At 33.5% G+C, this 63,856-nt stretch overlaps 4 protein-coding genes across 5 annotated transcripts; 1 reads left to right on the forward strand and 3 right to left on the reverse strand.

The window, feature by feature from the left end:
- The first annotated feature begins 5,416 nt into the window (after positions 1-5,416).
- Positions 5,417-7,883, forward strand: LOC111890940 (lactoylglutathione lyase GLX1). Its single transcript, XM_023887014.3, has 9 exons — positions 5,417-5,565; positions 6,102-6,241; positions 6,317-6,441; positions 6,544-6,608; positions 6,813-7,025; positions 7,109-7,156; positions 7,251-7,358; positions 7,439-7,591; positions 7,685-7,883. Exons 2-9 carry the CDS (start codon positions 6,126-6,128, stop codon positions 7,733-7,735), a joined length of 879 nt encoding a protein of 292 aa, XP_023742782.1. The 5' UTR covers positions 5,417-5,565; positions 6,102-6,125; the 3' UTR covers positions 7,736-7,883.
- A 97-nt stretch (positions 7,884-7,980) lies between these two features.
- Positions 7,981-9,405, reverse strand: LOC111890941 (autophagy-related protein 8C-like). 2 transcript variants are annotated; one of them, XM_023887015.3, is made up of 6 exons: positions 9,269-9,405; positions 9,027-9,083; positions 8,741-8,796; positions 8,600-8,652; positions 8,277-8,395; positions 7,981-8,188 (listed from the first exon to the last, which is right to left on the reverse strand). In XM_023887015.3, exons 2-6 carry the CDS (start codon positions 9,061-9,063, stop codon positions 8,088-8,090), a joined length of 366 nt encoding a protein of 121 aa, XP_023742783.1. In that variant the 5' UTR covers positions 9,064-9,083; positions 9,269-9,405; the 3' UTR covers positions 7,981-8,087. The 2 variants fall into 2 exon arrangements, with proteins under 2 accessions (XP_023742783.1, XP_023742785.1); XM_023887017.3 differs by having other exon boundaries at positions 9,194-9,391.
- Positions 9,406-20,087: 10,682 nt separating this feature from the next.
- On the reverse strand, positions 20,088-21,519 carry LOC111890977 (uncharacterized). The gene is made up of 2 exons (XM_023887067.3): positions 20,983-21,519; positions 20,088-20,827 (listed from the first exon to the last, which is right to left on the reverse strand). Exon 2 carries the CDS (start codon positions 20,815-20,817, stop codon positions 20,302-20,304), a length of 516 nt encoding a protein of 171 aa, XP_023742835.1. The 5' UTR covers positions 20,818-20,827; positions 20,983-21,519; the 3' UTR covers positions 20,088-20,301.
- Positions 21,520-28,268: 6,749 nt separating this feature from the next.
- LOC111891056 (uncharacterized) lies at positions 28,269-30,634 on the reverse strand. Its single transcript, XM_052765632.1, has 4 exons — positions 30,448-30,634; positions 29,875-30,209; positions 29,102-29,618; positions 28,269-28,963 (listed from the first exon to the last, which is right to left on the reverse strand). The coding sequence occupies exons 1-4, from the start codon at positions 30,632-30,634 to the stop codon at positions 28,269-28,271; spliced, it is 1,734 nt and encodes a 577-aa protein (XP_052621592.1).
- Positions 30,635-63,856: the final 33,222 nt, after the last annotated feature.

The following is a 63,856-nucleotide window of genomic DNA, read 5'->3' on the forward strand; positions in this document are numbered from 1 at the left end:
TTATAAATTTATTGCATTTGTTTTGACTGATTTCCAATCAGACATAAAATATTATCCCAAAGTAATTATCTCATCGTAATCTCATTATAACTTCTATAACCACGAAATAATCTTATTGCAATTTCTTTATGATACACAATATCCAGATTAGACTAAAAAGTTATCTTAATGTATATCTATATATGAGCAAAACTCATTTTATTTGTCGAACCACTAAAAAATCATTTTTTTCACAAAAATCAGCCGTATTATTTTATTAGGTAAAATTCCATATATATCATGATTACATCAACTTTTTATTATATTATATTTAGAAAAAAATATATAATTTTATAAAAACATAGATAAAAGTTTATTTAGTTTTTTTATAAGATAAAACTGTGATTTTAGTCATTGTGGTTAGCATAAAAATGTAAATAAAATCCAAAACTGAATCTTTTATGTGGTTTGATTCTCGTAAAACATAAAAAGACCAGAGAAATTAAATTGTTTCCTACTTTTTATGCCTACAAATATTCCTACCTAATAAAATTATGATAAATGTCACCATTCCATATTTTTTAAACTAACTCATTAATGTTATATTAGGAATATATCAATTACAATTAAATTGAATGGTGATTTGTCATAATTTTAGTGGGTAGAAATAATTGTAGGTATAAAAGATAGAAGGTAATTTAATTTCTCAAAGACTATCATACCATTCTATTTATTTATTTTCTTTTTTTTACATTTTTATATTTTTTAATTATTATTACTATTATAATTCTCCCTCTCCCTCTCCCCTCTCCCTCTCCCTCTCCCTCTCCCTCTCCCTCTCTCTCTCTCTCTCTCTCTCTCTCTCTCTCTCTCTCTCTCTCTCTCTCTCTCTCTCTCTCTCTCTCTCTCTCTCTCTCTCTCTCTCTCTCTCTCTCTCTCGCTCGCGCCTGCGCGCGCACGCGCCTTTAACCTGCAAATCAAACATCTCACATAAGCATACACACTTGAAATCAAACATCTCACATAAACATACACACTAGAAAAATAAATACACATTACACATATAAAAAAAATCAGATGAACTCAGACGAATAAAGAAATCAGATGAACCTAAATGAATAAAAAACCTAAATTAACAAAAAAGACCATTCATCCTTTGCTTCTCCCAGGCTTCTTCCTTTGCTTCTTGGAACCCATATGAAGAAAAGACCCATATGAAAAAAAAAAAAAAAAAAAAAAAAAAAAAAAAAAAAACCAGATTTGCAACAACTGAAAGAGTGGAGCTTATAAAATTTACACAACAAAAAGATGGAGAACACATTATTATCAAAAAATTTCAATCAAAACACAAACACAGACTAACAACATTTCTTTTTGGTTCTCGATTTTTTGACTGTAAAGCGAAAAGAAGTGTTGTAATTCCTTTTTTTGGGGAGCATACATACACACGCAAATCAGTAAAAAAACGGGAGAGGTTTTAGACTTTTGGTGCAATTTTGGAGAGGAAATAAGGTAAGACACACACAGAAAGGGGTACAATATAATGATGAAACCTATAATAATCAAACATGCAAGTCAATCCTTAAACTTCTTTGTGTGATTTTTTGTTTTCTCTAGCTAATTTTTCACAACATTTTTAAAAAAATATATTCTTAATCAATCGGGAAAAACCACAAACAAAAGGAAATTATTATATGAACCCCCCACCCACAAAAAAAAAAAAAAAAAAAAAAAAAACCCGGAGAAATGAAGATGAAACCTGTAAAATCAAACCTACAATTCAGTTTCAGCTGAGATAAGAGAGACTGGGAGGTGGCTACAGAAAGGGAGATCGGGGGTTAAGAGCTGTCAAACTCCCTAAAACCTTCAACCTTTATTTTCTTTCTTCTTCCCATTGTGAACTAGTTGTCGACGAACTCTGTTGGCAATCAAGCAAAGTAAGAAGAAGATATGACAGGGTAGAGATAGCCTAATGCTTTCTTTATTGAATGATTTAAATTGAAAATGGTTACATTCTAAAACAGTTAAAACAATGAAACTTAAATACTAAAGTACAAATGAAAGCAGAAAAATAACAACGGTTCCTTTTACTGGGCAAGTGACCCACGTGCCCTATTATTCTCCTGATTATTGGGTCAACTTTGACTATCATTTTCTCTCCCTCAATGTTGACCTTCATCTTAAGACATTCCACACCAATGAGTGCCCTCATTTCAACAAATTTTATCCTTGGCATTGTTTTTGTCAACACATCCGCCTTTTGTTGATCCCCACTCACATGCTCCACCTGAATTTGCTCTCTTTTAACACACATACGGATAAAATGGTACTTGGTATTTATATGTTTACTCCTTCCATGGTAAACAGAGTTCTTTATAAGGGCAATAGAAGATTGATTATCCACAAGTAGCATCACTCTTTGTGCTTTTCTTCCAACAAGGTCACCAAGTAAATTTCTCAGCCACAATCCTTGACAGGCAGCTACAGTTGCAAGCATGTATTCCGCCTCACACAAGCTTAGAGCAACAATTTGTTGCTTTTATGAGGCCCATGTTATTAGATTTCTTGAGAAATAGTATGCCACACCTGTGGTTCCTCTTCCATCCTCTCGATCATCACTGTAGTTGTTGTCACTGTACCATACTAACATACCATCGCCTCCTCTATAATACATTAGACCATACCCAGTTGTTCCTCTTCTCCGTGTACAGTTAGTAACAATGCAGGTCCATCTTCATCTGCAGCCAAGTTTACCTCCTAATCTTGTTACTTCTTTGCCTTGCATCCAGAAGCATAATGGCTAAGTTCTTGGCATTCAAAGCATCTTATGTGACTTTGTCACGAGGCTTCTGGCTCGAATTACTTTCTTATTGTTGTGAACTGCCACTAGAACTTCAGCCTCTTCCACGAGTCGACCTCCGACCACGTGAACCGCCTCTTCCACCTCTGTCACTACTTTCACCTCTCCTCCGACCCCCGGTCTTGCTTCGACTTCGATGACTTGAGGAATCTTCTGATTTTGCAAGAAACCAAGCATTATCAACACTTGAGTTTACCTTCAGGAGTCAAAGTCAATCTTCATAAGCCTTTAAGTGCCTAATTGCCTCCTCGAATGGCATGTAATCCATGTCGGAACTTGGTTCAATCGAAGCCACAAGATTTATAAATCTTTCTAGGACAAACAACTTTCTCACCAATTCCTCATCTTCCAATATTGCCCCTGTACTCCCAAATTTTGAGATCATGACTGATATCCTCCCTGCATAATTATCTATGGTCTCTGTGTCCTTCATTTGAAGTCCTTCAAATTCACTTTTCAACACCCGTAGTCTTGCTTTCTAGACCCGTTCTGCACCCACATACCGAGACTTTAGGGAGTCCCAAACTTCCTTGGCTGTCTTCTTCTTGGTAGCCTGTGCAAGCATCTCCTCTAAGATCGACTGGAAGATAAAGGCTCGAGCAGGCTTGCTCCTTTTCTCGTCCACAACCACACCGGTTGGTGGCTCGATGGCATCCCACAACCCGTGGGCATCCATAATGGCTTCCATCTTGATCGACCATGTATTATAGTTTGATGAGGTTAGCATCGGACATTGGAGAGGGTATGAGCTGTCTTTGGGTGGATTGGATGCTGATGCTATTGTCATGGTGTCGTATCTGATAATCTTGGGCATACACAAATGATCAGAACCTTAAAGCTCCGATACCAATTGTTGGCAATCAAGCAAAGTAAGAAGAAGACATGATAGAGTAGAGATAGCCTAATGCTTGCTTTATTGAATAATTTAAATTGGAAATGGTTACATTCTAAAACAAATAAAATAATGAAACTTAAATAGGCTAAAGTACAACTGAAAGTAGAAAAATATCAACGGTTCCTTTTACTGGGCAAGTGACCCACATGCCCTCTTATTCTTATGACTATTGGGTCAACTTTGACTATCAAACTCCCTATCTCTTTTATTCTTTCTTATCTCGACCTCTAAATCATAAACAAGTTGTTATCTTTCTTTGATTTTCTTTGTCTTGAAGATAATCAGGAAATTTGTCTTGAAGTTAATTAGGAAGAAGCTTGTCTTAGGATTTGGAACGGGGATTAGAATGATGGTTGTTCTTTTGTTCGTCAATGGAAGGAATGGATGGGGAGGAAGATGATGACTGGGTGGACTTTCTTTTGGTCTTGTGTGTATGTGTGAGAGAGTAGGGGGGGGGGGGTAGATAGAAAGAGAGAAAGTAGTGTGGATGAGATTCCTTATTTTTTTTAATTATTCTAATATGAGGAAAACATAAAAATAATGTTAAAAGGGTAAAATAGTCTTTGTTTTTAGGAAAAATGACTTGATAGGGTAAGATACTTTTTGAAATGTACACATTTAGTCCTTATTCTTTTTTTCTTGTAAAATAAACCCTAATACTTTATTTTTTTGTAACAATGCAGTCCTTGTGACCGGCTATATCCGGTATACCGGTTATATACGAATTTTCTTTCAGGGAAAATGACTTGATAGGGTAAGATACTTTTTTAATTGTACACATTTAGTCCTTATTCTTTTTTTTTGTAAAATATACCCTTATACTTTATTAATATGTACACATTAGGTCGTTTTCACCGGATTCTACAAGTTTTGCTGATATGGAAGCATAAGTGGCACTAAATAACAATTAATTAGTTTAGTCACCGGAGGTGGGTGATCCTCCAGCAACAAGAAAAGGGCGGCGACCCTTCTCTTTCTCGTCTCTCTTCCTTCCGGTCGAACAACAACAGCCAAACACCCTTCACCTGTTGTGTTTCTCCGATCTGTCTCTCTTTGCCTCCATCTTTGAGATATGTTGCCAGAAAAAGAAGAAATAATCGACGAGGGGGCTACCAAAGCAGCTCCTCGCCGCCAACTACCGTCTCTACTTCCTCCTGCCTCCCCCTTCGATCTTGTTTTTTCCATCATTCGTCCTTGCTACCAGTGATGTGTAGGAACACACAAAGGAGTCGTTGGAGATCGGGGTTCTCCCTCTTTTTCATGATGAATAAAAGTTGGAAAAATTTTGTTGTGGATATGTGGATGCCACTGAGTATTTTATTTCAACAAAATAAAAAAGGTAAAATGACTTGATAGGGTAAGATACTTTTTGAAATGTACACATTTAGTCCTTATTTTTTTTTTTTGTAAAATAAACCCTTCCACGTCAGCAAAACCTGTAGAATCCGGTGAAAATGACCTAATGTGTACATATTAATAAAGTATAAGAGTTTATTTTATAAAAAAAAAAGAATAAAGACTAAATATATACATTTTAAAAAATATCTTACCCTATCAAATTTTTTTTTTTTTTTTTATTTGAGAGGACCATTACCAGTTAACCATAACCAGTTAACCACACAAAGTGACAAAACATCTGATGTTGGGCCATCCATATCAATTCAAAAGATATTGGATTTTACACACTTTTTTCTAACAATAGGACCAAATTTGTAACACAATTTTGATTTTTGAAACGGAAATGAAACTCAAGGTTAAAACGGAAAAATAAATGGAATAACTTCTGTCTCTTTGTGCTTCTGGCTCTTCAGTCTCCACCGATCACTCCTCTGTAAGCTCTCTCTCTCTCTCTCTCTCTCTCTCTCTCTCTCTCTCTCTCTCTGAGACAAAGGTAAATCAAACTTGAGATTATATTGTTTATAAGATCCAAAATCATGTTCAATCAGTTATTATGCTAAAGATTTTGTTGGTTTCCATTTAATTCTGCGAAAATCGCCTTAATTTCTGATGGTAGTCTTCGTTTTAGGTTTAGGGTTCTTAATAATCGGTAAATTGTCAACCTTTTTTGGTATCTTTTATATTTAAGCACAAATTAGGGCTTGCAAGCATATACCTCAAAAGATTAATCTTGCACAAATTAAACTTATACCCACTTTAGAAATCAAATAATTCATCAATAAACTTATACTAATGTTCTGTTTTTGAATTGTTTACTGTAAAGTGTTCAAGTTTATTAACCCTTGTTACCAACATAACGATCAATTTTACATAAAACAAACACACCAAGAAAGTCCTCTAAAGTAACGATCATGTATATGCGATCATTTCCCTTTTCAATCTTAGAATTAACATTATATTTATAAGCAGATTAGCAATCTACGATCTTTCATCATGGCTGAGTCTGCATCAAATGTCCCAAGTGCCGAGTTATTGGAATTTCCAAAAAAAGACAAGCGTCGTTTCCTACACGCGGTCTATCGTGTTGGTGATCTTGAACGCAGCATAAAGTAAGTCACCCAAATTAACCATTACATTATTCTATATTACATAATTCACTTATTTTAACATTTTATAAACATCAGATTCTACACAGAAGCTTTTGGGATGAAATTATTGAGGCAAAGAGACATACCAGAGGAGAAGTACTCAAATGCTTTTCTCGGATTTGGTCCAGAAGAATCAAACTTTGTTGTGGAGCTTACATATAGTATGCTTCTAAAGATCTAAATATTTCAAATTAATTTTTTTTTTCTTTTTGGATTTTATAGATAATCATGTTTATTTGTTTTTGGTTTTTGTTAATTCACAGATTACGGAGTGGATAAGTATGACATAGGAACTGGATTTGGGCATTTTGCAATTGCCACCTCAGATGTATGTATTATATTAAGCTTTGTATTGTTATTTTAATGATGACGATCATGAGGGTATTTATGTCTTTTTGCATAGACAAGAGATCAGTCCATTTAAGTCCAAAAGCAGTACAACTGTTTTATCATGTATCCTATCAAGGCTTTTGATGTGGTGTTGATTTGGTTTATTTTTCTGGGCTAAATTTGTTTAATTTTTATTTTTCAGGTTTATAAACTTGCTGAAGATATTAAGGCTAAAGGTGGAACTATTACAAGGGAAGCGGGACCCGTTAAAGGTGGAACAAGTGTAATTGCTTTTGCTAAAGATCCTGATGGCTATCTTTTTGAGCTCATTGAAAGAGGAGGAACTCCAGAACCCCTTTGTCAAGTGATGCTTCGTGTTGGTGATCTTGATCGATCAATTAAGTTCTATGAGAAGGTAAAATTTTAATTTGTTTAATAAATCTAATGTTTAAGAACATATGTAGGAAATTATTGATATCTTGTTTCAACTCTATGTAGGCATTGGGGATGCAATTATGTAGGAAAATTGATAGACCAGAACAAAAGGTATGTTCTTAAGGCCTTGTTGCTTTTTCTTTCTGGATAAATGATGTTTATAAAATTTGTAAAAAAGAAGAAGAATTTATTTTTTGAAACACAGTACACTTTGGCAATGATGGGGTATGCAGAAGAAAAGGAAACAACTGTTTTGGAGCTCACATACAATTATGGTGTAACCGAATATACCAAAGGAAATGCATATGCACAGGTAAATTTGTTCCCTTTGTTAAATGCAAGAATTTTTTATAGAAAAAATTTGATGATTTTGAATGATGATATTAATTATAGGTTGCAATTAGTACAAGTGATGTGTATAAAAGTGGTGAAGTTGTTAATCATGTTATCAAAGAGCTTGGTGGAAAAGTAACAAGGCAGCCTGGACCAATTCCTGGGATCAATACTAAAATCACTGCTTTTCTTGATCCAGATGGTTGGAAAACGGTAAATTTTCTTGACTTTTCAAAATTAGTTTGTTTGACTTTTTTTTTTTTTTAAAAAAAAAGTCTTAAGATTAATTGTATTGTTTGATTGTAGGTTCTGGTTGACAATGAAGACTTTTTGAAAGAACTTCACAAGAAAGAGTAACCGGTGTAGTTGAGAATGCAATCCTGATGAATAAAGTTATGTGACATTTTTGACACATATCATATCAACTCTATATGTCATGTGGACCTTGTTGTGTGAGTAATTATAATTATAATAATATAATATATAATATAAATGGATTTGGTTTTGGGGCTCTTTTGAGGTCAAAATCTTCATTCACAAGACACTTCTCATTTTATCATATCAACAATATGTAACAAAAGCACAAGAATCAGAGTATAAAATGATTGAATCTTGTCACATTATAACCATGTATTCGAATTAAAACCAACATATACTTACATTTACAGACTAGGAATTTACATTTTTTTTCATATCACATCGACAATTATCACATTTCAAAAGATCCAAATGTGTTTTCACCACTGTAACTCATGTAGAGGAATCCATCTTCATCCTTGTTTTCCTCATAAATTGCAGACATCAAAGCAGCTATCAACAATCAAAAAGGAATGTTAACATAATTTAACTGAATTTCTTCATTAAGACATTCTTTATGAATCAAGTCATTCATTCTTACCAGTTGGTGGGAGCATGTTCTTGACAAAAACAAAAATAGCTTTTTCAGAGCTAAGTTTGATTCTCTTTCGAACAACATACACAAATTGACCAATGGTCAAATCAGCTGGCACTAGATATCTGCAATAAAAACATTAACTTATTACCATTTTGTGGGTCCCATCACATTCATATCTTTTTATATAAATGGCACTAATGTAAAATCTGTAGTGATCTAATCAAATCGATGAAATTAGGTGATGAAATTAGGATGTTATTTCTTTCATTTAATCCTATATAAACTAAGATAGATACAACAAATGGGAAAGGTTGACATTCACATACTTCTTTTTGTCGATGTCAGGAATGTCCGATTTTTCAGCTTTCTCAACAATCACCTGAAACCAAAATTTTACTTGAGATTAAGAGGCAAATAAAATAACATAAAGTTTGATTGATGATTGATGAAGAAACAAAATGCCTTACTGGAACTCTATCAGGATACTTCTCTCTGATGCGAGAGGATTCAGATTTCCTCTTCTCTACATAAACAAAAAGGAGAAATTCAGGTTTAGCAATCGATCTTATTATCTAATTGCACATCTTGATGCAATAATCGTTTTGAAAACAGACATCGAACACCCAATTAAACAAATATTTTTATCTAATGATCAAGTATCAAGAATCAAACGATTAAAAGGTTAACACCCAATAGGAGAAAGAAACAGGAAAACCACAAAAGAAAAAGAAATTGCGATTAATGGAACAATACCCAATGGGTGTTCGAGCTTGAACGAGCATTTAGCCATATCTGCACTCTGATTGCTTTCTGCAGATTTCAAACAATTGAAAAACATTACAACAAAAATCCCAACAGCTGGATTGAATGCTTAAAACGCGATTAAAGAAGAAAACAGGGTTATCGTAGAAAAAAAATACATGAAACGTGACAGAGTTGCTTCTTTAAACCCAATGAAGAACGCAACGACAAGAAATTAAAATTGATGGGTTTACCTGTCAAAATCAAGAAAAGAACAGAGAGAATGATTGGAGAAGTTGGGTATAATCCAACTTTGTAAGGCTTCTTTAAAGGAGAAATTGAGTACAAGGAAAGGGGCGGGGTTCTTGATTCCGACACGGAAGGAGATGAAGCAAATTTTGGGTTTTCCCAACTCTACACGGAATATATATATATAAAATGTAGAGTAAATTACAGTTTTGGTCCCTTTAGTATATGACTTTCTACAAGGTTGGTTCTAGTTTTTGAAATTTGACATCAATGATCCTTATGGTTGGCAGATTCATCAAAAAAGGCCCCTCCCTGTATTACCGTTTGTATAAGTCCGTTGAAGAGACATTAGTTGCCCCTCACACGAGGTAACGAGGGCTTTTTGGTCTTTTTCTTGCCCCTTTCTCTCTCTCTCTCTCTCTCTCTCTCTCTCTCTCTCTCTCTCTCTCTCTCTCTCTCTCTCTCATCCTAACGTGTTGCCAGCCTTTAATAATATATATATATATATATATATATATATATATATATATATATATATATATATATATATATATATATATATATATAGGGAAAGGATCAAATAAGAACGCCTAAAAGGTTGAGAACGCGAGAACAATTGTGAACCAATCATTTTATAAAGGCATAAAAGGAATTTTACACTATAATTAATTATGGATAATTAATTAATTCCTAAAATCTTGGGATTTAATCTAATTAATAGATTTTTTACCTAAATATTAGGAATTTGTATAATCTATTTTTAATTAACAAAATCAATATAATGATTTTAAAATATGTTTTTTACCATAATTTAAAAAAAACGTTTTTTGAAAGTTTATTTTTACCAACAACATCAAAAATACTGACGTGTTAATCATTTTATCCGAATATTTGTAATCATACATGAATAAAATATATTTGTAATCATATATGATCCCGGTGATAATCTTGAATGAATAGATGGATTAAGTTATATTGATAAATGAATAAAACACAAATGAATGAACACAGGTAAATATGGATTGTTTTTGAATAGAAAACATTGAATACACATTTAATCACTAATGAATACACTTCAGTCAGTAATGAATATACATCTAATCTTATGAATCCACATTTAATCACTAATGAATACACTATGGATTGTTTTTGAATAGAAAACATTGAATACACATTTAATCACTAATGAATACACTTCAGTCAGTAATGAATATACATCTAATCTTATGAATCCACATTTAATCACTAATGAATACACTTCAATCTGTAATGAATATACATTTAATCTTATGAATACATTTGAATACACATGTTCTTGCTCTTTTGTTGGACCTGCATGAAATATGGAAAACAAAGACATAGCCAAACTCTGTTCATCACCATCACCATTTGTTTCATAGAATCATGAGATATATGGTAGACTTCTCTTCATTCAGTTCTTCAAGAATATTACTCAAAACAAAAGCCTAATCATCTGGGCCTTTTTCTAGAATTCGATTTTTGGAGACAAACAAAAAAAAAATCAGAAATAGTTACAACACAATTATTGTTCTATAGAGGTTAAATCAAAATAAATCGAATCGGAACATCGGGAATTAGTGAAAAAGGTGCGAAGGAGGAATCCATTCCAAGCAAGTGGACTGTATGTGCAATCGGTTTAGGTTTTGAGTAGTCGGAGACAAATATACCTTCGTGTGATCTAATGGCATCGTCTATTGACCTGAGATCTCTATGGATTTCGATCGCAAAACCCATGATTGTTGTGGGTTGTCACGGTAGTTGAGGCGCCAATCACGCAACCCCCCTTCATGATTGCAATTACCAATCGTGATTTTTGCAGTCATTCTTCAAGCCCTGAATCGGGATTACAAGTCTTGGGGCTTACGAGAAATCGAGGGGTCTCTTGGCCTTCGATGGAATTGGCGATGGTGGAAGTCAAAGGGGCAGAGAGTGTGAAGGCTCACCAGCGACGGAAACAATAGGGCGACAGGAAGAGAAGAAAGGCTCGCATCGCAGGTGTGCTGTCCGATATTCAAGATTTTGTGTCCAATTGCAATCGTCTCCAGTGTGCGAAGAGGTTAAAGAGACAGAGGGAAGAGGGGAAGGAAGGGCGTCGATTCCCCGACAACCCTTGTGGCTTAATCGTCGTCATCAGCAGCGTACAAATGGGGGAACACAAATGACATTTTACTTCCCCTCCTGTGTTATTCGCCACTAACAACCCAAATCGGCGGACATTTTTCCTTCTTGATCTCTCTTTCTCTTTCTCTGAATCCTCTTGCAAGTGATGTTGTTTAGACCAGGGGAAGGTCGGCTATGGTTGTCACAACCGATGAATCTTATGAAACCCTAGAGAGAGAGAGAGAGAGAGATAGGATATAGATACGAGAATAAGAAAGGTAAGAGGTGAGGGTGAGAAATTATAGGAATTAGGTAAAGTTGCAATTCCTATTATGCCCTTCTGACCATTCAAATGTTACACTTAAATGCCAGTACTTTTAGAATTTTTCATAAATCCCCCATTTAATTGTAACCATAGATCTTAGTATTTAGATAGTCTAGATCTGTTCTCGCGTTCTCAACCTTTTAGTCGTTCTCATTTGATCCTACTCCTATATATATATATATATATATATATATATATATATATATATATATATATATATATATATATATATATATATATATATATATATATATATATATATATATATGATGATTTGCATAATCCATCTCTAACCTATTGTTGATACTCTTAATATATATATATATATATATATATATATATATATATATATATATATATATATATATATATATATATATATATATGATGATTTGCATAATCCATCTCTAACCTGTTGTTGATACTCTTAACTAAAGAAAATATATCTACGTTGACAATGTAGAAATTGAAGAGTTTCTATACATGAGTTGAATGCGATGATGCAAGAAATAGAGTATGTGAAACACGAGCCTATATATTAGGATTTATGCATGCTTGAAATTCAACTTGATTTTGGTCTGCAACCACTTGGCAACAACCAAGATGTGATTAATCTTTCAAGATTTGTAGAGAAATTTAAGAAGATAAATATCTACACTGAATATTGTAAAACCCACCTACATATCTATTTCATGTCCCATGTAAAAGTTATTATCCAAGGAATTAACGATGATCCATCCTGTGAATAAACTCTAGCAAGTAGCTAGAGAACAAACTAATTTTTTATCTTTTCTGTTTCTTTTTCGTTGCATCAAAATCTGATTTTGCTTGATTGTATTTACTCGACAGAATCAAGTCAAACAAAACATCCAAAGGGTGTATAAGACTTTGGAACAACTAGAAAATTACAAAAATGAAACTATAAATTTCGAACAACAAAAAGCGAGTAATCAAGTCCGACAACGGGTTTTCCAATAAGCCTTACAAGGAGCTCTAGGAACTCTGAAAGTTCTAGTACAAGAAAGTCGAAGTATATACTTTACTCGATACAAGCTCTTTTTTTTTTGAAGATCCACTATGATAATGAGAAAGATTTCTGTATATATGCCCAAAGCGGTCAACAAACCAAAACATTACAAAGTGTTTAAAGGAAATTACAACCAACAATTCCAATGAAAACCAATTTTACTGTACCTAGTACTAAACCAAAGATATGAATATTCTCTAACAGAATAAAAAATAATATCCTTTCTCATTTTTTCCTCCTCCAAAAACATTATCATTCCGATACCTCCATAAAAATCATAACGTCGTACAACACACCGCATCAATAACACTCCTTTTATTTGCAGAAACACGCAAGTTATCAACTTTTTGAAAAAGTTGATTAATTAATAGAATTAAACCAAACATGAAAAACTTCTAGCCATCTGAACACCACATTCCAAGTTCTCGCCACAACCTCGCGGTGGATGAATAAGTAGTCCAACTGCTCCACTTTGAAGTTACGTATTAGGCATAAAATAGAAGGAATGCCAATACCACAGTATTCAAGATTGAACCTAATCGACAATCTATCCAACAAGATCCTCCACACTAAAATATTAACTTTAGTGGGAATAAAACGATCCCATCTAGTCTTTATGTCAACATTAGCAAAATCTTTTTGTCAATCCACCTTCTAGTGTCAGAAACCGAAAAATTTCCATCCGTTCTTATAGTCCACAACCAAGTATGCACCGTGTCTAATAAATTTATATCCAGAAACTGAAGCTAAGTTCTAATCGCCACACCACACAACATTCCTGAATTAAATATGGGAGCCATTACCAAGTTTTCTCTTTAAAGGGGTGTTTGGCTAAGCTTTTAAAAGGGCAAAAGTCATTTTAAGAAAAGTTGCAAAAAATCAGGTTTTTCTAACTTTTCCAAAAAGTTCATTTTTTCTTATATAAAATAGTAGTTTTTACAAGATTACCAAACATCTTTTGCCTTTTTATCTTTTCCTAAAAGTTAAAAGATGTTTTAAAAGATAAAACAAACACCCCTAAAACATCACGAGGAAGGATACTTTTATCTTCATTTAAAGGAAGCCAAGATTTTCATCCAAAGGATTTTACCCTTGGTTTCTCACAATGTCAGACCCAAGACCCCCATTTTCATCATAAATTATTAAAATTCAACAAACGTCACCGTCACTCTTGAAGGAGAGAAAAATTAAAAGTTGTCAAACTACCAATATTAAGCCCTCCTTTAGACGCATCCGCAAACACCAATTCCCATTTTACCTATGACATTTTTCAATGGTCATCCTCACTACTTGAAAAAAATTGCCCAGAAATGTGACCAACCTAAAAAATATCAACATATGATAAGTACTTACTACTGCTCCAAAAAAAAGGAGCTTAATTTTGATTTGAACATTCAATTTGATCCTTCCAAGTCATTGATGTTGATTAACCTCATGAAAAACCAAATGTTATAGTTCCTTACCATAGAACGCAAATAAAAATCAACTCACAAATTGTTGATGATTTTGTTGGTACAAAAACTGGGTCATGATAAATATTTTGACAACCGGATCTCAAATTGGCAGCCTTATTGATTCAATAGTTCAACAGATCTGACCGTTCTAGGATCAATTGACATTATAATTAATTTTAAAATTATAAAAATAGAAAAACAAAATAGAAAATATACTATGAAATACCAAATAGAGCAGACATTTTTCCATGTTTTCATATTATAACTTATTATTACACAAAGAAGTAAGGTTTTAGTGGGCTCTTGTAAGAGTGGGTGGGTTAATGAATAGATTGGGCTCACTGGTCACATAATATATAAAATACACCCAATGATTACGCAATCCACAATTCCACATGGCTAAGTCTTTTATGTTAAACCGATACCTTTGCATATTTCTAACTTTTTATTTGTAAATTTGTTAAAACAGAATCATTATTGCTGTTAGGATATAAAAAAGATTAATGTATTAAAAAGAAGCGATTTTAGCAATTTGTAATGGTTAATTTTCGATATTACAGTAGTGTCAAATTACATTCATTTACTACAAGGTAAAAACAAATGTATAGCACATAAATTAAGAGGGAAATGATTTCATTGATCCAAACCATGTAAACGATTACAAGATATATATGCATACATATGAGGCTTTGGCCATGCTATACTAAAACAAATAATCCACAAAACATATCCATTTGATCGGGAGAACGATGGACATTCAAACTGTTTTTGAAGTCAAGAAATAGAATTGTGGGGAGTCCCATCGTAAAAATATCAACATACTGAGAACTCGAAGGTACATGAAGATCACGAACAAGGCCCACAACAACTTTGTCTTGGGAAAAGTGAATATAGATCTTTATGTGTTTGGTGCGTTGATGTTCCGTCAGATCAGTAGACATGTAAACAATGATGACATTGTCACAATAAACAATAGTGTCATCGGTCATCAGACACTAAAGTTCCCGAAGGAATCGCACACCACAATACTCGGCTAAGCTAGAACGTGATATGATACCCTGATGTTTTAAGGAACACAAAATGATATTGTCTCTCATATATACATAGTAACCTGATGGTGGATCTCCGAATGGTTGGGTATCTCCACAGTCGGTGTTTGAGTAAGCAATGAGATCAGAGGAGGTAGATGCATGAAGTTGCAGACTTTGGCTAATGGTGCCTTGAATGTACCGAAGGACATGTTTGAGAGCATGAAGATGAGGCTCCCGGGAGTCGTATATAGGCAGAGCTTCTAGACTGCAAAAGCAATGTATGGTGAAATTCGGGTGGTTGGGGAACACGAAATGATATTGTCTCTCATATATACATATACACAGTAACATGATGTAGATCTCCGAGTGGTTGGGCATCCCTCAGTCGGCGTCTGAGTAAGCAATGAGATCAGAGGATGTAGATGTAATGCCGTGATTTTTCACCTTATTTTTTTTATTTTTTAAAACATAATTTAACAGATTTAACAACGAAACTCTTGGTTTAATATTTACAAAATATCACCAACGTTACTTATTTGAAAACTATCAAATTCAACCAATTAAAATTCAAAGTATGCAAAACTGACACCAAAACACACACCAAAAATTAAGTGTAACAAAAAAATGTTTTGTGTGTTTTCCAAGTTGAGATGATTGACAAAATTGATGAAATTTATTACTATTACACGAAATAAATTTATTTGACGCTAAAGACTTTAATAATTGGTTGCTGGGGTTGTCCTAAATTTCGATGCCATATGGAAGGACTCAATGAGACAAGTGCTTGAGGAGTGGAAGGATTAACCAGATAAAGTGGGATGTTACTGTCGCATCAGATTAGGTGGCGCTGTCTCCAGTAATCCTTGATAGTAAACCCAAATTCATCAAATTTAATAGAACATTTTTTTTAGTGAACCAACAAACAGAAATATGATTTTTGATATTTTTGGGGGTGATAAGGACATTATCAACGTGTAAAGGACGATATGGATTGTGAATTTGAAAAGAGGCGTGTCTTGCCGTAATTACAGGCATTAAGGACCCATTAACAACTAAAATTGAATGAGAATGTCAAGTTTTTAGGTCAATATTTAATATACCTACATTGGCGTGCACGTGATCAGTCACCACCTGGGTGTCCATGAACCAATCGTTTGTGTAACGACATGGTGTGAAAAAGTCCGGGTAAGCTAGTGGGCTGATATAGGTCATTCCAAGTTCAATACCCATAACTATTTTGTGGCGTATGTTGGCTTGATTGATTTGTGAATAGTGCATGATGCTTGATCTATTGTTGGGCCGTATACCTTGGCTGATGAGAGGAACCCACTTGCTGTTGTAGTTATTGAGGAAAGGAGCCCAACAACCCATGTTGAAGCCATGACATCAGCACATGCGGGGGCTGATTTTGGTCGATTTATTGTTGTTGGTCTAGTGAGGGATGAAGACTCAACCGTATGGCTGGCTTGAAGTGGTGGTGGGATTCGGTTGATGTCGACGTCACTGTTGTTGTTAGCGGTGATCTGGGCGGCGATTATTAGGTCGAGCCTTTGGTTACTGTGCAATAGACAGTGACGGTGAGGTCAACCATATAGATATTGTGAAGTTCAATGTTAATTTGCATGCTTTTGGCATCCTTGTTGTCGTAGAAAAGTGATTTAAGGTTCTTTGAAACTCGATGAACGGTGTGCTTTAACATAATGTTGAGCAGAGATTGAGAAAAAGAGCCATAGAGCCAAAATTTGACAATTTCGTCGAGTTTCTTTCATTCTGTATCCGTCGGTTTTGGTATAAAATCGTCTATGTGGTCGATCACATCAAACACACTACAATGTGCGGTGAAGAGATTCCCTCCAAGCATCATAGTTGAGTCGATCTAGATCGAGGATTAGAGGCACATAAGTTTTGACACTGATTATATTAAACGCTTTATGAGTGAGAAGGGCATCGGCGACTATTGATAGTGGGTTGGGGAGGCTGTTAGGGTTTAACCGTATGAGAAGAAAGGGTATTGGGAGCATAGTTACTAGGATCGCTTCCTCCCCTACGTTTTTTGTTCTAGATCACAGAATCCAAAAACGGGACTAATTACGATCAAATCGCCTCCTAGATCGCGACCCAATCACAAATCCACCAACCCTAATTGCTAGAATTGTGTTACAGGATGGAACGTGATTTCAATCTACTGAATTCGTCGACCCATCAAATTTCTGGAACGACGATGGCAAAATTGCAGATTAAAAAAAACAAACAAAACATCGGCAGGTGAAACATTGGTTCCAGAATTGGGGAACCCTAAAAAAAAGAATAATGATCGATACGTATGGGGAACCTAAAATCAATTACCCAATTCTATCACCATATTTCATATTCATGATTTTATTTATCACAACCTATTAGTAGTTCATCAGCCGAGAGAAATTGGAGTACGTACTCTTACATACATAATGTCAAGAGAAACCGATTGAACTCCAAAAGGGCTGATAAATTGATGTTTATACATTCAAATATTCGTCTCCAATCAAGATTCTCCGAAAGTTACACATCTGGGCCACACAAGAAGTGGGATGTAAATCCTGAAAGTACTAACTTGGAAGAGTCAAGTACAAGAATTGAAGAAATGAAATAGGAAAATCCAGAAGATGTTAAGAGAGCAACGATGATGGGAATGAAAAAAGGCAAAGGAAAGAGTAAACTTAGGGATCTTTTGGTATTGAAGTTATTTTGTTTTGAACTTCGAAGTTATTTTAGCTTTATTTGGTATTGAAGTTATTTTGTTATTTTTGTATTGAACTTTTGAAGTATGAGTTGAAGTATTGATCTTTTGGTGTTTAGTATACTTTATATATTTATAGTATTATATATTTTAGTAATATATGATACATCGTACTACATTACATGGTACGCTGTTCCACGTACCGAAATAACGTTCAGGAGAAGACCACCCCCTCCCCCCTCGTACCGAATTTTTTAGATTACCGATCCTTGGTCCCGTTTTCATTCCACATACCGAAACAATCCCGTTACCGTGTAACTATGATTGGGAGGGAAGAAAGGAAGGTGAAATTTTTAAAAAGTGAGACTTGGGGGTGTTTGGATATGGAAAAAAATAGGCTGCTTATTGCTTATTGCTTAATCTCACCGTAATAAGCAAATTTAAATGTTTGGATATGAGTCTTTAAAAATCAACTTATTGCGGTAGAAATATGCAAAATAAGCCGATTTTAATAAGCAAAGGGGAAAATGCTTATTGCTTATTGGTCATTTTACTCATATAACCTGTTTTGTTTGCCAAACATTTAAAATGCTTATTACTTATTACTTATTCCCACCGCAATAAGCTAATCCAAACGCATTTCAAAAGTGAGAAATGATTTTTTTTTTTATACTAAGTGAAGAATAAATTACAAGATATATACATACAAATAAGGCTTTGGGTAATGATATACTAAATAGTATTGGGCTAACTAAATATAATAATAACCCACCATAAGATAAACATAATACATTATTATATTATATTTAATAAAAAACTAAGTCATGAATAGTAAAGTTTTATGTTTTCATAATTTGGTCATAAAAGTTTTTTCTTATTTCTCGTTTTAGCCACAAATTTATTTGGTTATTTTATATTTTAGCCGCTACTTTTTTATATTGACAGATTTAGTCCCCAGACTTTCGTACATTACCAATTTCAATCCCTTTACTTTTAAAATGACACTTTCCACCTTTCGTAGAATGACACTTTTAACCCTTTTACTTTATGAAATATCACTTTTACTCCCTCAAATTTGAAAATTACCACCCCTTCAACTTTTGTATATTGTCATGTTTGTATGTTTGGTCCCTAGACTTTCATATATCGACAAGTTTAGTCCCTCTAGAAACCATGTGCACAAAATGATAAAATGATAGATAATATATAGTACTTTCATTTTATGTGACTTGACCATAGTAAGCAAAATCTTGCATCCGGGAGAAAACAATTTCTAGTTAACAATAAACACAATAAGCATGCTTTAAAAGGAAAAATAATGTTATTGTAGATTGATGTCAAATTTATAGACGAGCATTTATAAAAGCAGTTTTGAAGATTCAAAAGTTCAAATTTAATCAATAACTTAAAATCAGTACTACTACTAAACATAACATATCATATACACGAAACACGGGTTGCATACAATTCCCAATAAATAGAAACTTTTTGCATGCAATACCTATAAATAGAAACAAAAAATTGAAAAGCTTAAACAATAAGAATGGGCTACAAATTAAGTTTAAAAAAATAAAAAACTATTGAAGGCCATTTTCTAATTAATGCATCTGGTTCACTGTGTATTGTGTATATATGTTGTTCGTAAGTGACAAAAAAATCATATGATAATTCGAAATTAAGCTCTTTCTCTAGCATTTTTTTTCATTATATATCCTAGCATTTTTTTAGTTTTTTCGTAGCAAACATAATAATTTATTTGCAATAAAATTATAAATATAGTATTCGCACCAATATTTTATTTAAATTATTTTATTGAAGTGGGGGGAAATTGCATGGGACAAGTTCCAAGAATTTTAAGTGGACAATGATGACATGATGTACAAGCTAAACCATCCAAATAACAAAACAAATATATACCACAAAAGTTTTACCATTTTTTCATAAATCATGTTTAAATTATAATAAAACAAAATGCGATCATAAAGAAATGATATTTATTATAACTAAAACCAAATAACTTCGTTTTGGTTATAAAACAAGGGTATGGTGATAGATCAAAGCTCTTGTAAGATCATAGTATAATAATATATTTAAATAAAAAGAAGGATATATAGATGATGAACTAAATCGACATTATACTATGCAAGTGCTAGAACTAAATCCTCAAACTTTCATAACAAAACTATTCGATACTCCCGCTTACATATATGATATATCTAATCATAAAGATCTCATGTCGGAACCGCTAACTATTGCTAACTTCTAGAAAAGTAACCAAGAGAAAATCAAAACAAGATTGAGGATGATGGTGATGGTGATGGTGATGATGATGATGATGATGGTTTGATGGATGGGCATGGAAGATTACTCTAAAAAACCGGTTTTGGTTAAAATGGCATTCCTCAATTTGCTGAGGTCTCTTCCTTTGAGAGTCCTCCCAACACCTTCACACATAGAAGAAGAAGTAATGTGACTTCTAGCTAGCTTTCTAGCAATGTATTCATGTGGTGGCACCATTTCACCATCATCATCATCATCATGGGCACCATGATTATGATAATCACCATCTTCATAGCATCCATCACTTGGACCTTTGCTTTTCTCCATGTAAATCTTTGACCAGTCGGGGATACCCATTGGAGCTGAGGATTGTTGCTGATGACGTGGCATCCTACCCTCATTGCACCTAGGTATCATTCTTGCACCATCGTGAGATGTCCATGCACATGATGATGATGATGATGATGATGATCTTTTTTTGATCTTATGGGGTTTGTTGACTTTTGTGTTTGACTCTTCTCTTCCCTTCATAACACTCCACACATCTTCTTCTTGAAAATCTTGATCCTCCATCGAACTCTTTCCATACCAATCTGCCATTGCCTTCAATCTTTAACAAAATTTAAACACAACCAAATGAAATTAGCAACAAGCCCACTTAGAAATCTGTGTGCTTCTCAATAAAATGACCAAAAGATTTGTGCTTTGTGTGTGTTTTCAGTGTGTGTATGATGAAAGAAAATACGAACAAAAGCAGGAATATACCTTGCTTCCCAGTGTCTTTTTCAATAAGCCCCCAAAGTTGAGAGCTTTTACAAAGTTTTTCTCAAATGGTAAAAGCACTCAACAGAAGAAGCTAATGAACCAAAAGGTTAGTAGAAACATAGAAAGTGAAACTACCCTATTTTTTTCTGTGGTTTTGCAAAATTCCAAGAGGGCAAAAAAAGCTCTTCTTTCGAGAAACTGAAAAATGGGCTTTTGGGAAAACGAAATCAAAGAAGATGAGACAAAAAAGCACCTTTTAATTCTAACCCGTGTGATCAAGATAAGTTATAGGGTATGACTTCATATTTATACTTATTTTACAACAATTATAAAGATATTAAAATTTCATTTTTAAAGAGAAAAAAATGGTAAAGAATCTCAGTCACTCTTCACAAGAATGAATACATGATAGGAAACTGAAAGGTGTCAACTTTTTCTGAGTTCAAGAAAGTTCAAACACACAATTTATACATACATATGTATGTATAGAGAGAGAAGGAGAGGATAGAGAGGAAAAAGAAGCATCAAGATACCATTTTTTTTTTGCCTAACTATGGGGAAAAGGTATTGGGCGTAGTTAGAATTTTCCTTGAAATAGTTCTTGAAAAAAGAAGTCTAAAAAGCCCATAGATTTTGCTACCTTTTTCAGAAGAATGGAGAAAGAAGAAAATCACGAATCATGAAATTTTTTGTTTGTAAACTTGGAAAGGAAAAACCGAAATTGGACATGTGTTTCTTGTTACCTAAATCTTTAGTCTTGATATATTACCGTAATTTAAAATTAAATAAACCATTATAAACAAACTAATTAAAAAAAAACTATTTTTTTAAATGGTCATCTAGTCCGGAGTACAACATCCCACACTAGTTAACATTATTTTGGAGTTGATGGTAGTTGGTAGAAGATGCGTTTGAAATCTCACACTCGTACATTCCGGACTAAAAGGTGTATTCTGTCCAGAATGTAGAGACATTCCATAGTAACGTTCCAACGTGTTAATATTAGGGTATTTATATTGTCATTGTTGCTGCATAAACCAAATACAACTTTTAGATAATAAAAAATGAGTATGTATAAGTAGTTTTTTAGAGTACATGTTTCGAGTGGAGGACAATGAACGCGAATCCACAGATCTATGTAGTGTATTGTTTCGGACTAAACATGCTTTGGTGTAGATTTAAACAATGATATCGAGTTTTTTTGGATGATTACGTTGGTTGCTTCGAAGTCCAAGTTACATACTAATCAAATACATCTATCTTTTCAATGTCCTGAATTAAACATAGTTATACAAATTCTTAAGGATAGTGATGCCAAATATTTTACAAAGGGGTGATGTTAGGTATAAATATAAAGTTGTTGATGATGTTGGTCCAACGTTTGATGTTGATGAATATCCAATTGATTAAGAAAAAGTAATGATTGTAGTATAATTTCACACGATGGTCTAGTAGAACAATTCCAAAGCTTTACTAAATTTGTTGGGGATGTGACTGAATCTAAAGAGGAGGAAATTGAGCTCAACAAGCTCGATAGGAAAAGTGCCCTTATTATTTTTCAAATTATGAAGAAACATAAATCACTCATTGAAGGATGCCAGAACCCTTACCATTGCTCGAATGACCAGATCAAAAATGTAAAGGTTTTATAGCCCCCAATCATTAGTCGTATGTGAAGTTGTCTCAATAGTTTAAATGAAAAGAAGAGCTTAAACTTAATTTAGGATTCAAATGTTTTATTGAAGGCTTTTCAAATTAGAGTGAGAAAATCTACAACATATAGGTTTGAAGCTGTTTGCTTTGTGAAAAATTGTAAATGGCGATCAAGGGATACAAAAGATAGAGATATTGATTCATTTCAAGTCCATAAACTATCGCAAAGCCATACATGTTTAAACAAATAACTTTGTCCCCATCATCTCCAAGCCAACAAGAAAGCGTTGGGTCACTTATTGAATGACAAATTAGCTAATAGTACGTGGATTATGATTCGGGGAAAGCAAATCCAACGAACTATACTTGGTGTACATATTTTGTATTAGCAAGCATGTAGTGCAAAAATGTATGTTCTAACTATGTTTAGAGGACCCCTACAGAAAGCTTTCAAATACTTCCTTTATATTGTTACAATTTAGAGAGGAGGAATCCAATGATCATTACATATATAAAGAAAGATGACAAATTTTTTTTGAATATATTTTCTCCGCTATCGTTTACGCGGTAATATTTCTTATGTATAATTTTTTTGTACTTTTTATACATGTATCTTATCTAATTACTAATCTATTATATTATTGTGTAGGTTCGAACGTTTCAAACTTGTTTGCATCCTATTATTATCATTGACGGAGCCCACCTAGAAGAAAAATACTTTGGAACTATGTTCCTAGTAGTAGGCATGTACGATAATTACCAAATTCTTCCAATTGCATTTGGCATTGAAAAAACAGCAAGAGGGGAATCATGGGCATGACTTTTACCGAGAATGAAAGAATGTATTGGGGATATGACCCATTTGGCTATCATATCTGATAGAGCTAATTCCATTGAATATACCATTCAAGCCATGTGCCCAAACACATATTACAAAATCTGTTGTTGATGTATATGCGAGCAAATATCAACAAATAAGACAATCTATATTTTTTTAGGGAGGCATGCAAAGCTTACCGAGAGTCTAATTTAAAAAAAAAAGTTTGGCTAGGCTACGACGTGCTTTATCCAATGATTGAAATACATGGATAGAAAAAATTGGTAACCATAAATGGGCAATTTCGTGCTTCCCTGGTGTTCGTTATAAGTTCATGGCATCAAACTACACCGAGTCTATCACTACGTTATCAACAAACGCACGAAAACTACCACTAACAATGTTGATTGATTTTTTTCGAGCAATAATATAGCAATGGTGGTGTCAACATCGTAATATAGTAAGTATTTAAATAAATTATATTAATTTGTAAATTATTGTGCATGACAATATGTACGTATTCTTGTATGGCACAAAGTGAAAAACAAGTTACCATTTATATTGAGAAAGTTACTCATAGGATAATTAATAAATCATCAAGTTTTCAGGTATACCAGATAAGACTTTTGAAAACTTCGAACTAGCTGTGAACATGTTAGTAATGATTTTCATAGAAACTGTGGCAATCTTTATACGTCAATATTTTGGCATACTTCTAGCGTAGTTTTCAAGACACAAGATAAAGAAAATGTTCCTAGTCTATGTATGTCAATATTAAGAAGATTAATGTTTAAAGAAACTGAAGTCTCAAGTTAACTAAAGTAATAGTTTCTAAATGGTTTAAAAAAACAACTAGTTTATTCTGAAACAAGAACTAGTACATATATTATGCACCAGAGATTTCGTAAGCTATGTTTAATAAGAAAACGCAGCAACAACATGCTTCTCTATAGGAAATAGACAATTCGTTGTATGTCAAGAACTAAAACAAATTTTCATGCATTGAAGATTTAAAGTATACGAGTGTTATTGATAAAAAGAAGCAAAACCAACATAAGAAGATGACAACACCAGTAAAAGATGAAGACAACTAATCAGTTTCATGTTAGTCAAAAATTGACTTAACATTTGTATTCTTCAAAGACTGGCATACTTTTTGTATGTTAAAAGTTGACACACATTTGTGAAAAAATGTTCGTGTACAATCAACCATTATATGCAACATCTTATCTATGATCTGCTTTCATACAAAGAGCATAAGTGAACATTAAGAACCTACAAAGAGTTTATTGTTTCAAATGAACCATGCATACATTTCCTACCAAACACGAAAAGTATTTTCTATCCACCCTGTAGTACTTTATAACAAAATGGTATGTCTACATAATCTTGCTGAACATGATCAACGATCTTGTCTTAGTTATAAATAAGTCCTCAACTTGTGTGTCGACTGTCGAGTTGATTAACAAAGAGTGTTTACCTTTATGTATCATGTAAACACCTTTTTCTTGTTATATACAAAACAAAAAAATCCCATGTAACGAGGATACTACGTTAACATTATTATGAAAAGAAAAACTCAAACAATATAATTAATTTTATTATATTAATATAGTGTTCTATATTTCATGTTCTTTATTTCTCATAAAGGAAAACTCGAAAAACATAATTAAATTGTCCCCTTCGTTTGAAAAAGAACAATGAAAAGGTTTCATTATATATCCTTAAGTCTAATTGTTTGTCTTTTTATTCATGTTACTCTTAAGTCTAGTTGTATGTATTGTTATGCATGTTACTCTTGTTGTATTAGGGGTCTAAGTCCATAACTAAAATTGGTATATACTTGAATTGATAGTAGCACAATACTTTTGGATTGCCCTCAAACCTAGCAATTGGACGTGATGATTTTTAGAGAGAGACAAATTAATTTATTATGAGAACACTAAATTAAATAAATGGTTTATTAATGTGTTATGAAAATAATATATTAATTAGAAATCATATTATTTAATTAATAATCAATCAGAAATTAATTGGGATTAATTAAACGTACAACGATTGTTTGATTATTTATTGACAGTTGAGAAAGGAAGAGTCTAGAACCTCATGGAATGAGGTGGACAAAAATCTCTAGGGCAAGCCTAAGAGATTTCGTCCAAGGCCCCTTGAATAAGGGGATTGGATTGCTTGGTCACCAAGCAAAGGATTTTAGGGTTTATCCCTTAAATCCTAGCTTTGGCACCATGTTTCCTCAACTATATAAGGAACACCCTACCCCTTGTTTTCCTCTAACCCTTCTTTCTACAAGCCTTGGACGAAAAAATTGCTCCCATATCCTCTATCTTATATTATCCTATTGCTATCTTGGGTGTGATTCCATAAGAGGCACGACACTTGTGGTGCTTGCTTCCAAGAGATCAACAAAGGAGACTTCTAGTTGTTTGCTATAACCACTAAAAGGTATGTAATTCTAAAACCCTCTCATCTAAATTTCGAAAATATCCTAGGGTTTCTACGGTTGTCTTTAATGTTCTTAGTTATAGGTTCGATAGAGAAAAAATAGATCCTATTTAGGTTGCATGCAAACTTAAGAGTTTTATTTTTGTTTGTTTACCTAAATCCCATAACTCTTAAGTCTAATTGTCCGTGTTTCACATTTAAACTCTTAAATTTTTGATCTTGTATACTCCTTTATCCTACTTATTATCTTGTTCATGTTTTCTCATAAGATTTTGCACGATATATGATATTCATAAACTCGAAAGAGATTTTCTTGATTTGAAAAAGAAGAAGATGAGAATAACGGATTACAATACCAAATTCATAAGTTACTGAATTTTGTAAGAAGGCTAACACTGGAAAAAGGTGACAAATATTAGTCAGCATGTTGAAGGGTTATCGTGGAACTTTAGAGTAAACTTTGGAAAACCCAACACTCTTGATCAAGAGTTGAGGAAAGATAGAAATATTAAGAAGACATGTGAGAGTAGGGGCAAAGAGAAAGAAGGCTAAACAATAAAAGAATAAATGAAAATGACTTTTAGGAAGAAAAAAAAGTGATTTTGACAAAAAAAAAAAAAAAGCAATGTTAAGGGAAAAAAGCAATAGTTTTGATGTACACTCAAAGATAAAAGAATACCGTACTTATTTCGAATCTTTAAGAGTTTTTGGCACTGTAGTACAACAAAGTTTGACGAATTTACACATTTAGTCACTCATGTTTTTTTTATGCACAATAGATCCTTAAACTTACAAAATACATGTCAATTACACCATTTTTAACCAGACAACCTGATGAATCGGTTACTTCTTGACCTGTTAATTAAAATATAAAAGAAAAACAATTTCCTATTATTTCACACCAGAAATACTCATACTTGTATTGTCATTCTTCCCTCCACATCACTTTCCTCCTCTTGTATTTTCATTCTTTCCTCCACATCACTCTCCTCCTCTTGTATTGCCATTCTTCCCTCCATGTCACTCTCCTCCTCTTTTCCAGTGAAATTTTTCTTGGATGCACCGAGTACGATCCCCAAAGGGAGCTCAAAGCCCTCATCAGACGAATTCAAAACTAAAGGAAAAGATTAATCAAGACCAAAATTTGGCTCTCCAAGAATGACCCAGATTGGAAGCTTGGTTTGTTTGGCCATGTATTCAATGAATACATGATTTAGATTTTCATAAGTGTTGATAAGCAACGCTGATGAGCCCTTCAGTTCATCCAACGTGGTTTCTGACTAGGTCCAGTTGAACCATCACCAACTCTTGGTACATGGGGTCTCATCCTATTTGATGGTCCGGTGTGTCCATCTGGTTTCGCGTGATCACCGGCTGGCCGAATCCGTCTTTAAGATCTGAAAAAGTCACAAACATTTATTTAGGCATCACGTTTTTGAAGATAATCGTCAATTTTGTGAAATTGTATTTTTCTGTGCCTAAATCCATCAAATGCTTGATAATTTGACGATAATCGTGAAGCCCTAAATGATGCATTTCGTGGACTTCTTATGTAACAAAGATGAATACAACAGCTTGGGTTATGACGTTTTCCAGCGACAAAGATGGAGTAGAGAAAGATGGCAGAATTATGAGAGCCATAACACCGACGCTTCAACTTTCAATGTCGAATCTGAAGTTGACAATGCATAACACGTCGCCATTTGTTGAAAGGAGGGGAAGTGACGGGAATGGAGACGACATGAAGCAAATGGTAATGACGGTAAGCGACGTACACCACCTTGTCTAAATGGTGATTAGGTCCAAGCCCCATCCGTTGAGATACACACGCTTCTATCATTTTGTGTGTAAGGTTTTGGGGAATTTGAAATATAGACAGTGGAGGTGTATTGATTGTAATGTTAAGCTGATTTTTCAAGGTTTTGATAATGTGATTTACCCATAGTTTGTCGCCGGAGTTTAGGTCGGAAAAGGGGTTTACCAAAGCCATCTGAAACCCCCAAATGGTTCAGATGATTCAAATGTTCTAGCATAATAATTTTGACTTTAAACGATGAATAATGTTGAATACTTTCAGGGCCGGTCCTAGACAATTTGGGGCCCGGGGCCAAAGCAAAATTCGGGGCCCTCATAATGTTTTTTTTTTTTTAATAAAAAAAAGAGGGCGGCACCTCCAAAAATTTTATTAATTAAAAAAAATAATACAATTGAAGGCTGGGGACTCCCCACCTATGGAAAAAAAGACTTCGGGACAGGCCCCGTAAGCCAAACAACCTAGCAACTATTAATACAAAACAATAAATAAAAAAGCCAAAACATGCTCTAAACCAAAATACATAAACATATCAAAGAAAAACTAAAGAAATTTACATTTACGAGCTTTTTTAGATGCAAAGTCATCAATTATAGAATCAAGTTCAATATTATCCAACAAATCTTTTTCAATACATAACATAGCCAAACCATTTAATCTTTCTTGTGACATTGATGATCTCAAATAATTTTTTAATAATTTTAGTTTTGAAAAATTTCTTTCTGCTGATACTACAGTAACTGGTACGGTTAATAAGATTCTATATGCAATACAAACATTTGGATAACAATCTTTACCTTTGACAAACTCTAAAATTTCAACCGATGACATAACAACATTTGGCAAAGTTTTTTGTAATACTTTAAGTTCCGTCAAAAATTCATTTAAATCCACATCACATAAGTTATTATGAGTAAACTTATTTACAAAAACAGCACAACTTTTTTTAAGTTCAATATCATCCAATGACTTTAACCTTTTTGAATCATATAAAAATCCAAAAATGTTTTCAAAGTTTGTTAATTGCTCAAATCTACTCTCTAATGATGCAATTGCCACATCAACAATATATATAAAATACTCGATTCTAAATGATTCTTCCAGTGATAGTAATTCATCTTCACAATTAATTTCATCAAATTGTTTTTTTCTAGTAACTTGGCGTTTTTTTGGGAATATAGGTTCAACTTCCATATCCGATGCAATGGCCTTAGCATTATCAATACTAATGGCATAACCTTCATTTCTATAATTTTTAAAAAATGTTATCATATTTTTTAATAGATCAATTGTGGCATCAATACATATAGTTTTGGTTTGCATTTTCTTACTAACTTTATTTATAGCAAATAAAATATCATACCAAATTACCATACCAAGTAAAAAGTCATAACTTTCAATAGCATTAACTAAACTTTCAGCTTCACTTTTAGACTTTGCATCATCACATGATGAACTTAATTCTATCAAGGCATCCCTTATATGAGGAGTTTGAAACCTAATGGCTTTGACACTTTTTATTCTACTCTCCCAACGTGTATTAGATAAAGATTTTACCGTTAAGTTAGGGACTTTATCAAGTAATATTGACCATCTTTTGGTTGAACTAGAAAATAATACAAAAATGCGTTGCAAAACTCCAAAAAAAGAAATCGATTTGGCACAAGAATGAGCCATATCACTAACCGTGAGGTTAAGACTATGACAATCACATGGCATAAACAATGCTTTTGGATTAATTTCAAGTAATCGTTTTTGAACACCTTGGTGTTTTCCTTTCATGTTAGAACCATTATCATAACCTTGTCCTCTTACGTCATCAATATTAAGACCATAAGATTTAATTGCATTTAATAACTCATTAAAAAGTCCTAAACCCGATGTATTTTCTACCTTTAAAAATTCTAAAAAAAAATTCTTCAACTTTTATTTTATTATTAGACATGTTCACACATCGAATAACAAGAGTAATTTGTTCTTGATGGCTAACATCGGGGGTGCAATCAAGAATAACAGAAAAATATTTTGATTCTTTTATAATAGTAATTATAGAATTTCTAACATTATTAGCTAAAATAGAAATGATTTCATTTTGAATTTTGTGTCCTAAATAATGAAGATGAGTTTTATGATTTTCTATGTGTCTAACATGTTCTTGCATTATAACATTAAATTCTGCCATCATTTGAATTGCTCCCAAAAAATTACCATTAGATTCTTGAAAAAGTTTTTCATTACAACCTCGAAAAGCCAAATTATATTTTGCCAAATATTTAATGACAACAATTATTCTTTTTAAAACTTGTCTCCAACGTTCTTTTTCAGTTAAAACTTTATTTTGCAAATCTTTATCAATTGTTTTATTCTTATCAAATCTTGCTATTAGTTCATCCCAAGAATCCATACAAAAAAGATGTTGGGAACTATTTTCATGTTCTTTAAGTCTATCAAAAAGATGTTTCCAATCATTAAATCCATCATTTGCTAAAGAAATTTTATTAACATAATTATTAGGTTTAAACAATTTACAACAAAAACAAAACACTTTATCAACTTTTTTTGAGTAAATTAACCATTTTCGATCTATTGTGTCACCATTACTTTACTTTCTAGTATAAGAAGCATAAGAAAAATGTCTAGATAGATTATCTTTTTGATTCTCTTATTGACCCTTTTTCAATCAAAATATCTCTTAAGTTATTATCAAGATTATCTCAATTACTAGGATCATATATATCTAAAGGTGGAATAAATTGTTCATTGTTATCATTCATGACATTTTCATTCTCATTCTCATTTGAAATGTTAACATTTTCATTATTGACATTAACATCTTCATTATTAATCTTTTCATCATCAAAATCAACATTTTCATTTGAAACTTTTTCTTGAGAAAAATTTTCATTCATGACATTATCTTGCTCATTAAAAATAGTTTCATGTGTGAGATTATCTTGTTCATTTACTTGTACATCAGCAGAACTATTTTTTTTTAAAAAACTTGTGCATAGACCCTTTTTGAGTTTTATTATCTTGTTCAATTTTTTGTTTTTTCTTTCTTTTTTCACTTCCAGACATATACTTTCTAGGATGCATATTCAATAGAGTGATAAGAGGCAATGATGCAAACAAACAACAAGCACACAGTGACACAGATAACAAATAATAGAAGATTAAAGTTCGTGTTGTTTGTACCTACTGTTGACTGCTGATGCTGGTAAACTGTTGATGTTGTGAGCTTTTAAATAACCTCTAAGCAGCAACTGGAAGTGGTAAGCTGCTGATTCTCAATCCTCAGATTCTACATAGCATAAAATTATGAATATTAGATTCATAAAAAATTAGAAAATCACAGATAAATAAGAAATTTGAATGCTAGAAATTAGAACAATAGAACTTACAGATAAAATTGGACTTCAAAATCGAAAAATGAACTTCGTCTGTGAGGACTCACGACTCAGTGGTCACAGGTCCGTGAATCTGTCACAGTCTCACAATTGAACTTCAAAATCGAAAAATGATCGGTAGAAATCGTGATTCGTGATTACCGAGAAAGAAGTGAAGGAGAAGAAGCACTGAATCGCCAAATTGGAAATTAGAAAAGTGAGAATTGGGGAATAAATAACAGATCGATTCAAATCATTCAATTGAAATCGAAGAAGAAATATAAGAACCTGATTATTATTGAGACCGTTGCAGCGATTGCTTAACTTAGAATCCGGAGAAACGTTTCGATTCCATAGCCGATCTTAATTGCGCCTTGGAAGTCGGCATCTCTAGCAGTCTCGCTCTCAGCACGCAGTCGTTCCCCATTCCGCTTTCCGCTGATTCCTCCCGCTGACCCGCTTTCTTTTTGGACTTTTGTTGGCGTTAATAAGAATTAAGAAACATTGGGCTTCAACAATCAGAGTCCATTAAGCTTAAACCTAATGGGCTAAAACTATACAATTAATATAAGACATATAAAATGGGGGCCCTATGGCATTTGGGGGCCCGGGGCGGTCGCCCAGCTAGCCCAGGCCCATGGGCCGGCCCTGAATACTTTTAACACATGACATTAACTTGAATCTATTTTGCTAAGTAGGATGCCAAGTAACCGGAGTTAACCTGGAAACAAGTTAGTTTGGAGGTCAAACCCCTATTTTAACAAGTGAAATTCAACTTTAAAGATCTATTGTACATAAAAAAAACTTGAGTGACTAAGTGTGTAAATTCGTCAAGCTTTGTTGTGTTAGAGTGACAAAAACCCAATTTTTTTAATGGAACACACATAAAACAAAGATCTAAAAACAGGAAAACACTAAAAAAAATATGAATAAAAACGAAGATGTAAAAAAATTAGATTTCTAAAAATAATATGCAAAAGAAGTTGTATAAAATTTATTTCAAAAAGTTAAGTTTTAGAATAAATTAAAAAAAAAATTAAAAGAAGGTTGGAGAATTTTTGTGAAAATGTTTGAACCAAACTCATTAAAAAAATGAAAATTGGACTACAATTATAAAAATAAGAGAAAAAATCTGAAGAGGCGGGTATAGTCTCGAGGCGGGCTAGCCCACACATGGACTTTGGCTCATACGAAAAACTAGTATTTGAGTTCATGTTATTCCGTGAGTTTTTACGTGTTTTTGTTGCATATTATTAAATTATATGAGGAAAAACGATATAGTACTGGGACGGTGGGTAAACACGAAAGTTTAGAAAACGAATAGGTAAAAATGATAATTTACAATGTTGAATGCGGAGAGATAAAAATGATATTTTAAAAATTAAAGGGGTTGAAAATATTATTTTACAAAATAGATGATGCAAGTGACTAATCATTCAAATATAAAAGATTAAAGTTGCAACTTAGCTTTGAGTAGTTGTACATTATGCTTTGAGAGTGGTACTATTTGCTACATTACCACTCTTTCACAAAGGAAAGTTTGGTTTTTGTATATATTTATTTATAACGTGGGGAAAAATTATCAAACCTTGATCTTCTTCATGCCCGAGCTACAATCAAACCAGTAGGCTATGAACTTTATGCGTTTAAAAACGGAATACTATATTTATAAACAATAAAACATAAATATTAAAAACATTGTTAATGACTTGGCTAATGGCAAGAGTTATATAATGTGTATATGTAATTTTATAAATCTACTGACTTCCCTTAATATTTTATTATAAAAAATAGTTTAGAATTTTCGTTATTCTTTAAAATAGCCACAATTTTTATAATGTGCACAATGGTGGCTATTTTAAGGGATGTTTGTTATTCCTTGTAATAGATACCATTTATAATTTTATAAATCTATTAATTTTTTAGAATTTTCAAATTAAACACTATTTCTAAAATGGCCTTTTCAATTCTTAATAAATATATTGTGAGATCTATAATTGAGATAGATTAATAGAAAATACAAAGAACAATCACAAAGGTTTCCACTAAGAATGTTCTCACCAAGAGAAAAAACACAAAGCTAGGGTTTGTGAATTAGTAAATTACACGAACCCTGAATACATGATTTTATAGTAAAAGTTAGGTGATGTCAACCCTTACTAACCAGAGATTTCACCTAATCTAAGTAAATACAAAAAATATCCAATATCCCTAAGATATCGGATTTGCTAACAAACTATTTATGTGTACATCTACAAAACATCATCACATTGACATTGGTTGTGTCGGTTAACTCTTCATACTGGCGCTGGTGAGACGCTGACACTGATGGAAGTCATCATGACTTGGTTTTGCTTCATCATATTCTAAGGTTCAACCTTACAATCTCCCCCAATCTGATTATATCAAAACCCTTACTCTTATTCATAGGCTCGATTGTAGAACTCGTCGACTTCATCTCGTATTTTAGGCTTGATCCAACTATAATCAGGAATCCCCATATCTTCCTTTCTCTTGTTTAGCTCTAGTGAGATCAAGAAATAATAATTGTCTTCGAGTTCTTTGTGTCCCATACACTCGAGCCTTAGATGAAACAAATGCTTAGTGGGTGCCTTGGCAAGATCATCTAAGCACTGGAAACACATTTGATGTGATTCATCCATGTATAAAATGTCATGCTTGGGTTTGTGAATGAACAAGAGTTGAACTAGATCAATACCCATTGGCAAAGAGTTGTCAATCACATTAGTTCCATAAGGAAGAAGGAATTTGACTATGTAAGAAGTTCTTTCTGAGCACCGACGCTGACGATGAGGACGACGAAGGTTTAGTAGGAGTCTTTGGAACTAAGTCAAGAATCTTCATCTTCGTGATAAGTTTCTCTAGTACAAGTCTCAGCTCCTCAACATATTTTCCTTTCTGCAGCCATTCTCTGTACCCGACTTTCACAAATTCCTAGGCAAACAATACTTAAGTGTATTAGCCTACAACTTGAACCTTATCTCCACGCCTTGTGAGATGCACTGTAAGCACTTTTTCATCTTTTGGTTTAGTGCATCTCACTTTGATGATTGGGCCAAAGTGTTTTCTCTTTGTAAGCACATTTCTAAACCTGGTCCGCTCAAGTTTAGTAATTACACTTTCTTGAATGACTTTATCCTTTTTCATCAGTTCGTTGAACCTGTTCAGGTGCTCAATCTGGTCAATCATCGTCCAGTCGCAATAAAGCTTTCCTAGATCTTCTTCGAGTCTTTCCTGACAATTTTTAGATTTATAGACTGGATGTTATGTTGCCTAGAAAACTCCCCTGCCTCTTGAATAGGCACACCCCATACCTTTGCCATTTCAGCCACTATAAGACCTTTGAATTTCTTTGAAAGGACCAACGTCAGGAGCAACTTTGGCCTTTTGTTTATTACTCAGTGAAGCATCTTCATCGGACTCAATGTCACTTGGCTCCCCTTGTGGGATTTGATCACCCTCATGAGGGGATTCGATCTACTTCATCATACCCCCTGTGATATTGAAATCCGATGGATTTTAGTTATATAGTTTCGGAGAGGTGAAAGAATGGACCCAATATTCAACGGGTTCATCATCATACCCAATACCAATATATTAAAGGATCAACACGAACCACCGGGGATAAGGAACATAAATGGGTCGCTTAATTCCTCTGATCACTTTGGCAAACTGGTCAAAAATAAGCTGAGCGAAATCCAAGGGCTTATTTATGATGACAAAGAAAAGAATACATTGCTCAAACTTGTTCATCTGATCCAAGTTGTGTATATTGTGAGTGAGGCACTTTCCAAGGACACTTGTGAGAAACTTTTGGGTAGGTGGAAGACACTGACGAATAGCATAGACATTTCGATCATGATTCCCTTGTTTCATTAGGCCATACCCTAATTTGGTAAGAACAACATGAAATTCCTCGTTAGTGGAAAGGTCAGAGTACTCGTCTCAGATTGGAATACGTAAGGCTCTTCGAACATCAGTCGCAATCATCAAAATAATATGTTGGCCATCTCCTGTTGTACCAATAATCATTCCGGGGTCATAGTAGGTAGAGGTATAGTAGAACTTATAGACGTGTTGTGGGAGAAAATAACTAGCAAGATCAACGAGAGCACAACGGAGCGGGCACGCGGCAAGATAGGAGACAAAGTCTTTAAATCCATTATCCTTGAATTTTTCAAGAATTACAGTAGTGAACACCACATTTTTAGACAGGATGACGATGGGAGAGTCTGGAGTGCTAAATGCCTTGATAGCATTTGGGATTAGTTCATAACTGTATCGAGTAGCAGGAGGTGCCATGGAGTTTGCGATTAGGGTTCTTAAGAGTAGAAACAAACGTGAATTTTTGAAGGAAATATGAGAGTATAAAGTGTTTGTGTTGTTGATTTGCATTTATACTCCAAAGAGCACCGTTGTGATGTCCCCAAACTCAAAACCATTTTTTTTATATATATTAAATAAACCATCAACCAAACATATTCGCCAAAACCATAGGGTACTTAGAGAGTATCCATAAACATCCCAAAAGTACATCAGAGTTAATAAAGCGGAAAATCATGGTGTGTGCAATGAGATCATCCCGAGCTCTTCCACTTCGAACCTGAAGTGCCTGAAACATAAACTGAAAAGCGTAAGCACAAAACTTAGTGAGTTCCCTAAAATATTGCATACCATACATATATGTCATCTCAAGGCTGTACCAATTCTATTTCACCACCGAGTCTATTTCAACTCATATGTTAGCACAAGGCTGTACCGGGTCTATTTCACCCCACATATATATAGCAAACAGGCACACATGCATATAATGCGAACAACACGAGTCAAAAAGACTATAAGCACATACAATCCCTAGTGTCCTACAATATAGTGAGCAAAGTCACCTCGCACAGCTGAAAAGTCAACACGCCCTTAAAATTCCATAAATGGTGCTAAACGACACCTAGATAATCACACAAGGAAAAACCTTAATCTACCTATTAGGACATTAATAGCTGAACAAAAATCCACAAGTCAAAAGTCAACGCTCAAGGTCAACGGTAAAAGTCAACAGTCAATGTTGACTCCAGTCGACCGCCACAACATGGTATTCCTTGGCCACGTCGTGGGCCCGCATACAACCAAACAGTCGGGAATATCTCAACCGCCACGCCGTGGTGACCTAGGATCACCGATCACGATATGGTAGCTGGGGGTTCCAACAATTTAATGCATTCAACTGTTTTCTTCAATTCCAAGAGCTCCAAAGCTCAGATCTAGTCCAAAATGTGATCTAAAAGGATAAAGTTTCTAACTTTATCCGTTAGGACCACCTAAAAGGTCCAAAACCCAAATCCCTAATTCCCCAAAGGCTTAACAATGCAACATCTTAACTAATAAGCACTTATTCCATCAAGTCCGAAGTTCATCCTTTCCAGAAATGATTCTAGCACCAAAACTAACCTAAAAGTTGGTGTTTTATAGAAATGCATGTCTTGAACCCATACTAGGTCAAAATGAGCATTTATGACCTAAATCTCATGCATGGATTGAAAACCCAACCAAACACCATATCCAAGGAACAAATTACACCAAATTCCATTAAGATTCATAAAGTTGCAAACTTTAAGATATCTCACCATCTAAACAAGAAAAAACGAGAAGTTAGTGGGAGAAAAGCATGATCTAACAACCTAGATTGATAAAAATTGAGTCTTAGACACTTACAAAGGTCTAGAAGAGCACTAAGACGAAGAATGGAGACATGCTTGCTTGATCTTTGCTTCCTTCTTCCTCATTCTTCCATCTTTAGCTTCAAGGAACACCAAAACTAGCTTGATAATGGAGGAAGGTGATTAGGGTATTCTTTAAGGATTAAGGGGGATGATGGACGTTGAGGATGAGCAAACCCTAGCCTCCTCATTCCTTTAAATTAGGAGGAAACACAAAAAAAGGATTTTCACATCAGACATCCACCACGCCGTAGCTAATACTGCCATGTCATGGTGACTTAAATGAAACAAGCGAACCCTTCTCACCTCGCCACATCGTCATGGTGCCTCAACCATGCCATGGCAATCCTCAAAATGATAACTGAAATATGAATAATGTACCTCAAGATCCGAGTGTTACAACCGTCGAAAAGTAATCATTATGAGAGGGAAATATCCTCCCCAAATCTCATAGTTCCCAAATGAGGGTTCTTATCCCCAAATTCAAAAAGTTACCGTTTGAGAGTATCTACTCTGTCAATGGTAATCTTACAAAACATGCTTTCATTGAGTAAATATCTCCAACGACAAAACAATAGGGTGAGTATCAGCGTCAGTTAAGTGCAACGGAATAGTAGGTGGGATTTTGGTGTATCACTTATTGTGTTGTTGCAATAGAGATCATTTACACACTGTTATGAAGTCTCATCAGCGTATGGTTTGATATGTTGAATCATTTACTACTTTTATTAGAAGAGTAAGTGGGTGAGATAGGTATGATGCATGTAATATATTTCGATACGAAATATACCCATCGATATAGAGTGTCGACATTTCATCAGTATATGGCTTATACAGTGAGTCATCAAAATCTTGTTATAAGATTGTAGGGTAAGAGTGGGTTGGTACATGTAATATATCATGGTACATGACATACCTATCGACAGAGAGTGTGGACATTTCATCAGTGTATGGCTTATACAGTGAGTCATCAAAATCTTGTTAGAATAATTGTAGGGTAAGAGTGGGTTGGTGCGTGAAATATATCATGGTACATGATATACCCATCGAAAAGAAATTTCAAACTTTTATCAGTGTATGGTATCATACAGTGAATCATTAGTTTTTATAATAGAAGATTTGTGGTGTAAGAGAAATTCTTCCATGTCTCATACACTATGGTTAAACAGTTTGAATCATAAACATAGAATTTCTAACTTATCATCAAGGGGTGGTTCAACTTCTAGTTTCATTGAGTTAAGTAAATGAGAAAGAATGTTAGGATGTAGGATTTTTCAGTGAACCACGATAATAATGATACAAATCTTTAACATAAAACAAATGGACTTGTATCCCTGATTGGCATAAATCAAAGACATTGACAATCGTGTAACTAAGAAGTGTTACAAAATAACCAAAACAAGAAATAGTCTAAGACAAATAAAAGATAAGTTATGATATTCATTCCAGAGAAAGCATTCCAAGATCTGCAGTGAGCTTTAACATAGATTGTTCATCTAATGGCTTGGTAAGGATGTCGACGAGTTGTTCAGTAGTTGGAATGTATAGTTGCCTGATCTTTCCTTTTTGAACGTTGTCCCTAATGAATTGATTCCAGATCTGATGTGCTTAGTCTTCAAGTGTTGCAATGGGTTTTAGGTTATCTAGAGAATATGTGCACACCACCTTCTAGCAGCAATATATTCGACTTCAGCAGTTGAACATGCCACTAACGCTTGCTTCTTGCTTGACTAGCTAATCAACCTGTTCCAGAGAAGTTGGGAACCACCAGATGTACTTTTTTGATCAAGAACACACCCTACATGGTCAGAATAAGTGAAACCAACTAATTCGAATGGGGAGTCACTAGAATACCAAAGTCCTAGGCTTGGAGAATTCTTCAAGTATCTAAAGATACGCTTGATAGCTTGAAGGTGTGACTCATGTGGATTATCTTGGTAGCGAGCACACATGAAGGTGGCAAACATTATATATGGGCAACTCACTATAAGGTAGATCTGGGAGCCAATCATTCCTCGGTACATAGTTTCATTTACATCAGTTCCTTCCGCATTAGCATGTATCTTCAAGGAAGGGTACATGGGAGTTTTGGACGGTTTATAGTCAGTGAATGAATATTTCTTCAACATATCTTGCACATATTTGCTTTGACAGATGAAAATGCCCTCTGTAAGTTGTTTGACCTGTAAACCAATGAAGAAAGTTAACTCACCCATAATGCTCATCCCGAACTTGTGTGCCATGACTCCAACGGATTCTTTGCTGAAGGCATCATTAGTGGATCCAAAAATGATGTCGTCTGCATACACTTGTGCAAGACTGATATGAGACCCTAACTACTTGATGAATAGGGTATTATCAGTTGCACCTCGTTGGTATCCCTTCTGAATAAGATAATTTGCCAGTGTATCATACCAAGACCCAAGTGCTTGTTTCAGTCCATAAACTGCGTTTTCTAGTGTATACATATGATTAGGAAAATTTTCACTTTTGAAACCAGGGGTTTCTTAGGATATACTTCTTCATGGAGATCCTCGTGCATAAATGTAGTCATGACTTCCATTTGATACACTGTGAAATTCATATACGATGCATATGTAAGAAAGAAACAGATTGCTTTGAGTCTGGCCATAGGGGAAAATGTTTCATCATAGTCTAGTCCTTCCAATTGAGTAAACCCCAGAGCCACCAAATGTGCCTTATTCCTTGTAACGACTCTGTCTTCATCCATCTTTTTGTGAAACACCCAGCGTGTGCCAATGATTGTTTTTTTCTCAGGGCGAGAAACAAGAGTCCATATTTCATGTTGTTTAAACTTGTTTAATTCATATGACATTTCCTTAATCCAATCAACATATTTGAGTGCTTAATTTACCTTCTTAGGCTCAATTGGTGAGACAAAGTTGATAAATAAGCAAAAGTTGCTTTTTGCTTACACCGTCTGATATGTTTCCAATGATTTGGTCAACGGGGTGATTGGGAACAATATGTAGATTAATCATCGATGAATCCCTAGAAAGTTCTTCAGTGTCACCTTCAACATGAGGAACATTGACACTTATTTCTTCAACATCACTTTCTTTGATTGGGACAATATCTTTAGAAGGGTAAGATAATGATGGAGGGATACCAACGTCAAATGAGATAACTAGTTCATTGAGCTCTTAGTCTTCAGTTAGATAGTGTGTGAGCGCTTCTGAATAGACATTGGATAATCAATCAGGTCATCTGAATAAGTGTCATCATCAAGAATGACATGAATTGATTTTTCATTGGTATGGGAATTGATGTTGAACACCCGGTAAGCTCTACACTCTTTCGAATATCCCAAAAAGAAACATTCATCAACTTTTGCTTCAAACTTCGAACGTTGATCCTTTCGATTTAAGATATATTATACACACCCAAAAACATGGAAATAAGACATATCTGACTTTCTCCCCTTTAGCATATCATAGGAGGTTTTCCCATGACACTTAACGATTATCGATCGGTTTTGAGTGTAACATGTTGTGTTGATTGCTTCTGCCCAAAAGGAGAGTGGTTGACCAATTTCTACCACCATGGTGCGACTAGATTCTATCAGCGTCTGATTACATCTTTTAGCGACTCCATTTTGTTGTGGATTTTGGACATTCGATAAATTTTCAGTAATGCCCTTAACATCATAGAATTCCTACAACATGGAGTTTCTAAACTCGGTACCATGATCACTTCAGAGCTGCCTTATCTTTTGATCATACAATACTTCATTCCTTTTAACAAACGAGATGATTTCATCAGTGGCATGAATCTTTTTCTGAAGAAACAACACCCCAAGTAAATCTCGAGAACTCGTCAACAATCAACAGTGTGAACTTTTTTCCAGACTTAGACTTGATTGGAACTAGGCTAAACAGATCCATGTGAAGAAGATAAAACGCAATGGCGAAGCTTGACCTTTTGATTGGGGGGGGGGGGGGGACGAAAGTATAATATGTATAAAAATTGGAGAACAATAGGAGCCAAAGCCCAGATTTTATAGTATTAGGTCTAATTTGTATAAAATTTAATAGGTATGGACTACTTATAACAAAAAAAAAAAAAAAACAGGGGGCCATAACCCCTTCTGGCCCAAAAGAAGCTCCTCCCCTGATAAAATGGTCAGTGACAGAAAAACATGACCTTGGCTTAAATAGGGACTTGGTTTGTTTTCCTTTCGCACACGCTGAGCAAAGCTTGTCCTTGTGAAACCTCATCTTAGGCATTCCTCTAATAAGCTCATCACTAGAAATTTTTGATAAAGCTTTTAAAATTCATATGTGATAGCTTCTTGCACCACAACCAGTTCAAGTGGGTTTGGGATCGAGAAGAAAATTAATGTATGAGAGTTGAATCAACCGAGAACATATTGAACACATATATGGTATTGGTAGTGAGTACAATTGATTTCTTCGAATCATTGATTTCCCCTTCCTTATTGTTGAAGTGAACCTCATATTTAGCGTCATAAAGTTGACTGATTGAGATGAGGTTATTCCTGAATCCCTTGATGTATGATACACTCTTAAATTCCACAATCTTACAATTTTTTTTTGTTCCAAATCCTTTAGTTTTCCCATTTCTTTCGTCTCTGTAAGTCGCCACAGGGCCATCCTTTTTAACAAAATCATCCAGGAGAGACTTAAATTTCGTCATATGCCTGGAGCACCCACTATCAAGATACCAAACATGCTCTTGACCCTAAAGTGCTAAGAAAACAAATTAGAACGCACTGACCCATTTTTCAATAGGTCTTTTCACTAAGGATTTAGCATTAAAAATGTTATAACAATCAATAGGGAGACAATTCAAAGAATTAGTTTTTTAAGTCATTTAATATTTCCTATATGAATATTGTCAACTCTTTTAGTGTTTTCTCTAAATGTATAGTCACTGATTTCATAAGATGTATCTCCACATTGATATCAAATTTTTATACCATAATTTTTATTTTTATTACATGTGTTGGTATTTTTCAAAAATTTAGGTTTCCAGGGTGTTGAAATTTTTTCATGCATCTTGTGAACTTTTGAAAAGGATTTAGAAGCGAAATATCTATCAATGTGACAGGATGTGGAAATAGATAACCAGCAAACTGATGTACACAAAGAATCATTAGTATCAGAACAGATAGATTCATCAGTGTCACGGTTGCTAACAGTACAATTTAGAGATATACTAAGTATTTAGTGTGTGGAGTGAAATTCACCATTTGATATAGGAAATTTAAGATACATATCAGTTTTGACAACCTGGAAAACACATCACTAACTGCCGTTAGATTCTAACGTTGTCAGCAACATGTAAATAGGACAACCATGTAACTATTCAACTTATATAAATAAATATATTCGATTTCGTCCTTAATTACGTCAGCATTTAGGCTCAAAATTTCGTGCACGAAAAATCATGTGAACTTGAGAGTAGCTTTACATTTTAAGAATATACACGTTGCCACAATTACAAAAATATAAACTTCGTAAAAATTCGAATTAGTGTGGAGGAGATATGATTTTTATGGTAAATAAAAATCTACCGCATATGAAAAGTTACAAAGTCGATAACTACAAGGAGAACGGTTGATTTTTGGCAAAAGTCACCAAAAGAAGAAACATAGTACTGCTGAAAGTAGCAATTTTGAGACAAAGAACATCTAAACCGGAACCCATAAGAGAAAGATTTTTATAAACTCATAACGGTTATAAAATATAGGCTAAAAATGAAAGTCAGAATTAGCCGAAACGACCAAAAGGAAATTTGTAGTGTATGTCAAGACCTAAATGATTTTTAGAGTGTAAAATTGGTTCAAACTCAAATTAGCTCAAAAGATAAACAAATATGACTTGCTTGTTATTGCTAATTGAACATGTCTATACCGAAGAATAAATAATATTTTTTTAATCTTTATTGTATTTGTCATTGAGGACCCTTTATCTCTTTTCGCCTCGGGCCCCACATACATTTGGACCGGTCCTAGTTTGAGAGTTTCTAGCTTCTAGCGTTTGTCAAAACATTCTGTTTTGAACAGAAAGCCTCGTTTGACACTACAAGCTTCTAGCGTTTAGTTTAAATAAAACGCTTCAAATCCAAATGCTACTTCATTTAGTGTTTAATAAAACGCTATAAGATTCAAGCTACCCGCTACAAGCCACCAGCTACCAGCTAATTTTGCCGAACACGCCTATAATACCATCATGCGATTTTTATTATATAATACGATCAAACTATTTTTACAACCTTACTCTTCATACATGATTTTTTTTTGTTCCTCAATCTTTTAAAAATTTATTCTTGAACATAGTCGAGATCTCGAAGTAACGTGGTGTATGTTTATAAACACACATACATGTGTGTATGTGTGTGAAGATGTAAAATGATAATACCAATGGATAATCAATCATCTGGGAAACTCAGAAAAGGCTGGATTTTGATTGGGGAAATGTGGTGGAAAGTGATTGGTTAGTGAGAATATAACCTTATCCAGTGACAGAGAAAGACAACTAAGCTAGATATACACTTTCAAGAATTTTGTAGTGCTTCAATGGGGGAAATGAAAACTAAATTACACATAGAGATTTGCAGTTTGGCACCCTTTATAGTTCGTTTTTCCGTTTCTTATTTAAATAAATAATATTTAAGTAAAAGTTTTGAACTAAAGATATGTAATAACTACAAAAAGACCTTGACCTAACAATATTAGATGTTTGAAAAGATATTCCCTTTTCAAGGGTTGAACGTTCAAATATTACGGTGAATAATAATTGTAGTTTATTAGTATACTACTTTTTAATTTTTACTAAGACGTTTTTTATACTAAAAATATATTATATACATACTACTTATTGAGTTATTTTATGTTCTCATTAAGCGTATAAAGTATGGAAAAAAGGAAACTTAATGTCTTTTTATCATTTTAATATATAACTTCCAAAACATGATGTATACATTATTATATGTTTGTACATCGTGCCTTGAAATTTGTATTAGGAGCCACTTTGTGTCTAAGTATTGAAATACATTGTACATCGTGTATTAAAACTGCTTAAGAATAACATACACCCATACGAATGCTTCGTATTTTAAGAATTGAAATGTGATGCACAAGTTTTTAAATTAATAATACTTTTAGAGTTTGAATTTATGAGTGTTAAATAGAAATTAAAGTTAGAGGATGTTTAAGGTTGCAGAAATACCTTAAGTTTTCAGTAAACTATTTTTTTTTTATTTTATTTTACACGAACGTTTCCATTTTCCTTTTTACTGTTATTTTTGACCTTTAAAAAATTTAGATATCTTAAAAATTTATATCCTGCAAACAGTCACCTTAGCATAATTATTTGAAATTGCAAACAGACCCACATTAGTTATGATTCCAGAATGTCGTTATATTGACTTGTGTATCATGATTTCAAAGCTGCACATTTCCACATTAGTATCTTATATTTATCCATTTGTGTACCATCTTTAATTGATGACGTACAAGTTGTTATAGCATAGATGGGTTGGAGTTGGAAATTCGTCTTTAATTTCATACAATTGGCATACAACATACTTGACATACTTCCAAGGACATGGATGCATAAAAACTTATACCTTGTTCTACACAAAGAGGGGTCTAACGTTAAAAGGACCCATTCATGTGTGTATATGTGTGAATAACTTACATGATGCATTAAGACTTGTACCTTGTTCTTAATAATGAATCTAGGAGATTCATGGTGGCATATATTTATGTAATGGGAAGATATAGCTATGGCCTATAAGGGGAGGTGTTAATCGTAAATTGTAAAACATTAAATTTTTATATTGCAATAACGATTTGGATAATACCATGCATAATGAGTAGTACATTGATCAGGGTGCCCTTACTTTAGAAGGATGGTGACTCCACACTGGGATTTGTGTGTGTCCGAAGTGTGGATTGTGCCTTTTGGCAGAAGGAGACTCCAAAACTAGGGGTGTCATGTATGTATCACTTTTGTATACAGCTTTAGTGTAAAAAAATATTGAAATTTTCTACCTTATTATCATTTATTTATTTTGATAGGATGTTCTGTAACTAATAAATAGAGACAGAAAATGTTTAGGTTTATTACTGAAAAGAAAAGTTATATTATAAAGAAAAATAAAAGACAACTATAAATAGAAAACTATCTACTATTAACCTAGCTAAAATGTTAAATAAAATACCAATAAAAAAATAAGCGGTAAAAATACTTTATTTTGCTACCCCCCCTCTTCTCAAATTCACAATGTCTTCAAAATCAAAATGCGACAACAATAATTATTAAGAGTTTCTCAGTCGATAAGTGAAAACGAGACGTCAACTAAATATTCATAAAAATATCAGCAGTCTGCAAAGCTGATGGGACATATAAAAGCAAAATGGTTCTCAGTTGAAAACGATGGTGTGTCAAATGACAGTCAATTTCAATATGCTTTGTTCACTCATAAAAAACTAGATTATTTGCAATTTGCGTCGCATTGTTGTTGTCACAATGAAAGGGGTGTACTGAGAAATAACAACACCCATATATGCAAGACGCCAAAGCAACCAAACAACATCACAAGTAGTCACAACAATAGCACGATGCTTGACTTTTGTTGATGAGCGAGAGACAATATCTAGTTTATTACTTTTTCATGAGATTAATGAATCTTCAACAACAATACATAAACCAATAGTGAACAACTAGGAATGAAAATGAGGTGGGGTTGACCGTCCATGTCTCTGTTCCTTGGTCCCTTATATCGTTCCCATCCCTATCCTCAACGCAAATAATCGAATTCCCTTCCCTTTAGATTTTAGGCTTATCCCTGATCCATCAACGTAATAAATCTAACTTACAAAAAAAAAAAATCAAGTTTAATAAATGATCAAAACCGAAGGTCATAAGCAGACTATTTTTATATCAATTATAAAATTTAACAAACATCAAAACAAGAATATAATTACACAAAAGATAATTTGAAGTCTTTTTATTCTCTTTGTTTCTTGTTTTCCATCTGAAAAATTACTCAACATCATCACCATATGCCACCTGTCTAATAAAAAATCTATGGTTCTTCATTTTCACCTTAAACATATAAAAAAAATATAGTTAGAAATACACACACACACACACACATATATATATATATATATATATATATATATATATATATGTGTGTGTGTGTGTGTGTGTGTGTGATATAACAACCATATGTTTATTAAAAAATTACCTTCAAGTTCCTTCCGTAACCAACTTTGGATACACATTAATGCATCAACTATGTTCGGTTTGAGTAAGCTACAACTTCTGCATCTCTAGTGGTGTCAAGCGGTACGACGCCTTGGAAATCGGAACCGCACCTGCATTAGGTCGATCTTGAACTCGACATGCCTCTTGGGAGCCAGACCGAGAAACTCCTCTGGAAACACGTCAGCAAACTCTCTAACAACTGGCACATCTAAAAGCGAGACCTGCTCCCCAACCTTAGTATCAACCATATAGACCAGATAACCCGCACACCCATGTTGAATATACTGTCAAGCCCTGACCGCCGAACAAAACTCTGATTAGCCAATCCATCCCCACTACCACGCAAACATCCCCCATAAGGATAGTGATCAAATCAATCAGGTAGGGCACCCCGAAAATTTCCAATACATAACCCTGACACACTCTGGATGCAGAAACCCCATGTTCATTGGCAATAGAAACCCGCAATGGACACTCCAACTCGCAATGAGGCATACCAAAATTATAGTGAATTAAGTGCTTTGATTTGGCATGCAGAATTGTAATAACACAAAGAACACAGTGGTTTGGGTGCTAAAAGATGCATTAGGTTATAATGAGGAGTTTACAGAAAAGGAACTAGATCTAGTCTACATAATTAACTCACTCAAAACTCTTTATGAACTACATCTGTCAAGCACACACTATAAGTGGTATGCAACCCACTATGTATATAGGTGCTAACATGTCTCTCTCACTCTCTCTCACACACACACACACTCTCTCTCTCTCTCTCTCTTTCTTTCTCTTTCTTTCTTTCTTTCTTTCTTTCTCTCTCTCTCTCTCTCTCTCTCTCTCTCTCTATATATATATATATATATATATATATATATATATATATCATGTCACAAGTCATCAATCCCATATGCAAGTGGGTCTTCAAGTCAAACCATTACAAAGTCACTCGATGAATAACTTTGCACCCTAACATTCTCCCCCTCAAAGTTAGGAACGGATGACTCGGCTTCAATATTTTAAAATGAGAAACTTCACGAACGAAACCTCAAGCGTGACAAATGTAGAAATGAACATCAAATCTTCAATTCTTAATTGATTTTCCAATCCGGTTTCTAGAGTGTGAGACCTTACAAACCGAGCATCAAAAGGTAATTTGGAGTATCCAAACCTCCATAAAAGATTACCCCAAATTTGAGCATAAAAGCACACCCCAAAATCTTCATTAAATCCAAAGCCATCTTGAACCGGAAAAACCCAAATCACTTTAGAATTTGAACTCAAATCACTTCGTAAATTTCGATTTCTCAAGGTCACATCGGTCTTCAAATCCACGTAATATGAAAAATTCACAACTTTTGAATTCTCATATTTTTTATAATCGAAAAATGATTATAAAACCGAAAAGGAATGAGAAAGTGCTCAATTCGTAATTTTCCATACAAAACTCCCCCTTAACACCTTACATAAATGTTTTGCCTAAATCCGAAAATTCCAAAAATATCATAATTTTCGAATTTAATACTTCTCGGACCACTTTTGACTTAAAATTTGAAAATCCGGGTAAAAACTGTCAATTTCAAAAATATGCAAGGACCCATTGCGCCCAAGACAACCTCAAGTGCGAAACTTTACCCCAAATACGAAATCGGGCATAAATAAACAATTCACATCAACTGCAGGGACCTGATTCAAAAATTTTCCCATTTCATAGAATTTTAGCCCAAATGTCGAAACCGAGTAATTTCTGCCAACTTTCATAAACTGTAGGCATTCGAAATGAAAATTCCGCATTCTTCATAGTTTTTGACCCCCATGTCGAAAGAGGGTTAAAATTGCCAATTCGTTGAAAGTTGAGGGATTTAAATCGACATATTCTATTTCTTTTCCACTTCACTTTCCAAATGAATAACCAAAGAACTATACTTTCGACCATGTGATATCGAACTCAGGTGCTCCCTCTCCCCTTGATCGCCCGTCAAAACCGGTATGCTTTCGACATTCACTAGTGAAGTTGAGCTATAATGAGCATCATCATCTTCCCTAGTAACCGTTGAATCATTTGAGTGCTTTGATTCTTCTGGAATACGATTGTCAACAACATGGATTTCAGCATCCATAGCTCTATATGGAATACCAAAAATCAATTCATAATCAACATCAAAAGAATTCATGATTTCTGACTCATCATTCGTTTTAGAAATGATTGGATTTTGTAAAAAGGATTGTTCGACTCATTTCATGTGATAATCATCGAAAGTAAGATTGGAAGTTTCCTTAATCTTTCTTGCTCGTTTATTCAACAACCGATATGCAACGGAATTGTGCGAAGAACCCAAGAAAATTTCATCATCTGCTTTTTACTGAAATTTAGAAAGATATTCCTTGAGATTAATGATAAAGCATATACATCCAAAAACATGGAAAAATTTAACATTAGGATTTCTTTTGTTTATTATCTCATAAGGAGCAATGTTGAAATAACGATGAATAAAAGAACAATTTTGTGTAAAACACGCCGTCGAAACAACTTTTGCCTAAAGATATTGAGGCATATTCGCATAAGTCAACATAGTTCTTCCAGCTTCGCATAGAGAGAGATTCCTCATTTTAACTACATTATTTTGTTGTGGTGTGTAAGGAGATGAAAAGTTATGCGAAATTCCCAATCCAGCCAAGTATGAATCAAGAATTGGATTTTTGAATTTTGAACCATTTTCACTCTTAATTCTTTAAACTTTCTTCCTCAAATTCAACTCAATGTTTTTGATGAAATCTATCATCACTTGAGCAGTTTCAGATTTCTGACGAAGAAAGAAACCCCAAGTAAACCTTGAAAAATCATTAACGAAGACCAATATGTACGTCTTCTTATTAAGAGTCTCAACAGTCGAAGGTACACATAGATCAATGTGAAGAAGTCCCAAATGTTCGATGATCTCGAAATCGATGACTATTGGATGACCTTTTGTATGTTGCTTTCCATGTTCACAAGCAGCACACCTTGAATCATTATCAAATTTTAACACAAGTAAGCCTCGAAATAGATCATGTAAAACCAACTTGTTGAGATTTTTGAAATTCAGATGGGAGAGACGACAATGCCATAACTAGCTAAGGTCTGACGAATCTTACGATAGTAGACATACTGAGGGAACACCAACTATAGGTTTTATGTCGAGTGTGAATATGCCTCCTTTTCTCTTCGACTTAATAAAAATTTCCTTCGTTTCTTTGTTAGAGATGACACATCCTTCTTCATCGAACACAACTTGATTGCCAGTTCCCACAACGAGTTGCGAAACACTTATCAAATTGTGCTGTAAGCCTTTGGCATACGCAACTCTATTTATAGTGAATTTTCCATTCGTCACCTTGCTATATCCCTTGACTTTGCATTTGTTGTTGTTGCCAAACTTCACTACTCCTGCACTATCTAGCTTCCCATAATCTCACAAATTCTCCTCTCGCCCAGTCATGTGACAAGAGCAACCACTATCAATGTACCAATGCTCATCGTATTGCTCGTCACATAGTGCCTGCAATCATTCAGAAGAATTTACGTCCCCGAGGCTTTTTGGGTCCTTGGACACTATATTAAAATACATTATGAAAAGATGAACCTAGTACCCAATTTCGAACCTTTGACTTTAAACTATCAATTAAGTCAATTTCGACAAACTTGGGCGTTGAAATGTAATAATTCAATGGGAAAGGATAAACATTGATTTTCCTATTTCCATCCTCAGTTTGATGTCTTTCAACCTTCTTCTTGGGAATTTCTTTCCACTTCTTCACATAAGGATTCGACTCATGTGACGATGAACTACCATTCATTGAATCATTTAAGTAGCTCTCGTAAGCAGACTTGATTTTTTCTTGAGAGTACTTTCCCGACTGAAATTATTTCCCTTTACCTTCAAGCCGATGATTAATGTTTTTCACATCACTTCTTCCTTTCACAAAAGATGCTTTCACCTTCTGCTTCGACTAAGGATCTGGAAAGCGTGTATTTGTGGGCTTAAAAGGCTCATTTTTCTTCCCTTGAACATCCAAATTCTCATCGTTTTGGGAAAGATGGTTTTGGAAAATTTTGAAATCAATTTTGATATTGATTATTATAACCAAAACATTTCGATTGAAATTATTTTGTCCTTGTTGAAACCATCTTTGACCATGAGTTGGATTGAAATTTCTTTGTTCATTATTTCAAACAGTATTCCTTTGATTTTTGTTTTGAGAAAACCTTTCATTTTGACGATTTGGACCAAAATTTCTCGGACGTTGATTTTGAACAAATTTTCCATTTCCTTGTTTTTGAACATTTTGAGATCTTACTTGATTTTGAACATTAGTTTTAATTTTTTGAAAAATTATTTTGCTTTTGAGACGGATTGGTTTGAACAAATGTCTTATTTTGAGAAAAAGTCTTAACATGTTCAGTGGACTTTTGCTTAAAGACTTTTTGTTTTTGAAAAGCTTTGAAATTTTTCCAATAAATTTTTTTTCGAGCTTTTGTAGTCGAAATACCTTCTTCACTAACAAATTTTTGAGCACTTTCATTGAAGATTTGTGTTTTTGTCTTTTAAGAGATCGAAACAGTTTCTTTGGTTTGATTAAAAACGCTTGATTTTTTTGTTTTTACTTCCCAAACACATTTTGGTTTTTGTCTTTGAAAAGTTGTTGAGTTTTTGTTCAGACTATTTTCAACTTTTCTTTGGTTCGTATACAAACCTTATTTTGTCACATCTTTATTATCTTCCTCAACAATTTTGTTTATTTTTGAATTCACCTTGTCACCATTTCCAGAAGTCACAAACACTTAGTTTGGAAATACAACCTCATCAGTGCATTTGAATGAAGGATAGACAACTGAATTAGATTCCAGATAATGTGGACCTTTGTCTTTCAACAACTTTTGAACTCCTTTGATTCTTCATAGACTTGCTCAACAACAACTCTAGGAATTGGTGTTTCATTCAAAACATCATCCTCATCGCTTTCATAATCTTCCACTACAACTTGATCAAAAGGATCACAAACTTTCGATGTAGAGGGTTAGTCACTGTCAACCTTCGCCATTGAATCATGAAAAATTTCTTTGCCTTTTGCCATCGAATTGACATTAATAATAGCTAATTAAGAATAATAAACAATTTTTTCTTCCTAAATTTCACTGATATTATCATAATCATCTTTGATATCAGCGAAATTTTGGTGAGAGTCTAATGTTGAATTCTCAATCATGTTCAAAATTTTAACTTGTTCATTTTTTTCATTAACTATATGTACAAGTTCATTAGCATTTAGACATTAATCAATCTTAACAATTCCATATGCATACAAGTAATTGTGAACGTTATCAAACTCAGAAATTTTCTTTTTGTAGTCATAAGAAGTAGCATCTACTTTTTCTCTTTCATAAGCTAATAATGTTAATAATTTTGATGTTGTTCTTTGCAGATATCATAAGAATGATGTAATTCAGTAAGCTTAGCATACAATCGTTTAGCATAATTACAGTAGATATTTCTTTGTTTAACTAACAAAACATTATCATTCCTAATCAAAACCCTATCTACTGTAATATTTCACAATTGAAGCTCTAAGTTCTCTATCAAACTCTTTTTAACCTCCATCTTATTTCGTATATCATATAGTGATGATTTCGATAGTTCAACTTCTCTACTCACAGAAATCAACATATCATTAAGATAAGAAAGAGTATCATCAAAATCTATTAAAACTGCATGATAAGTATTGGAAGGAATATTAAGATATTCAAGAAGATTACGTACCTTCGCATTCATTGGTGATTTGTCAACTCTAGTTGAGACAAAGCAAGTTCCAGTAACCTTCTCATCCTTCGAATCACCCTCTTCGTACTGCGCATACATTGCTCCATGGGTTGGATTCCTCATTTCCTCATCATTAGACCCGGATAACCAGATCAAATATGTCCCATCACTATCATCTCCTCCTTTGCCATCAAGGAGAGTCCTTTTATTCGTGCCTTCAACTCAATTTTCTCAGCATAGTACGCTTCATCTTTCACCCTCTCCTTCTTCTCTTCCTACTTTCGTAGCATGCAATCTTTGGCCAAGTGATTCGAACCATTGCAATAGTTGTAATCATAGCCCAAATACCCTTTCAACTTTAATGGATTCTTCTCTATCACATTCTTTCCATCCTTCTTTTCCTCCTTCTAATCAACTCTTGCACCTTTTCCTGTTGAGCTATTCGCTTTGAATTCACTGCTATTCTTGTACTTTGGATTAAATGGATTTTTGAAAAAAAAATTCACTTTATTATTCGAGTAATAAGCCACCGCTTCATCCTTAGATTTCACCAAAAATCCTTGTTCTTCAACATCATCTTGTTTACCGAATTCGATTTCAGAGTCCTTGGCAGTCAGTTTCGACATTAATGCCAATGGTCCTCCTAAGCTCAACTTCCCTTCTTCATCAAACTCAATAATTTCACTTTCATGGGCCTTCAAAACATCATAAAATTCAGCATAAAATAACTGTAGAAACTAAGTTGAGTTTTGATCATCAAGTTTATGTTCCTCCATTCCTTTCGCAACCCCATCAAGAAAGTTAAATTGTATTCCAGCGTTGAATGAGTGACGTCATAACGAGTACACTTGAAGATCAACTCATTCAAGCGATCATAGTATAACTCGATGGTTTCGTTATCTTTCTACTTGAACTCACCCAATTCCAACAGGCACTGCTTCACGGAACTTTTCTTAGTCTTCCGAATTCCATGATATTTCTCTTTCAATGTATCCCAAATTTCCTTCGCGGTTTTGTAGCTTCGAACATAGTTGTAAACAACTCGTAGAAGAGCATCACACATTTCTCGAAGGAATTTCTTATCATTTGCTTCCTGTTTTGTCTATTTGCAAAGCAACATCGGCAGAAGAACCATCAGTTCTGACATGTTCAAGCCTTCCAGGACGATAGTTTCCACTCGTGATACACCTCTAAAGATCTTCATCGATGCCGTTGAGATAATCCTCCATTTTATCGACCCACTTCTCATAGTATTCAAGTATGAGCATTGGAATCTTTGTAGATGATCCAAGCAAATGATAAAAGCTTTACATCGTGTTCATGTTGAATTTCGCCATTTTCGTACGGACAAAAGTGATTTTGATTTTAGAAAAGAGATATAACGGAAAAACTGTTCAGAAAATGATTAGGAAACACTCATTTAACAAACTGATTGCATAATCAAAACAAATCAATCAATTAACACTAGTTTTCTTAATCAATAACGCGGAAAACTTTAAATCAGAAAGAGCGATTCAAAAATATTGAAAAAGTACTGATTGAATGTGTCCTTCTCTGATACCAAATATAGTGAATTTAGTGCTTTTATTTGGCATGCGGAATTGTAAGAACACAAAGAACACGATGATTTGGGTGCTAAAAGATGCATTCGATTGTCATGAGGAGTTTACAAAAAAGGAACTAGATCTAGTCTACATAAGTAACTCACTCGAAACTCTCTATGAACTACGTCTCACAAACATGCTCTACAAATGGTATGCAACCCACTATATATAGAGGTGCTAACATCTCTCTCCCCCCCCCCCCCTCTCTCTCTCTCTCTCTATATATATATATATATATATATATATATATATATATATGTGTGTGTGTGTGTGTGTATGTGTGTGTGTATATATACATCATGTCACAAGGCATCAATCCCATATGCAAGTGGGTCTTCAAGTCAAACCATTACAAAGTCACTTCATGAATAACTTTGCACCCTAATAATAATCCCTACTAAAAGATCGAGATACGAAGGACCAACTCACGCCCGAGTCAAATAACACAAGGGCAAGCAAAGAATTCACTAATAATGTACCTATTAGAAACATAAATATAAGCATACCATAAAAGAATTGACATAACAATAAATAAAAACATATCAATCACGACTTCTAGTGCCGCTCTGGCCTCCTTGGCAGTGAGCTGAAAAGAACGGCCCCGATCCATCGGGGGCTCCGCCCTCCCCTGGCACCCATGATCCATCGGTGATCCTCAGAGTGGCTGGCGTCGGGGCCTGCGTCGACTTGGCAGTGAGCAATAGATAATTGAACTTCACATAACCAACCTGATCACAGTGGTAGCAAATCTTGCTACTCGAAACATGGGGCCGGATGGCGGCAATCCCTCGCATAGTTCCCTTCTTTGCCATATTTATGGCATCCAAAATAAATCGACATTGAACCTCATGGACCTTTCCACACTTTCCACAGGTGCAACCACTCTGAATTCCAGGTCTCACATTAGTGGCCTTATGCTGCTTCGCCGCACGCTACGAATTCACATGGGCCTACCTCTGCTCCTTTGTCCAGAGCTCTATCTCAATCTCACGCTGCCTCGCGACCTCCTACAAATGAAGGAGTTAACAATAATGCTGAGTAGATACAAACTGACGTATGCCCATCTTAAGCATGCTCAAGTACCGGGTCATCTGAGCTTGCTCATAAATAGCAAACTTAAAGCAAAACATAGCTCTCTCTGTAAACATCTTGGTGATCTCCGTCACCGACTCGGTTCCTTGCCTCGGATCCAAATACTCTGTGGCCAGTCTATCCTGCTCTACCAATGGAAGATATCTCGAGCAGAACATCTTAGAGAACTGCTCCTATGATATTGCAGCTTGTTGCTCTGGCGTGCATGAACTTGTAACCAACCTCCACTAATCCTTCGCTCCAGACCGAAGAAGGTTCAAAGCGTACTTAACTTTCTGGTCAACTGGGTAAGTGCAGGTAAAATAAACATCTCTCAACATCTGACAGCCACCTCATGGAAATGATCAGATCCTGAACCCCTTCAAACATTGGGTGCTTCGTATTGTTGAAGTCCCGGTACTAGAAAGCTCTCCTGGTGCCAATCCCTGCCGCAGTGACAGCCGCAGTAGTAGTAGTAGTGGCAGTCTCAGAAGGTGCAGTGTATTGGTCATGAAGAAATCCATCATAACAGTCTTGATAGACCCTAATAGCTCCGGTATCTACTCCCGAACAATAGAAATAACCTCCTCATAATTATCTCCCTAACTCGGTCCTAAGTCAACTCTGGGCTTTCCTGGCCACCGGCTCCGGCTCCTGATCCGGATCCTATCTCAAATCTTAATTTCAAAATGATCAATATCTCATAGATTTGATTGTATAATGTCATGTGACCGAGCAGCAGAGGAGAAGAATGAAATATGATCCAAAAAGGTGAAAATCCAAAACAATTGTATCATTTCTTACCACCACCATATCTTAGAAAAATGCTTAACGCTGGTCGTGAGGAAAACTTGTTTCGCTCAACATGTGGGGGAGAAAAAACCAAGTACAATAGAGAACCAAATTTAAGGGAGAGAACTAGAAAACAATTTTTCCACATGAATTTTTGATACCAAGTTTTACATGTACATTGGATATAGTTCGTCTAAGAGGATTGCAAAAAGAATTTGAAAAAGAACATTTTGAATGTCTAACTGCACATGTTTTTCAAAAAAATATATATTATAAGTTTTTGGACGTGTGATTAGGAATATTTCACATAAAATACACACCACCTATATGCACAAACTTACGTCCATATGCAAATCTGCATGTGTATACAAGGTTCTAAATGGCGTGAGGCGTGGCGTGGCGGCAAGGTCAAGCCTCAAGCTTAATGAGCCATGGCGAGCCATGACGTTTTTCAAGGCGTGATGTAAGGCGGCGATTTTGTATTAATTTAAAATTATATTACCACATAAATATAAAATTATATTAAATATAACTACTTTTTAGAAGTGTTAGATCAATAATTAGTAACAAAAATTTAACAAAAACCACAATACTTGTATCTCCGATTAGAAAAGACATAACAAAGAGTAAAAAACCGTGTCTCAAACGAAAAAACACGCGTCATAACACGCCATAACGCGCCATGGCGCGCCATATCACGTCTTGCCACGCGTCACGCCTAACAGCAACGTTATGAGACTTTTCGTAACGGCGGAGCCACGCCTCACGCCATGGCGCGTCTTTTAGAACACTGTGTGTATACTTCTTTTAGTTTTGTGAAAATATTCCTTGTCATGCGTCAAAGTCTTTTAATATATTTTTAGAAAAAAAATACATATATGACTCATATGTATATATATTTGTGCATACGCCACATGTTAAAAAAATATGAATATATACCTCAGAGTTACATAAAAAATCAAATACACACTTGTACATAGAGAATAAGCCAAAAAAAACATGGACATATGCATCATAAGCATCGATACATGTTTATTTCAAGGGAATATGGCTTATTAAGGTAATTAACTTTTCGGTATGTTCACATCTGGGTAACTATTTTTTTTTTTGTACATATCTAGGTAACAAACTTGTTGGAAGTACTCACATATGACCATTATGACCTGCTATAGCAGGTTAAATCCTAGATGTGAACGCTTTCAACAAGTTTGTTACCTAGATGTGTAAAAAAAAATTATCCAAATATCAACAAAACGAAAAGTTAAAATTAAATTACACGAATGGTCCCTGTGGTTTGGGGGAATTTATGTTTTTGGTCGCTAACTTATTTTTTTAACTTAAATGGTCCCTACTGTTTATTTTTGTTGCGCGTTTGGTCCCTGTCTTACCTAAAAAGACTATTGTGCCCTTATTAATTTATTTTTTAATTAATTTTCTTATTTATGTATTTATTTTTTACATATTTAAAAAAATTAATAGACCACACATATTTGTATCTTCTCAGATGACCGCTATATTTTGTAAGACAAGGAGACCAAATCTTGACCACTCATCTTGAATAATCAAAGACTAATATTAAATCAGATTAAACCATAAGGAACATAAAGCAGGCGGTGACATTTTTTTTAAATAAATGGAACTTTGGGATTAGAATAAGACACAGACGGTCAGGAATTGAATTTTATGTTCTTTTCCATTCAGCTCACAAAAAACACTCGATGTTCTTCCTAAAAACCCTAGATGCGTACACTAAAACTCATTTGATCCAAATCTCGATCATCGACATCTTCTGCTTCATTCACAAATTTGTTTCAGATTAATCATAAATCTAAGTTGATCTTCTGATTCGAGCTCCTTATTCTCACTCTACTTGAAATTCATCTTCCTACCCAAGAACTCTTCACGACAAAATGCTAAAAACATCATTCCCGATTCCGTTTTGTTCGAAAAATCTTCCATAATACATTGTGGTTTCGTCGATATGTAGCGATTTCCGATCCAAATGTTGTTGAAGATTACATTTTGTTTTCCAAATCTCTCGATAAAACCCAATCTCTAGAGAAAACCCTAAGCTCGTATATACCTAAGCTCGATCGAGAATACATTTGTTCCGATAAAAATCACCTTCCCAAATCTCTCAAGAAAAGCCCTATGAAAATGATTTAAAAATCTTCATCTGATTAAAAAAATCAAATTTATCCCTTTCGGGTTAGATTTTAGATTTTGATTTTGATTATGAAGCTAGCGATTCTGATTAGGATCATAAAAAATGGATCGTTCAACACAATATGGTAAGATAAAACTAATATGTCTTTTAGTTTGTTTTTTATACAATTCTGTTTTCTATGAATCCATGGATTAAGTCTGAATCACTTGTAAAAACATAGTATTTGTATTAAAGTTTGATTTTTGTTGTTGAAATAATACTAGTGTTATTATATTTGTTCTAATTCATGAAATTGTTTACTGTAGCAATGTAATTGATTACTGCAACAAGGGTTGGTGGAATATTCACTTAGGAACATAGGTTTTATGGATAACAAAAATCATGAAATATTATGTTGAATGTATTTTGCAAAGCTTTATACACATACCATACATAATCTCAAGATGGAAATATCTGAAGAAACAAAGGAATGGAGAAATCCCATTATAATGACTTTGATCATCATCATTTTGTGCATTCCTCATGTCATTCTTATACTGAATGTGAGTACCTAGTTAACCTTGGATAAATCACAAGTGGAGAATTCAACTAATATTTTTACTGATAATAACAATATGTAATTGAACACATATAATCATTTTACAAAGATTAAAGTTACATATTGGTTATATTGGTTAATAAATGAAAGTCTGTAGCCATAATGGCTAAAAAGTAAAGTACAATGTCTATATTAGTAGCAAGAGTAAAGTATGTTACTATTTTACGTAATTTTAAGTATTATGACATAACAATCTTATGGTCTCATAATTGATATGCTAGGTATTTTGATAAGATAAACCATATGTACTTCATAACTTGATTTTTTGTTGATTTTATTTAGATGATATAGGATTTTTTACACATTGAAGTCTAATTGTTCATCATTTTTTTTATAGTATATAATACAAGTTTATAGTTTATAACACCAATCTTATGGAATGTTTGTGTTAACATTAATGTAACACATGTGATCATTTTATAGAGGTTCTATATATTTATTATATTTGTTAATCAATAAAAGTACGTTGTTATAACGGGTAAAAAGTAAAGTACAATGTTTATATTAATAGCAAAAGTAAATCATGTTGATGTTTTCTGTAATTCTAGGCTTTATGATAAGACATACTTATTGTTCATAGATTATATTCTAGGAAATTCTAGGTATTATGATTTTACATGTTTTGGACTGTTGCAACAATTTGAACTTTATTATAAATTTTGTATAATATATAATAAAATTGATTCGTTCAAATACCAAATATAGTTATAAAACATTGTCTATATTAGTATCAATGTTAAAGTATGTTGCTATTTTATATAACTCTATGTATTCTACTATTACATGTGTATGGTTTATTCTTGATAATCTATGTATTCTGATAAGATTAATTGTATTTTGATATGACATGCTTATGGTTGATAGATGATATTCTAGGAAATTATAAGTATTCTAGTTTTATATGTTTTAGAATGTTGCAACAGTTTGGACTTTATCAAAAATTTCATATACTCTATAATAAAATTAATTAGTTAGAAAAACAGAATATAGTTATACTATATTGTCTATATTCGTATCAAAGTTAAGGTATGTTGCTATTTTTCGTAATTCTAACATCTATAGAATTACGAAGTAACGTATAATTTGTCACATTATAATTATTATGATTTATTTTTAATTTAATTATTCTAATTATTATGATATTGTTTAATAAGTTATATTCATAAAGAATAATGTTATAGGTTGGATACTAACATCTATAGAAGTAGAATATTTTAAAAGAACAATATACATGTTGAATGTACATATAGAATATTCTTGTAGAATAATGTTATAGGTTGAGTACTAACATGAATATAAGTATAATATTATAATTAGAATACTCTGATTTGCAAAAGGTGATTTGTTTTAAGTTGATTATTCTGAGTATTATGATTTCGTTTAAATTTATATGTACTGTTAATAAGACGTAATTAATGCGCATATATAGAATATTCTAATAGAATAATTTTGTACTTTGTCTATTCATGTAGAATAATATGCATAATGTTCGATAATCTAAGTTATATGTAAAATATTCTAATATTATGAAATTGTATGGAATATTCTGATATCAAAGTGTGATATTCTAAATTGTGTTATAACATTTAAAATGAACTTATATTACATAAGATTCTAACCGAATAATTTAATTATATTATTGATTTAAGAACTATATTGATTATTAATATTATATTCAATATTCTGAATATTAATAACATTCTAACCGAATAATTTAATTAGGTTGTCTAAATTTTAAGTTACAACTTAATATTCTTATAGAATAATATTATAGGTTGTTTGTATATGTAGAACATTCTAAATAGAATGTAAAACTAAATGATTATATGAACATCAAATATCGAACCAAAATATAACAATATATATGTAAGAAAATTAAAATAACGCACAGTTTATTTGTAAATACCAATGTAAAAGTAAAAACATAGAATATAGTGTTATCGTTTTATTTAATTACCTCAAATACATCACTTGAAACCAAACAAAAAAAACATAAGCAAATTTACAACATCCCACTACATAGAATGAGACTCTCCAGGAAATTATTATCGAGCCACATTCTCTACAGTTCCATGCAAGACTTACCTAAAAAGTTGTAATGATAAAAAATGTGAAAGTTTTAGCTAATTTCATAACTATATGTACCACTTTACATTGTGAAAAGGGTTTGATGAGTATTATGATATATATATATATATATATATATATATATATATATATATCTACTGCAATAACAATGTTTAAAGTTGCACAAATGTAGAGAGCAATTTCATCAAGAAAGAAATAAAGAGAGTGCAAGGAGTAAATTAAACCAACATCCTCATTACAGATTTTGATTCTAAAGATGAACCAAGTCCTCATCATCCATCAACGTCTAAGCTACTTTAATTGAAACCAACATGTCCATATGCTTCTTGAAGTTCTCATCATTAATTAATGGTGGTAAGATATGGATGTTATGCTTCTTCTAACATTTGCACTGAACATTTGCATCAATGCCAGTTCTATATCCTTCAATCACTGGCAAAAAGAATAAGTAGACCAGTCATCACTAAGTTAAGAAAAATCATCTTGGAATTCGGGGTTAATATCATTAAATAGTAACAAAGTTTAAAGGTGGCAAGGAAGGAGTGATCTATTAGATTCTACATCAAACTCTTTATTCATTCAGGACTTTCATCAAACAGGTAGAGTGCATGTATAATGTAAGAGAATTGGCTCAACAAACATAATAGTTTTGTACATACCTCTTTGATTTTATAGAATGAGCACAAAATAAATTACATTGCTTTTGCTTGCTTATCTTCATTTAATATGTGCTCGAATGCATAGAAAAAACCAAAAGCTTGAAATTGATAATCGATGGCTGAAATCAAATACTTGAAATGATAATAGATTTAAGATGAAGTTAAATTGATAAAAAAAAAAAAAACCTTGTTTGAGAGTAAAACTCGAAGCATCAATCAGATGGAAATCGATATCAATTGATGATTGATTACCAATGTTGATGAATGGCTAAAAATCGTTGATATAAAATTAAATTAAAGCTTGAAGTTGTTGAATATCATACTTTTAGTTACGATTCCATTAAATGAAGGGGGCAACTTTCTATGAAGGATTGGTAAAACTTGGTTGCGATTGAGAAATCTTCAACCAACAAAGGAAGGCGACTTCTCTGTTACGATCAATGTCTTGGTAGAAGATCGACCTGATTAAATTGAAGAACAAGGAATGTTGATCCAATGAATATCTTGGTAAAAGAATCGAAGCAGATGAGATGATTTCTTGATGACGTGAAGATGACGCTAACAATATACATATCTAAATTTAACCTAGTGACTAATCTACCCCTAATTAACTAATGAGTTAGATTAATTAGTGTTAATCCGTTTTTCTTATGAGCCACAAGATCAGTTTTGATAAAAGGCTAAGATTTGGTCCCCATGTCTCACAAAATATAGGTGGTCTCAAATGAACCTCTACCTATATATATATATATATATATATATATATATATATATATATATATATATATATATATATATATATATATATATATATATATATATATATATATGGTTAGGATTAAATATGAAACATAATTATTGTGTGAGTGTATGACTTAATATGGGTTGTTGGATTACAAAATCTAATGGCTAAGAATGCGTGAGAATTTGATGAAATTTTAACATATTCTTTAATAAATTATTTGATAAAATCGTGCATAAGGGTAATTGTGTCCTTCATCCTAAATTTAAATTAGGAATGGCTGATTAATCTGGCACGCTTATAATTTTTTTTCATCCAATATCTATCATCCCAGAGTTGATGATTATCTGATCCTCTAAAGATACAACTAGCAAGCCTTTAATCATGAAATCAATATAAATCATAGAATAGTCCACCACATTTTTATACCCTAAAGCAACATTACAACGATTTTTGTGGTAATAGAAAAGAATGAGGAGTCAACTAAAGTTCAAGAAATCAGAGGTGCAGAAATCAAAGAATGGAGATTCAAAGATCGTGTTCTAGGTTCCTAGAGAATTTTCGATCATAATCACCAATGCGGCTGAATTATCATTAACATTGGACGATGATGACTTCGTTACTCCCCCAAGAGATTCGTTGTTCATATATTCTTAAAGAATAAAACCCTAGATGTACGTAATTAAATCACTTAGGGTTTTCGATAATTCTAATTGAATCGTGTTTTTTTAATAAATTTGAAGGAGAGCATACTAATGGATCTTGTAATCGTGAGTACATATAAATCCCATTATTGAAGAATGTTGGGTTATTTGATACAAATTCGCACTGAAATATTCTTTAAGAATTGTGCAGACATGTTTTTTTGTTAAAAATATGAAAGAAGGGGAAGGCACATTATATATTCTAAAAGAATGTAAATGTTTTATTATTCAACTTATTCTTACAGAATATATATGCTTTTTATATTCATTTATTTCACATCATAAGCATGAATGTTAAGGTTTCCTATATATATTTAAGATTGTATGTGGTGTATTTGGTTAAGTAAGCGTCAACATATTCCTTAAGAATTAAGTAGATTTCACCATCTTCTTCTTAAAACTACGAAAATATGTAATTGTTTATTTTAACCATATAATCGTAAGGAGTGTATAGGTTTGTTTTATCCATATCTTTAACATCATATATGCTAAAATGAATGTATTTGTTTGTTCATATTAAGAAAAAATAGGTTTCATACCACTCTTATATATATTCTTAAATGTGACTTATTCTGTAAGAATTAAGCATACGCTAAACTATTTTTTTTTTGTTAAGACTATGAAAGAATGAGATTTAAAATCAAATATTCTACAATAATATGTATGTGTGTTTTGTCTATATATTCATAACGAATGTATTTGTTTGTTTTAAACATACATCTCACATGGAAAATGCTTATAGAATGTATTTGTATATGTTTCACATCATATAGTAGAAAATTGTGGTTACAGTTGAAAACTGTGTAGTTAATACAAATATGAAAACTTGTTTACATGCTTGTTGTTATTGTAGCTGTACCACAACAACGAGAAAGACATGTTATGGATGCAAAAGTTGTAAAACAATTATAAATGACAGAAGAATGTGAAAAAATATTAACAATAATAAATGATTGAAGGGGGCAACCTAATTAAAACAAAAAACAAGAAACTTACAAAAGAAATATGGTAAGCAAACAAGTGGCCCCAAAGGTTAAGACGTGGAAGAATATCATTGTATGTATTCCATTGCTAATATTTTTGCTGGAAAACAATATTTTATTGTTGATTTTTTTGTATGTCTTCCCTTGCTAATATTTTGCCGGAACCTTGTAGCTTTTTGAAGTTTTTTCGTAAAAAGTTGTACTTATTTAATGAGATTTTAGGTGGAACAACAAAAATTTACATTTTATGGATATTATTATGTGATAGAATAACATAATCATAACACGTGATGATGGTTCTTTCCAACGTTTTAAAAACCGGTTTGAACCGGCCGGTCGAACCGGTTGGATCGGGAACCGGGTAAGGGAGCAGTTCAACTATCGTCGGTTTTATGTCGATTTCTGAACCGAATTGAACTGGCCGGTTTTTAGAAAAAACTAATTGAACCGGTCAAAATAAATCGGTTGAACCGGTTAAACCGAATAAAAACACATAAAACATTTACAAAATAAACTTTGGTAATTTTTTTTTCAAATCTATTTATTT

The sequence above is a fragment of the Lactuca sativa genome, chromosome 7, assembly GCF_002870075.4.
Source record: "Lactuca sativa cultivar Salinas chromosome 7, Lsat_Salinas_v11, whole genome shotgun sequence".
Lineage (NCBI taxonomy): Eukaryota > Viridiplantae > Streptophyta > Magnoliopsida > Asterales > Asteraceae > Lactuca > Lactuca sativa.

Bases quoted from the DNA above. Each gene is read 5' to 3' on its own strand.
- LOC111890940 (XM_023887014.3), top strand. From the start codon at position 6,126: ATGGCTGAGTCTGCATCAAATGTCCCAAGTGCCGAGTTATTGGAATTT. The intron at 6,442-6,543 runs GTATGCTTCTAA...GTTAATTCACAG, and splicing joins TGTTGTGGAGCTTACATATA to ATTACGGAGTGGATAAGTAT. The intron at 7,157-7,250 runs GTATGTTCTTAA...TTTGAAACACAG, and splicing joins TTGATAGACCAGAACAAAAG to TACACTTTGGCAATGATGGG.
- LOC111890941 (XM_023887015.3), bottom strand. From the start codon at position 9,063: ATGGCTAAATGCTCGTTCAAGCTCGAACACCCATTGG. The intron at 8,653-8,740 runs GTAAGGCATTTT...TTTTGGTTTCAG, and splicing joins AGTATCCTGATAGAGTTCCA to GTGATTGTTGAGAAAGCTGA. The intron at 8,189-8,276 runs GTAAGAATGAAT...GATTGTTGATAG, and splicing joins GAACATGCTCCCACCAACTG to CTGCTTTGATGTCTGCAATT.
- LOC111890977 (XM_023887067.3), bottom strand. From the start codon at position 20,817: ATGGCAGATTGGTATGGAAAGAGTTCGATGGAGGATCAAGATTTTCAA.
- LOC111891056 (XM_052765632.1), bottom strand. From the start codon at position 30,634: ATGAATGAAAATTTTTCTCAAGAAAAAGTTTCAAATGAAAATGTTGAT. The intron at 29,619-29,874 runs GTTAGACACATA...GAATTTTTAAAG, and splicing joins ATGTTATAATGCAAGAACAT to GTAGAAAATACATCGGGTTT. The intron at 28,964-29,101 runs GTATGGTAATTT...ATAGAAATGAAG, and splicing joins AAGTTATGACTTTTTACTTG to GTTATGCCATTAGTATTGAT.